Source organism: Neofelis nebulosa, chromosome 10 (assembly GCF_028018385.1).
Source record: "Neofelis nebulosa isolate mNeoNeb1 chromosome 10, mNeoNeb1.pri, whole genome shotgun sequence".
Lineage (NCBI taxonomy): Eukaryota > Metazoa > Chordata > Mammalia > Carnivora > Felidae > Neofelis > Neofelis nebulosa.
In genome coordinates this window covers 80755494-80827582 of record NC_080791.1, presented here as the reverse complement: position 1 = coordinate 80827582, position 72089 = coordinate 80755494, and the positions used below count along the sequence as shown (strand labels likewise).

The 72089-nt window shown below is 36.9% G+C and overlaps 1 pseudogene; it reads right to left on the bottom strand.

Annotated features, from left to right (window-relative positions):
- Nucleotides 1–20808: 20808 nt before the first annotated feature.
- LOC131488742 (RNA transcription, translation and transport factor protein-like) lies at nt 20809–21958 on the bottom strand (annotated as a pseudogene).
- Nucleotides 21959–72089: the final 50131 nt, after the last annotated feature.

Genomic DNA, 72089 nt, shown 5'->3' with positions numbered 1-72089 from the left:
GAGACGGAGAGAGAGAGAGAGAGAGAGAGAGAGAGAGAGAGAGAGAGAGAGAGAGATGTCCAAATAAGGAGATAGCTTTCCAGAAAGAAGGCACAGCTTGGACAGAAGCCCCAGAAAATCAGAAGTAAATGAAATGGTCTGGAGGTGCAGGGAGCTCCTAGAGGTGTGTTAAGGTAACAGGTTGTAGAGGACAGGAAATGGAGCTCTAAAAAGGTAAGACCAGAAGAATAGAGAAATTAATGGAATACTCTGTTTTCCACAAGGAGTTTGGATTTTATTCTAGACCAACGTTTTTCAACTTTAGTATTTTAAGTTTATTTATTTTGACAAAGAGAGCATGAGTGGGGGAGGGACAGAGAGAAAGAGAGAGAGAATCTCAAGCAGGCTCTACACTGTTAGCGTGGAGCCTGATTGATGCAGGGCTTGAACTCACGAACTACGAAATAATAACCTGAGCCAAAACCAAGAGTTGGACGCTTAACTGACTAAGCCACCTAGGAGCCCCAATGTTTTTCAAATTTAGTTAGATATGTCCCACCATCATAATTTTTGCCATATCTTATGCTGCCTACACTATTATTTATGCAATAACTAAACTATAGTCTCATTTTGCTTGAATATATTTATCTTAAATTGAAACATCTTGAGTTGGATATACTAAATTCATTTTTTAAGACACGCGTTAAATATATAGCCTGTTTTGACCATGAAGTAGGATGGAGAAAGGGGCACTGAAGGGTTTTAAGCATATGGACAGTATGATAAGATTTATGTTTCACAGAGATCACCCTGAGAAGTGTACGAAGGGTAAATAGTAGGGGGACACACAGGACACAACTTTCCAGTTGCATGTACCTTAAACTGTGCTGGCCCATGACTATGTGTTTTCTTGAGGCAGAGTCCCACTTAAAAAATCTTTGCTTATTGCGTGAGCATCATGATAGTCCCAAGCTAAACAACACAGGGTATGTATAATCTTGAGCTTTGTTGCATTTTATAAATCCCCAATAGCAAAAAGCTAATCCTGCTCTCTTTGTAGCCCATAGGAAGAATGTAGAGAAACTATTTGGAGTTATGGAAACATTTTTTTTCTGCCTAAATTTTGCTTCTTGTTTTGCCTAAATTTACCCAGAATACTCCAGTTAGTGATAAACACTGGCAAGTGTCTTGTATTCTTTCAAAACATTATGGTTGATATTAGTTATTGGCTTCCTCTCAGAAAAAGGTTAAATATATAGGTTACATGAGCCATGATAAGGGTTCCTAGGTTGGTATTAGAGACATGCTTAGTCTTAGATATATTTATAGGTTTTACATACTACACGCAACTTCTGGAAGCCTGGCAGGGCCATTTAGAAAATGCTCTTATGCGTGGTTCTCTCTAGTAGTTAGATAAAACTTGAAATAAATCAACAAGAGCTTAAAGGAGTGTAAAAATTTCAGTTTGGGATTTGTTCAGGTTTCTCTAAAATGGATGGAGTCTCAGCAATATTGTTTAAATGATAAGACTGAAGTGACACAGGGAAAGGATGAGCCTGCTCCAACTCATTTTTCTGCAGCTTGTAAAAGTGCCTCAATTGTTTAATAGTGTAGCGAGAATTAAAGAAATTATGTAGTTCTTTTACCTTAGGGATCTTTTATGCTTGATTTAAATAGGTTTTGCAGTGTTTCCAGTTCTCAGAGGCAAAAAGCATTCATACACACACACACTTCATACCAACTGAGGGAATGAAAAAGTAACAATGGCTTTTAGTCGGTGCCAAGACTTCATGCTCCATTTCCTATGTTGCACCTGCCTCTATATATATATACATATACATATATGTATATATATATATATATATATATATATATATATATATATGTATTTTTTTTTAACAAGGGGAGTTTATTTAACAGCATGGCATTGTAAAAGGACAATGATGGGAGAGGATGAGTAGAAAATACGTCCTAGAGTAGAGGAGAGAAACTTTTGCCAGCACTTTCAAATTAAAACTGAATTTGGCAGTAATTTGTGAAATCCTCATTTGATATTGCATCCTGTTTACTGTGTGGTATTTCAGGCATAGATGAATTGTTGGCAAATATTTGATTTAAAAATAAAATCCCTAGGCCATTCATTTCCTGCGGCGTCAGTCACAGAGACCACACACCATTGCCACTCTGGCTAAGAAGCGTCAGTGCATCAAGCCATCTGGGGAGATTGGCTTCACATGCAGCATCCTCACTTCTGCGCTATTTTTCAAGAAGATCGTCTAGCCTCCAGATATTGCGGACATGACGGATAGTTTCTGAGGTCTCTGGACCGACTGGCTGCATTTCCCATCAAGTACCAATCCTCACATTTGTCCTCCTATAATGTACAGACTTAGAGCATGAAGTGATGTGATTGCATCTCTGTGATGTAAGACATCTTAAGGATATCTTAAAAATGGTAGCCATGTTCATTTGGGGGAGTAAAGTCAAAGCAAAAAGCAGGCAACATTTAAAGTAATTGTGAAAAGCGCAAATGTACAAAGGTATTAATCTATGTCTAATCAATGATCCTAATGGGTCAGACTCTTCCACTCTCTCAAGATGCATATTGGCTTCTTCCTTTCTGCCTCCATGGTGCTTGGTTTATTCAAATACTATCGCTGCTATTATCATGTATCTTATTCACTTGCATAAGGATTTATTTATCCACCTGCCCTATGCGGCTTCTCTACTTGAACCAGATTAAAGCAATTTGGGAACATTGTCTATAAGAATCTGCGTATTCACATCTGTGAATGTCCTCGCCCTAACAGACATTCAAAATTTGTTGAATAAAATTGCATCCTTTCAATCTAGAGAGATCAGAGATTTAAATAAATAGAACCCTTTCACTTTACAAATGAGTAAATTAAAGTTCAGAGGAGTGTGACCTTCCTGGAGTCGAGGTCTTTATTAGAACTGCCACTCTCCAGCCTAACACTCATAATACTATCACTTGGCTCAGAGTCATTGCTGTGATTTAGCATCTTATTTTCTGTCTTATAACTTCTTCCAGTTTCTGACATTTTCTTAATCGTTATACAGTATTAAGGCAGTAATTTTTAATACATGCATAAAAGGTATTATTGTTAAAATACTGGCTCAATGTGCAAAAATACTCTAAACAGTATGATACTTAATTCCAGTTTTTCCCTTTGAAATAAATTGTAGTTGTTTTTACCTGCTCACCCCTTCCATCTCTCAAATAAATAAGCAGAGAGTACCGGAGGGGTTTCTTGCTTGTTCGTTTTATTTTGTTTTGTTTTTCAATGTGTCACAGATAGTTCTTATTACTAGAATTTCTGGTTGTCCAATTATGTATTTGACTTACTTACACTGGGTTTTTAGAAAGTACTAGGAAAAGGTCATGGAAGCTCTAATTGGTCTTTCTTGCAATGTAGAATGAAGCAATTAATACCAATAACGGGGTTAGGGCAACAGGCAGGGAACACATAATCAAACTTGAAGATGTGCCAAGAATAACTGTTAAGTTATTCCATCTACTTTATTTTTAAAAGCTGTTAATTCAGTCACAGGGCCAATTGATCCAGGCCCTTGTAATTACACATTTTATTTTGATAAATAATTTATGTTAAAGTCAAAATACACCAGGTAATTAAGTTGATTTTACTCAGGCTATCGCAATAGGGTGTGTGCATGCCAAATCAAGCTGGGAGTGCCTCTAGGGTGTTTGCCTTAAACTTTACAGGAACAGGTAAGCAAGTTGCAGGTGGAGTGAACTACATGATTGTTTTGTACTCAGAGGCAGTCTCATTCAGTTAACTAAATAGGAAATGTTTATTTCTGTCTTAGCTAGTTTGAGGCAGACAACGTTCTCACGTTAGTTAATTGCTTATGAGGACAAAGAATTAAAAAAAAAATAGCTAGAGGTGAAAGGGGAAGGGTCTGTGTCTGGCCTCAGCAGGTTCAGGCAAAAGGAGAAATGTCTGTGTTCAGCTTTGTAATTTATTAATGGGATGTTTGTGTTGAAGACAAAGATGTACATGAATTATAATGAAAATCATCCATTCTTCTTGGGTATTTTACCTTGAGGAAGATTTATTATTCTTCCACTCCCTGCTCCCTTCCCATAAGACACAAATATCAGATCAGCCTACCCAATCATCTTAAGAAGGCTGTATGAGTTTCCTGTGGTTGTTGTAACAGGTTACTACAAACTTCGTGGCTAAAAACAACAGGAAATATTCTCTCACAATACTGGAGACCACAAGTCCCCAAATAGCATAGCAGGACCGAAATCAAGGTTGTGGCAGGACTGCATTCCTTCTGGAGACTCTAGAGGCAAATCTATTCCTTGCCTTTGTTGGCTTCTGGTGGCTTCTCCATCTCGGCTTGTGCTTTCATCCCTCTGTTCTTCAAGGCAAGCATGTTTAAATCTCTCTGTTTCACCTTCTCACTGCCTACCTTCTGTGTGTTTTTTAAATCTCCTTTTGCCTCCCTCTTGCAATACCTATTATTGTGTTTAGGGTGAGCCTGGAGAATCCGGGCTCATCTCTACATCTCAAAATCCTTAACTTAATCACATCTGCAAACACCATTTTCCCATAAAAGATAACATTTATAAGTTCCAAGGATTAGAGCCTGATATCTTTGGGGGCCATCATTTAGCCTATTATAGACTCATACATGTATTTTCCCAAGTCCTTACAGCTAATAAATGATAAAGGAATTCCAGGCTGGAATGGGCACTTTGCCCTTTTCCTTGACTGTGTTAAATCAAGAAAGGAGCCAAGAGATTAATTCAAATTTGTTTAGCACTTACTATATATTTCCCACTGGCTGTTACATCCATTATCTCATGTTACATTTGAGTCAATATTTAGAGAGTAATTGGCAGTATTCTTACTTTACAGTTGAAGAATACAAGACAAATCAGTTTTGTTGGTCCTTTGTACGCACTGATCTGCAGATAAATGTGATGAAGTTTTCAATAGTCTAGAGACGTAGAAAAAGGGACATGGAAAAATGAAATAATTATGTAATAGTGACATTTCTGTGAATTTGTTTCTTTTTCTGTCTGCCCCCCTAAATTCAGTTCAAAGAATGATCATCTATTTTGAAAGAATTGATCATTCTTTGAATATCTTGGATGTTAAATTACCCTTTCTTATGAAATAGTGTTGAAATATTCTCTCTTCTGTTTGTTGGTTTATTTGTTTTTATGTCAAAATTTTATGTTGGCAATTCAGATTTTTGTTATTACTGCTTAATTTCACTCTCCATAAAATACCGCAGCCCAGGAAACTGTGCATTAACTTACTGCGTTATCACAACTGATGACATTGTGATTCACATTCAATTACATGGCTCCAAAGCCTGTTGCTCCTACAGCAAAGGAGTTCTGCCGATGACTGGAGACAAGAAAGAATGGCACCTCCATTTTTCTACCACAGGTTATTTTGTGTTGTTTTCTTGCAAAGAGCTAAATAATTAGCTGGGTTTGTAATATATAATTTTGTAGTTTTTCTTGTCAGTGTTGTGTTATCACCATTGGCAGGTGGCAGTTCATTGTCAAAACGAACGGAAATAAACTGATTATTCTGATGGTGATGGTGGAGGTGTGTTTGTAAAAGAGCAGGAGTGTTATCATTGAAATAAAGATACGTTCTTGGCTCATTCCATTGAATAACTTACAGACTCAGCAGTGTCTTTCCCTAGGTTTCCTGTATAATAGAATGGACAAGCTGCATATTGAAGTAGCTGAATTTGTGCATGATTTTCTAATCAAACTGCATATTTAATTACTTGAATTTCCAGATTAAGGTAGTTTGCTAAAGAGGCTGCAATTTTAAATAATTAAGATGATAGAAGAGCTGTGCCTACTCTCTGATTGTTCTTTTTGCCCAATTCTCAAGCTTACATATTCTAATGTTGGGTTTTTTTTTTATATATAGAAAATAGTTATTTTGTATAACTAATCTGCCTGTACACCTCATTACATTTATAGTCCTATTACAAAGTCGAATTTATATTGTTCATCTTGTATGAATGGAGAAAAGTGAGACCTAAAAATTTCCTTTTCTTTAAGAAAATTAACTTGGGACTCAATTTGACAAAGGTTGTAGGAGGACCCTATTTTCAGGCATTGTTCCATTTGAAAACTTATAACCAGGAAATCTAAGAATCTGTGCATTGCCCTATAGGCCAACTCTTTAAAGATAAGTGGTCGTTTTATACCTAGCCACATCTTTTGGAAAAGTGATAGATCACCTATGCTCCCATTAGAAAGGGGAAGATTTAGATGGAGAGATATGTAGGTATGTGTTTGTATTATTTCAAATCCAGTTGAAATGTCAAACCAAAAAAAAAAAAGAAAAAAAGAAAGAAGGAGAGCAAGAAAAAGAGATGCTGAACTAGAATGCTATTAAGTATCTAATACTTTAAACATCTTTGCTTATACCACTCAAAACAATGATAAACATTACATATTGCTGTCCTGATTTTTACTGATGATAAAGCTGAAATCCAATTAGGTCATTTATCTAAGGTCATGCTACAAGTAAGTGGCAGGCCTGAAATTTAAACACAAGTCTGTCTGATGCCAATACCCATATTCCTCCCTCACACTTACCCCACCTTGTGCTGGCTTTTTTTCTAAGGAATGTACGTGCTGCAAAGATAGGCACTTTTCAGGATGGGAATAGCAGAGTCCTTGGAGTCAGAGGAAATCATTCAGATTATTATTAGATATTGGCATGGTACAACTAGTTTAGGCATTCTTAAGTCCTTTAACCCAGTTAAGTATTCTAGTTTCTTCCTCTGTTTCATGGGAAGAAGGGATAAAGAGAGAGAAGTACAAGATTCTATGAGGTCTACTAACTTAATAACAAATAACTATAGGGGCACTTGGGTGGCTCAGTTGGTTGAGCATCTGACTTGTAATTTTGGCTCAGGTCATGATCTCACAGGATGTGGGTTTAAGCCCCACGTCAGCCTGCTTCAAATTCTCTCTCTCTCCCTCTCTCTCTCTGCCTTGTCTCCATTCATGTTCTCTTTCTCTCAAAATAAGTATGCATAAATAAAAAAAAAAAAAGAACAAATAACTATAATGGTGTTGTGAGCTGGGCGTAGGGCAGCTATACATCCTCAAAATTCTTATGTTGAAGCCCTAACTCCCAGTACTTCAGAATGTTACTGTATTTAGAGAGAGGATCTTTAAAGAGGTGATTAAGTTTATTTATTTTTTTTTTTAAAAATTTTTTTTTTCAACATTTTTTATTTATTTTTGGGACAGAGAGAGACAGAGCATGAACGGGGGAGGGGCAGAGAGAGAGGGAGACACAGAAGCGGAAACAGGCTCCAGGCTCTGAGCCATCAGCCCAGAGCCTGACGCGGGGCTCGAACTCAGGGACCGCGAGATCGTGACCTGGCTGAAGTCGGACGCTTAACCGACTGCGCCACCCAGGCGCCCCAAAGAGGTGATTAAGTTTAAACTAGATTATTAGGGTGGCCTCTAATTCAGTATGACTTGTGTCCTTATAAGAAGAGGAGATTAGGACACAGATGTGCCCAGAAGAAAGACTGTTTAAAGACAGAACCAAGGAGAGAGGCCTCAGAAGAAAGAAACCTACCTTAATCTCACATGTCCAGACTCTAGAACTGTGTGGAAATAAACTTCTGTTGTTTAGGCTACCCAGTCTGTGATACTTTGCTATGGTAGGCCTAACAAACTGATACAGATGGTTAATGTTATTAAACTCTTTATTGAATTTGTGATTCTAATAAGAGTTCATGTTGATTGTTGTAAAGTTGGAAAATACTGAAAAGTGTGAATGTAAGTAGAAATACCACCTGTTACCTTACTCCGCCACCCAGAGCTTTCCATCATTACATCATTAACAGATTGATGATGTTTTTCTCTCAGCCTCTCTGTTTCTCAATTATATGCATAGCATATGTATATTCAGATTTATTTTCTGTGGTTTTTAGTCTGTAATAAGTGATTAAAAAAAAGCAAAAGTTGAGCAGACATTGTCTGTGTTATTTGATGAGTCCCTGCTCGGCAAAGCTCTGCACGTCTCCTATAGCATCCACACCTCTGTTCATCCTCCCCAGGTGTACAGAAACCTGAGAGCTTAAAGGATCCAAAATTGTGAGCTGATAATCATAATTATGCCTGCTAACCCCAGGCATCACCACAAAAAACTGGAAACCAGTGTGGCTTTCTGTCTGAAAATACCATCTGTAATCCCACCACCTGGAGACAACTGTATTAACAGTTTGGTATATTTATTTTCATTTTTATGTGTACTACATATTTTCCATAGTTACAACAATATTTGCTATGCATTTTTATATTGTATTATTTTAGAATAAACATTTCTATATTCCTAAATGTTTATATACATTATATTTATGATTATAAAATACATCATCAGACTATTATATCATTATTAATCACCCATACTATTTTTATTCCACCATTGATTTATTTCCTACCTATTTTCCTATTATATAAATCACTGCAATAAACACCTTTCAGTGCAGGTGAAGGTTACTTCCTTTAAAGAGAAAATATTTCAAAGTGAAATTACTAGATAATAAACATATTTATAAACTCTTATCTCTCTTTTAAAGCCAGTTTCCAAAGTTTGTGTATGAATTTAAATTCACACTAGCATTGGAAGAGAGAAGGAGAGAGAGAGAGTTTTTATGATATTCTAGCCAAGGGTAAGCATACTAATTGTGCTTGTTTGCTTAACTGGAAAAACACATTTAGTAGTTTTAATGACTATTGATTATTTTATTTTGGTTGAATTAGATTAAATGAGGATGGCATTAAACTAAACCACTGTGGTTTACCAGAGCAATGTTTCTTTGCTTCTAAATTTTAGGTCTTACCTTTGTCTCATGCCTCAGAGACATTCTCTTTAGATGTTTGTGTCCCTTTCCTCTCCCTCCCACATCAGTAATCTGCTATGACTTGTTAAAGTTCTGAGGTTGGTAGTAGGTGGTGGTTGGAGGGGAGTGAGGTCTCTGCTATTCTGATTTAGGTTCGGTCTTAGTCATTTCTGGTGTTGGGGAGGTGGCCTTCTAGTATCTTCTACCTTTACCCTGATTGTAGTTGTTTCCTTGGTTCTACCATTTCTCAAAAAGTAAAGCTCTTCTAAAAGAGGATAAACTTCCTCCCAGTGTCTGCAGTACCCAGGGCTTTCAATGATCCTGCCCGTCCTTACTTGACCTTCAGCAATTTGTTAGCTATTGTATTTGCACTCCATTTCTAGCTGCCTAGTTGTATCTACCCTAAGTCATACCTGCTTATGTTTTCTCTGTCCTTGAAGGCACTGTCTCTCCTTGTATTTTGAGCCAATTGTTTGCTCTATGATCTCACCTCCCTAAAAAACTTTTAAAAAGTCTCATGTTTTTTTCAGCTATAATTAGGTATAATCGACAAATGAAATTGTAAGATATTTAAAATATATGTGATGATCTGGATACACTGTGAAAAGACTCTCCCTCATTGAATTAATCAACATACCTATCACCTCACACATTTACCTGTGTGTGTGTGTGTGTGTGTGTGTGTATTTAAGTTCTGTTCTTTTATAAAATTTCCATTATACAACACAGTGTTATAAAGTATAGTCATTATGTTATACATTAGATCATTAGATTATCAGACCTAAGTCATCTTATAAAAGTCTTACATTTTGAAGTTAGTGCTTTGCTCCCTTTTTTATTATAAGGGTGGGAATGACTCTCCTTCTAGCTTTCTATATCCCTGGGCAGATGCTAGCCTTTTCTGTAGTGAATCTTTATAAAGTGTTTTCCAAAATTCTGAGACAGGAAGAGAGAGAGGAGAGCCCTGGCATTAGTTTAGGTAGAGTTTAATAATGTTATTTAATGAATCAGAATCAAACCATATTTCTATCACTCTTAGGGAATTCTTTACATCAAAAGAAAAATTATTTCAAAGTCCAGTGAGAAATTTCAAGTTCTAGTGATGTTTTCCAGCTTAAGCTTATTTTTGTTTCTTACTTAAATATTTTGAATATTAGTAAAAATCATAACCATTTAAATTTGTTGTATGAATTTTACTTAGGAAGAATGAAAATATAAATGGAAAATGGTATTTTCTTCCTATTTTCTATGCTTATGTTTAGGAAAATCTAGAATCCTGGATGATAAGAAAATGAGAGTGATGACTGCTAAAAATATAACCTGGGGTGGGGCGCCTGGGTGGCGCAGTCGGTTAAGCGTCCGACTTCAGCCAGGTCACGATCTCGCGGTCCGTGAGTTCGAGCCCCGCGTCAGGCTCTGGGCTGATGGCTCGGAGCCTGGAGCCTGTTTCCGATTCTGTGTCTCCCTCTCTCTCCCCCATTCATTCTATGTCTCTCTCTGTCCCAAAAATAAATTAAAAAACGTTGAAAAAAAAATATATAACCTGGGGTGCCTGGGTGGCTCAGTCAATTGATTATACAACTCTTGACTTCAGCTCAGGTTGTGATTTCAGGATCATGGGATCAAGCACTGCTCTGGTTCCGCACTAAGCATGGAGCCTGCTTGAGATTCTCTCTCTCTCTCTCTCTCTCTCTCTCTCTCTCTCTCTCTCTCTCCCTCTCTCTCTCTCCTTCTCTCCCTCCCTCTGCACCCTCTCCTGCTTACGTGCGTCTCTAAAAAAAGAGAATTAAATCATTAAAAAATTTATGTATAACCTGATTACAGTCAAACAACTTCAAATAAACTAAACAGAAAGAAATACTGGCTTTGTAGATGGATCTTGTGTATAGTGTGAAAGTAGACCACAAGGATGATTGGGAGGAAGGTGTGTATACATTTGTGTGTCTGTTAGTATGGTGCATGAAGGTCAGTCAATAGTAGAGGATTAATCTACAGATATATAGGATAGAAAAAAAGCATCGTTTTGCTTCCTTCCATGAAGAAGACAGGAATCTTTCCCCTTACGAGCTTTCCATTTAGATCCTTGAAGGCTATCATTACTAAGGATATTGGGGATGGATGAAATCTCGTGTTGTTTGAAGGTGTTTCTGAGAAGCATTTGTATGGCTGATTTAAGCATCACATGGATCTTGCAAAATCTTGGAACAGATCTCAGCACTGCACAGATTCTGTGATTTAGAGAAGCTTATTAATAATCCATAATTCACTTTTGTCCCTATAAATTTGTAATTGAATATATTAGTCTAGAAGATTTGTAAAACCATATGGTTTGGAGATATATTAGCTTTAATATAGAGATTGTTTATTCTTAAAGGTTCCCTCTTACTAGGGAATTTCAAATGATATGTGAAACAGATTTTTTTGCATGTACTTTTGCGATATACACTATTAACATAAAACAATCTAATGTTGTTCTTGACACAATAGAATAAGATGGCCACTCTGCTTTTGGCTATTTACATGTCTTTTTCAGTAATCCAGTTAATATATTCCTAATTCATAAGTGTTTCTATTCCAAGTTGAAAAATACTCCTTTCAGTACACAAATAAATGGCAGATTCGTGATTCTTAAAATGACCATTAAAATAAAATTAAATCATTCATTCCAGCATTTATTTTTCTTTCATATATATCCACCTCAAACTTAAGGAAAGTGTACAGTTTTATATTTGCACTTAGGTCTTGTTTAAAGTTACCATTTGAAAAGTATTGACGAGGCAGTACAGTAGAGAGAAAAGAATATAGCAATTAGAGTCAGAACTGTCCTTGGTAACTTTTCTAGATATTAGTGTTCTTGTCTTTAAAATAATACTTCCTACAGCATAGGGTAGTTGTTAGCATTAAGGACAATATATTTTTTTTTTTACTTAAAAAAATTTTTTTAACGTTTATTCATTTTTGAGAGACAGAGGAACAGACTGAGTGGAGGAGGGGCAGAGAGACACACACAGAATCTGAAGCAGGCTCCAGGCTCCAGGCTCAGCACAGAGCCTGACGCAGGGCTCCAGCTCATGAGCTGTGAGATCATGACCTGAGCCGAAGTTGGATGCTTAAGTGACTGAGCCAACTCAGGCACCCCAAGGACAATATTTCTAATGCAGATTTTTTTTTAGATTTTTTAAAATCTTTATTTATTTTTGAGAGAGAGAGACAGAGCATGAGCAGAGGAAGAACAGAGAGAGAAGGAGACACAATCCAAAGCAGGCACCTGGCTCTGAGCTGTCAGCACAGAGCCCGATGAGGGGCTTGAACCCATGGAACTGTGAGATCATGACCTGAGCTGAAGTCGGACGCTCAACTGACTGAGCCACCCAGGCACCCCACTTATGCAGTTTTAAAAATATAAAATCTTCTAGAATTTTTAAAGAAAATGTGATTACTTTTTTCTAGTATATATTCATTATGAAGTAAAATAGGTACTTGGTATAAATTCCTATGCACAGTGAGAAGGAAAAGGATAACCAAAGGGCTATAATCCATTCTCTACTATTCCTGTGGGAAGCCCAGGAGAGAAAAGTAACCTGGTCAGATCCTCTTGTAAATGAGCTAATAGATCTGACAAACACTCATGGTATTTACAACCATGAGAGTCCTTCATTATGGAATTCTTCCAACATGATTAACTTGATCAGTCTAGGATTGCTTATGGGTAGATAAATCTGGGATCTGTAAACTTATGAGCTGTTGCTTACTTTTGTTGAAAATATACATTTATTGAAGACTGCTTATGTTCAATACATGCTTGTACATCCAAATGCAAAAGAAAAGGCTGAATAGCATTAGAAAACCTGACTTCTCCCTGTTTTAATTGTGGCTTTTATCCTTTAATCACAGTAAAACTTGACAATGAATAGGATCTTAGTTTTTTTAATATTATTTCACAATCTATTTTTGTTTATGCGGGTAAAAATTAGCTGTTTTTAGTTTCTTGAGGCTACAAAACCTTCAAGTTTCCTTTGATATCTTCTTTCTCATTCCCATATCTAATCAATTATCATATACCATAAATTTTAGTTCTAAATATGTCTTCAATGTGTTTGTTACTCTCCATTCCCACTGCTGTCACCTCAGGCTAAATCTCGATCATCTCTTCTATGTTTCTTGTAATAGCCTCTTACCGTATCTACTAGCCTCATTATTATCCTCCTTCAATCCAATTTCCACACCACAGATTCTTTATTTAGAGGCTCTAAGTAGTTCCCCATGGGTTGTCTTCTAAAGGTCAAAATCTTTAACATTGCTTTATAGGCCCCTGCCTTCCCTGACTTCCCATGCCATGATATAATCACATGATTCTTCCCCCCTTCCCCCCCACCCTTATCAGTTTTATCAAGCTTCTTCCCACCACAGAATCTTAACACATATTGATTTCCTACCTAGATCATTCTTCCCCAGTTAATGTATGTCTCATATATTACTGAAATTTCACTTCTTACCAGAAGACCCCTTGACCCCAGCTGCTAGAATGGGAATTTATTATATAATCTTTATGCTTCTTCAGTGTCCTCAAATAACTAGTTACTTTTAAACTGCCTAATTTCTAGAGTCATATAGGTGCCATATGTTCATAAGGGAAGGAACTACGTCCCTTTTGTTCACTGCAGTATCCTATTGAAAAAACAGTGTCTAGCAAGTAGAAAGTAATCTAAAAAATAACTAATCCTGAGAGTCATTTCCAGGTGATGAAAGCACAATGATTAAGTGCTGTGTGTTAGTAGATGTTTAAGAGAACTAGCTTGGTTCTTTCCTCCCTAATGCCTGCTTGCTGAGTGTTCTATCAGAATAACCAGATAATGCTTTAATCAATGCAGCAACTTTTTTTGAAAGGCTTAGTTTTTAGAGAAAGCATTGGTTAAGAATGAAGTAGGTAAAACATCTTGTTGATAAAAATAATATCAAGTGTTCATAGAGAATAATGGATAAATACCTTCCATAGAGATAAAAAACGAGTTATAAGCTTGGGAGAAAATACAGGATAGACATTGCAGACTTCAGATTTTCATGGGGGCTGGAGTCGTCAGGGAAAATACGTGCATTCAGGAGAATGCTCATGTTATTGTTCAATCTGCCTTCAGCACAGAACTTTTTTCCATCTTGTTTCTCTTCCACGTATGTGTAGAGTTTATGTTTCTCTTTCAACTATCATTTATCAGCATGTCAAATGGGGAGAAATCTGAACAGACACAACAGTCATTAGGTTTCTTGTAGAGGAGGTGAACATCTGATTCTCATAGATGCTTCTGGCTTTTAACAGGCAATAAAGCAGAGCATAAACAGCTGCGAGCAAGACAGAAAAGATCTCTCATCCGTTTCTAGCTTCTGTTACATTGCCAGTAAGGATGGTGGGTTTAAATTTTGATATACCACCTATGTCACCGTAGAAATGGCTCAGTGGGTTGGTAGATTGTCATTCTAAATACTAAATCTTTTAGGAATCTTTTGGTTCAGTGGTCTGATATAGTCTTATCAATTGCACATGTCACCAAGCACTGGTTCTTTCCTTCAGTAGATTGGTATATTGCCCAATATAGGTGATATATTCCGAGATTTTAAACTCCATAGGAAACTTACAGTAATAGGATTGCAACTACTTACTTTGTTATAGATTCTCTATGTTGAAAAATGATTTGAGAAGTATATATTTTCACAGAACAAATGAAATGTCATGATTTTATGGCATGGTATGATTTAATGAAATGTCTCTTAATCTGCCAGTTTCACACACTTCAATTGTGTTTAATGTTCCATATGCTATGTATATGTATGTGTGTATACTTCTGGGAGATGGTGACACAGTTTATACTACACTACTGCTTATGAGTTAGTACAACCTGGAAAGAATCAGAGTGGATAAATGTTATAGGAAGAGAAGACTTTGGTGGAGGGGTAGGGACAAAAAGGAGTGAGAAGGACAGAGTTCTATATAGAAGACACCTGGTTTAGGAGTGCTGATGTGAAAAAGAATATAACCAGCCAGAAGGGCCTGAGTCCTTGATTACAGCTCCCCTTACAGACTGCAGTGCATTGGCTATGCACCAGGTCTGGTGTGGGGAGGGGAAGCTATCTCACATGATGCTTTCCAGGTAAAGCATTTGTAATTGCCTATACTCAAGCTTGAAAAGTGATACATAGGCTTTGGGCAAGGAGCTATACTTTTCATTTCCTGTCTTTGAAAATAAGAATATCAAATACCTGAAATACAATGGTGTCCTTACTCCGAGAACAGTTCTACATAAGGAAGTGGAGAAAGAGAAAATAGAAGTAAAAGAGTCCATGTATTTAGCTGTGTGGGTAGTGTCAGAGGTCTGTAAGCCCCTTTTGAGTGTTTCTCAGTAGAAGTTCAGAGAACAAAAAAAAAAAAAAAGGAAAAAGTAGTGTGAAAATGAATAAAGGAAACCTAATTCTAAATGGAGTTGGGAAACAATGAAAGGAGGGTTCTCACTTGGGATCCATTTGTTGCAGCTTACTTTACATACCCCTTTACATAACCCAACAGGGAGGAAGGTTTTCCCCTTGCTCAGCAACAACCCAACCAATGAAAGACTGCCACAACTCAGCCAATGAAAAGCCACCCCAACCCGAACTCTCATTCTTCTCCAATGAAACTTTGGGCCAAACAGCCCCTCCCAGTGCCCTCCTTTCCTCTATAAAAGCAAGCCCTCTTCTTCATTCTTTGGACTTGGCTATGGTTCTCCCTGGTTTGCATACCCCAAGTTGCAATTCTTCTCTTATTTCTGAATAAACTCATTTTTGTTGGTTAAATAACTGGTTATTTTGTTTTTAAGGTTGACAGTAGATAATCAAAACTTTGGGTAGTTTGGTATGTGGAGGAAAGATTATAGAACATTTTAGAAGTTTTTAACGTCACAGTATGGAAGTTTTTTTTACAGGGATGTTAGTTAAAAATTCCATGTCTTGATTAAGAACTGTTTGAGGCTCTCCAATTCTAACATTCACCCTTGACACTGACAATTGAAAAGGCAACGAATAGATAGACATTTTCTGAAAAGGAAACTGGCATCATTAGAGCTGTGGTTTAGGAACTGGCCATTTTCAGAATAGTTTGAAGGGAAAGAAACAGGAAACAGGGAAACCATTTAGAATGCTACATAGATAGTTCAGGTAAAGATGAGGTTGACCTGAAGCAGAGTGATTGAAATGGAAATGCAGGGCAGTGTACACACAGGTACAAGTTATATTTCATAATTTGATGTATATGTTTTGATAATTTAATCGGTCCAACAATGAAAGATAAACAACACAATAAGAGATCTGGTTTTAGATACTTCAGTTGGTTTCCTGATTCTAACATTTACTAGGTATGTAACCATGAATAAGTCTCCTGCTTTTTTTTTTCTTTAGTCTTAGTTTCCTTATCAATAAAAGGGATGATTATAAATAACAACTGCTAGATTTATTGTGAAGTTTAAATGCGTCATAAGAAGGGTGCCTAGGTGGCTCAGTCGGTTGAGTGTCTGACTCTTGATTTTGGCTCAGGTCATGATCTCACGGTTCATGAGATTGTGTCCCATGTTGGGCTCTGTACCAACAGCCCAGAGCCTGCTTGGGATTTCTCTCCCTCTCTGCCCCTCCCGTGCAAGCCTGCCTTTTCTCTCTCCTCTGTCTCTCTTTCAAAATAAATAAATGAACGTTTGAAAGAAAAAAGATAAATGCATCATAAAAAAGGCTTAGAAATGGTAGTGTGTGTGTGATGTGCTATATAGGTATGGATATTTCAATGAGATTATTGATCATATTTTTAAGGAAATGTTATTCTTTTTAGAATTTTGAGTTTTGCACAATATCAAAACAATCATAGGATGATGGATCATGAAATTTTATGCATTGTACATCTTGCAGCCAAATCACAAATGATGGGACTCAGATCTTCAAGTTCAGATTATACTTATTAGGCATACTTCTTAGTATTTAAATATATGCTTTGTGCTTACAAAACATTCTGACAAATCACATCCTAAATTGTGCAATACTAAGCTGATTTAATATGAAAATAGCCAATTACAGATGAAGATATAAAAATGCAAATGCATTCGAAATAAGTATTGAGCATTGAATGCTACTAAAAAGTTATTTTGCCCAGCAGCACGTCCTTGTATTAAGAAAATTGGACTTTAAAACTGTTGCACAGGGGCGCCTGGGTGGCTCAGTCGGTTAAGCGTCCGACTTCAGCTCAGGTCACGATCTCGCGGTCCGTGAGTTCGAGCCCCGCATCGGGCTCTGGGCTGATGGCTCAGAGCCTGGAGCCTGCTTCCGATTCTGTGTCTCCCTCTCTCTCTGCCCCTCCCCTGTTCATGCTCTGTCTCTCTCTGTCTCAAAAATAATAAAATAAACATTAAAAAAAAATTAAAAAAAAAATTGTTGCACAAATTGCATTGATCTGCTGACCTATGGGAATAATCCTGCTATGTAAATTGGGAACACGTAACCATGTTGTATAAGTAAATGCAACATGCTATTGAAACGGGGAATGGGTGAGGCTTCACATTTCCTGGACTTGCTGAGTGGAGCACTTCATGAATTGTAGAACTGTGTTGAGAAAAGGCATGCTAATGAGTTATGAAGATGCAACAAGCTTGATATCGTGTTACTTCTATCCTTAAAATTCCAGGACAGCAGAGGTGTTCTCTACTAAATGTTATTAATGAAAGACATTCTCCTTTGTATTATTATATATGTGCTTTGCAACTGCACCAGCTAAAGGAATAATTTGAACAACACACTACAGAGCCAGGAACATAAGTTGTTTTCTTAATTTTTTACTTTTTATTTATTTTTAGGCACAGTTCGGAATTACTTGTGGCAAGAAGTTTACATGCATTTTTCTCATTTAATCGTAACAACATCTCCACCAGGTAGAGATTATTACTATCCTCCGTTTACAAATGAGATAAAAAAGGTAAAAAGAAAAAAAGAAAAGAAAGAAAGAACAAGTAGCTTCTACAATCTAGTGTAGCAGAGCCAGGATTCCAAACCCAGCCTTTAGCATGAAATCCTCTGCTCGTGACACCACACCGTTACCAGTAGGCAACGTGCCATTAACATAGAGAGGGAAACCATCCATAAACTTTATAATATGGTGCAAGAATCTTTGGGACATCACAGCTTTTCTATGAAATAGAATAGCATAGGGCAATATAACATTAACAGCATTATTATATATTTATTTATGTCATTATTTATGTCATTATTATGTCACAAATGAGAAAAAAAAAGGTTTTACGGGAAAAATAACCCAAATACTTTCACCAAATCTCTTATTTTTATTTATTTATTTATTTATTTTTTGGTCTCACGCATCATTTAATCTGAATATTATAGGCTCTTCGTCTTCAAATATAAGTGATAATGTTACAGAACAAGCAGCGAACTCAACAATTTAAAAACAAAGTTTATATGGTGTTAATTGCTGGCAGTGGTCCTTCCAATCTGTTTTTTTTTTAAAGGTCATCCCCTGCCCCCATTCAGTAGACGTGCGCCATGCCAGAGAGGAATGTCCAAAACAGGACATAGGTGAAAAGGCTTCCAGTGAGACCTCAAGACAGGTTTCCGTGATTTAAAATATTTGTTCTACCTTCTTCCCACTTTGAGAATTAAGAGCAGGGAGGACAGGATGGAGGCAAGCAAGTAGAAGATGAAGCCATGGAGGCTGGTGAGGCCAAGGCTATGGGCTGTGGTCTCCTGACAGCTGAGGTCCAGTGGTAATCCAGTACGGCCACATTGCCTCACACAGCTGTGTGAGGGAAGGGACAGAACTTAGAGGTGAATGAATCTGCAATATTGCACATAGATAACTCAGGATTTTATAATACCTCATTTATACCTCTACCCAGTGGGAATGAGGTGAGGAGTCTAAAACTCTAGAAGGGGGAGTGGAGAAGAGAGGACATGAGTGGAACGAGCCAAAGTGGAAAAAGTTTGATAAAACAACACTACAAGGAGTACACTGATTGTTCTGTCTCTCTGGAGACCCTAGAGTGCTGATACCTTTAACGAACAGCAATTTTTTTCTTTCAAATTTTTATTTAAATTCTAGTTAGTAAACATACAGTGCAATGTTGGTTTCAGGAGTAGAATTGAGTGATTCACCACTGATACAACATCCAGTGCTCATCATAACAAGTGCCCTTATTAATACCCATCACCCATCTAGCCCATAATGAGTAGCAATCTCAGTATGTATCTTTCAAATACAGAAGAGATTGTTTGACATAACACTATTTAAAATCACTGTAAAGGACTGTGAGAATAACTGATCCACATTTTACAACTACAGTCAATGCAAACATGTATTTTATGTATGTTCCTCATGAGAGAGTTAGTATAAGATGCTTTCTCATGAGGAAATTGGTGAAACCCTATGTAGTATAGCAAAGGCAAATGGATGGGAGGTGATAACATCCAGAATCTTCCCTCTAAAATTTGTCCTAATTCTAAGTTATCCATTACTTGCCTGGCTTTTACATTACTTTACTAGGAAGTGGCTATTTTTTGTAATGTAACCTCAACTCTTATCAAGACACCCCAATTTCTTTGTAACAGCTCATCAGGTATATGTATTGTTCTACTTATTCTGGCCTATATGAGATGCTGTACAGTTTTGTGTAAGGCTGAAACTTAGGAAGGTTTTCCCTAAAAATACCTGTAGTTGCTGCCTGGAGTGTCTCATCCATAGTCCCCCAGAGTTAGAGTTGTAATAAAAGACTTTTAGCAGGGATTTAGAAGTACCATAAACTGTGCAAAAACGATGTATTCTATTAACTTTATGTGTTATCAGTATACTGTCTCTTCCCTGCTACAACAACCTAGGATTTGGTTTATAATTATGTTTTGTACATTCATTTGCACAGTAATAATTGTAAATCAAAATAATTAGTAAGTCAGATTTCAATGTGTTGCTTTAAAAACACTTTAGTATAAGTTGTGTAATATATATGTATGTGTTAGCTCCAATCTGTTCTTCGGGGCAATTACTTAATATTTGAAGCTCTTTAATCAGTTATGCATCTTCCAGGGCAGCATACTAAAACTCTTCAATTTGGACTAAATGGTCTTAAGTTGACTTTTCCTTAATTACTAAATGACATTAGAAATTCTATAACTTTCTGTGTAGAAATTTCTGGTAGACAAGGTATGTGGATTGTTTATAAAGATTCTGTAGACACCTTTGCCAAAAAAAATCCAAATAACTCCCTGTGTACTAGAGTGGAGCTCTTAGGTTTGAGCTCAAAGTTGATTCTGTGTATCCATACCTTAGAGATAATTCCTCCCTGATGAGACCAGTAAATTTGCTAAACTTGCCATTACAGTGTGTTGCATCTGCCTAAAAGGACTATTCAAAGGACTTTTCAATGTTCTGTAAGAAAGAACACTGAGATTTAACCTGCTTTACCAAAAGAGGGTGTGTAACTTCTGTGCATATACATTTGAATACCTGTGTATACCTTCTCACCAATAAATGTCTCCATGTGCAACAAAATTCAGGCTGAAATATAAATCTTGTTAAAATGTACCATATGGTAGTGAGTCTGTGTTGACAAAGAAATATAATCATAAGAAGTCATCAATGTCCACACAAAAGTACCCAACAGTTGTGAAAATGAAATTGGCTTGGTTCAGATCATGACAGTAACAGCTATGATAGCTAGCAAGTGATAAACAGGGACAAAATATTGACATCCACGAAGTGTTGTAAGCATTTATTGTGATAATCTATGTAGAGGGCTCAGAACAGTGTCTGCTTCATGGTAAGCCTCTATAGATGCAATCATTGTATAATTACGTCCTTTTATGTATCTATGCTATACTATTTTATGTATATATGTATATATTTTACTATTTTGTAACATTATATTTTTTTCCACTTTCCTGAACTTTATTAAAGAAAAGGTGATGGTAGTAAATGTCCAGAACATAGTCAATTTTCTAGGATTCTTCCTTTGAAAATGTGACATTTGATTTCCAAACACAAGCCAGAGCGTTCATGCTTCCCAATTATGCTAAGTAGGTGAGAAGCTGAAATCCTAAAATGTTCATCTTCCAACTTTTCCCAGTCTGTGTTCTGTCTTTGGATCAGCAATAATTGCCTGAACAGCTATGATGGCTTCATTAATTTTTGTCTGTAGCTCCCTGATCTCTTCCATATGGAACAATCCAAGATTTTTGAGCAGCTTCATTAAAAACTGCATTTCCTCTGTCAAACCCAAGAATATGTTTGTCTAAAGCAACAGGCAAATCCTCTTTTGTTTCATTTGTTTTAGCAGCTGCATCCTGCCTCAGGTGCTCCTGGACCACAATGTGAATTGCCTTAAGCATTACCAGGTAATCATCATGACAGTGAATCTGACGGTTAGCCAAAGCCATTACACCAGCCTTAAAATTGGGAGTATTTACATCCAAACCGATCAATGGCTCTGCATTTTTTGCTGCGTTGTCAGCATGTTTTGTATTATCAGGTAGTAAGTCCTTGTATTTTCAGCATTGTCTCAATGTTCAAGTCTAACAGCTAAACCAAGAAACCAGTCAGTGGCTTCCTGTTGATCTTGAATCTTGAAAAGACAGTTAACATCTCTGTAGTACTTTTTAAAGAACTTGGGCTGGGGGTTCCTGGGTGGCTCAGTGGTTAAGGACTGGACTTTTGGTTTCGCCTCAGGTCATGATCTCAGGGTTTGTGAGTTCCAGACCCACATTGGGCTCTGTACTGACCACATGGAGCCTGCTTGGGATTCTCCCTCCCTCTCTCTGTGTCCCTCCCTTGTTCGTGTGCATGTGCGCTCCCTCTCTCACACTCTCTCCCTCTCTCAAAATACATGAATAAACATTAAAAAAAAAAAAAAGCCAGTCACTGCTGTGGATGTTTCTTTAATTACCTGTCTTCAATCTGGTAGTGTCTGATATTCTGGTCTTCAAGTCAGACAGTAAATTTTCTAAATTTTATTTCATTGCTACAGTTGAAGCCATCAGGGTTGCAGTAGTTGAGGGCCATCAGCTTGCATCAGAACATAGTCCCCACTCTGGTCTCCCAGGCTGTGGCTGGGAGAAGAGAGGCCAGGAGAAGCGGGTGGCACAGGCATCGGCGATGCAGCAAGAACTATTTTGTAACATTAAAAAAATTTTTTTTAATGTTTATTTATGAGAGAGAGAGACAGAGACAGAGCATGAGCAGGAGAGGGGCAGAGAGAGAGGGAGACACAGAATCCGAAGCAGGCTCCAGCCTCCAAGCTGTCAGCACAGAGCCCGACGCGGGGCCCAAACCCACAAACTGTGACATCATGACCTGAGCGGAAGTCGGATGCTTAACCAACTGAACCACCCAGGCACTCCTATTTTGTAACATTTTAAACATGATAGTTCCAAAATGGTACCTTTAGTCCCTTTAGCCTTCATAATACTTATGTATTTGGTGAGTACGTAATGGTGCTGTAGTATACAATGTGTACTGCAACTGCTTCCAGTCAGTTTTCTTCCCTTTTAACAACAGATTAAACACATTTATGAACATCTCTGTGCATTAACTGTTTTGAGTTCTATTGAGTTACAAGCGTATAATAAAATGCACGTGGAAATGGTTTTCTGACTACTGCCATATAGTACTTTGTTGCTTTTTGAAAAATTTACACAACTTTACAATATCAGTAGTACTCTATCTACACTTCAGTTTTATTACAACTTTTTGCAATGGGTACTATAATTGTTGCTAGTTTTTTTTTTAATTTTAATATTATTAATGTGAGGTTGTTTTAATAAATGATTCTTTGATAGGATAAATAGTGAATATATCCTTAGTGTGTGTAATGTTTGCCTTTATTCATTTTTAATTGAGTATATATTAGTGCTTAGTTACTAGTTGGTTACAAGAGTAAAAAAAACAGTTTAATTTGGCATTTTTATTTACAGCACTAGTGCATCTATTAAGGTGGGTGGCACATCATTGCAAGATGGTTCCATATTTGATAGATGACTGGGATACAAAGAAGAAAACTCCCCAGAACTTGTGTAGGGTTTCCATGATGCTCCTTGTCCAGAGTTGCTTTATTTACTATGTTCAAAATGACTAATGAGATGAAAAAGGCAAAACTATGGAAAAGTAGCACTTGAAAGGAAAAAATCAAGAAACAAAATATGTTGCAGTTCCCTCAAAATTGCATTTTAAAAGACAGATAGGCTATAATTCTCCTGAAATACATAAAATAAATAACAGATATTCACCTTAAAGCTTAGTCACTTGTGCTGTTTATAAGAAAATATACATCAAGGGACCAGGTAAGTAAGAGTGAGTTATATGCAAAGAAGCAGAGAAAGGGATTCTGGCATAAAAAAATGAAGATAAATCTTGAATTATTAATCTTTTTGAATTTCCCAGTTATTTTCCAAGCCAGATGATTGCTGTAGTCATTAGACATTAGTACCATAACTGACAATTAGTATATTTAAGTCAGGAGTCTCTCTACCCATCTGACTACTCTACAGTATAATTTAATTTGGTCATAATTAAGATGCCTCTCTCTGAAAATGTTTAAGTGATGAAGGAATGTTATGAAGGAGTGTAAATTCATGCAGGTAGCTCTCCTATCTGACTGATACAACACACGTACTACAATCTACAGTTAGACTCCTTCACTGAAGCTGAAACTGACACACCTTCCTTGGGACTGGGATACATGGTCTCCCTGTACTATTTTTGTCCTTTATCTGAAGCGGATAATGAATGACCTTTTTTCTATCCTTGGGTTTATCAAATCAGATCCCCTTTTCAATTGAAGTATAACAGGTAAGGACATTTACGACCACGAGTAAATGAGTTTTATAGATAAAGGAATGTTTTTCAATGTTCTGTGTCTTAGGACAATTTCTGAGGCAGAAGGGGGATGCTCCACTATGTTACCACACATGTTCTTTTACTACACTGTCAATAGACGTATCCAAGTCCAAATCACAACTCCATTAGTCTTGGTTATATATTTCCTCAGTTTTTCTGGATCTCGTGTTTAATTCCCCACATAATGAAATATAATAAAATACAACTTGGTATTATTGACAGGATTAAAATTAGTTCCCTCATGGAAATCTTCCAATAAAATGACTGGCCCAAAGAGAAAACGAACCCCTAAAATTCAAATCCCCTTCCTCTTCATGTATATTCTATTTTTTTTTTTAATTTTTTTTTCAACATTTTTTTTTTTTTTTTTTTTTTTTTTGGGACAGAGAGAGACAGAGCATGAACGGGGGAGGGGCAGAGAGAGAGGGAGACACAGAATCGGAAACAGGCTCCAGGCTCCGAGCCATCGGCCCAGAGCCTGACGCGGGGCTCGAACTCACGGACCGCGAGATCGTGACCTGGCTGAAGTCGGACGCTTAACCGACTGCGCCACCCAGGCGCCCCTTTAAATTTTTTTTTTTTTTCCAACGTTTTTTTTTTTTTTTATTTATTTTTGGGACAGAGAGAGACAGAGCATGAACGGGGGAGGGGCAGAGAGAGAGGGAGACACAGAATCGGAAACAGGCTCCAGGCTCTGAGCCATCAGCCCAGAGCCTGACGCGGGGCTCGAACTCACGGACCGCGAGATCGTGACCTGGCTGAAGTCGGACGCTTAACCGACTGCGCCACCCAGGCGCCCCATCTTCATGTATATTCTAAAATACGCAGGTGGTGGTAGTGGAGGCCTCCTGTGTATTCCAAGGACAGTTGCTGTCTGTGACTGAGAAGTCGAGAAACATGTAAAATATTTTCCTTAGTATAAAACTCATAGTTTGGGGTATTTTTGACACTAACCACCTATTCATCAATTCTTAAATTCTCTGATTCTCTGATACTGAGTGTCCAACAATTCAATTCAGCTCAATTCTGATACTAAGTACCCAGAGTCAGAGTCAGACCCCATAAGTTAAAAGGCTCAGTCCCATAAGACTGCTCTCACTTCAAGATGCTGGCTATAAATAGAAGTACCCAGGCCACCCACACTGCTGACTACAAATTGAAGGTTCCTATAACTCCTTCCCTAGGTTCCATAATTTGTTAGAAAGACTCATAGAACACAGTGAAACACACATTTACTGGTTTATTATGAAGGATACAAGTCAGGCATAGTCATATAGAAGAGATGGTATGCAGGACAAGGTATGCAGGGGATACAGGGAGCTTCTGTGCCACTCTTCCAGCATCTCGACGTGCTCACCACTCAGAAGGTCTCTGAACCCTGTTGTTATTATTTTTTTAAAGGAGGTTTCATTACATAACCATGCTTGATTGAATCAGTGGTGGCTGGTGATTAACAAAACTTCCAGTCCCTAATTTCTCTCCTCTCTCTGGAGGTCAGGGGAAGGGCTAAAGTCCAACTCTTGGATAGTGCCTTCCTCTTTCTTGAGAGCAGCCCCCATCCTGAAGCTGTCTAGGGGCCCCACCTATCAGAGACCTGCCTCATTGGAACAAAAACTCTCTTTTCATCCAATCACTCAAAAAAGTTCAAGGGTTTTAGGAATTGTGTGGTAGGAACTGGGGATAAAGACCAAATATCTTTCTATAGTACCATACATCATATGTTTGGGCAGGAAGGGGATGTGCAGATGTGCTATATCCCTATACAGACTAAAGGGCAGAGAGTCAGAGAAGGGAGCAAAGCCTGAGTTCCAATTCTCCCATTGGCAGGGTGTATGTGTGTATATATATATCTCCTCTTGAGAATCTTTTTTTTTTCCCCTGTGTGTACACAGTTGCTAATATTCCTATTATTCCTGATCCACATATCCTAGATATTTTATTTTCCTTCACCATTTACCTTCAATTCAGCTTGATTATGGAAATAAATTTATATGTCCCTGGCTTGTTAATCCTCTTAAATGATTGGTGGATAATTAACTCTGGTGATATACTAGTTAGCTAGAATTTAACTGCAGCTAAACATACTTTAGAAACAAAGATCAAACCCAGAAGTTAATTTCCTTATTAGGTAGCATTAAATACAAATCAATTCTTCCTTTTCTCCAGTTCAATTTAATAAAAATCTTCATTTTACTTTGGCATTTGTGTCTTTCCATTTCCATGTTTTGAAAGGTTAGAAATAGCAATATTTCCCTGCTCAATATTTGCCATGAATATTTGCTATGAAGGCTATTTACTGCTTATAATCCAGTAAACAGAACAAAAACATTCACAAATTTCTATCTAGTATTTATTAAATCTCTAGTTTGGAATGATGCTTCAAGATTTAACAATAAAAATCTGTAGATCACAGTCTCTATGGGTTAACATGATATTAAATATATTAAATATATTTTTTAAAGGTCACAGTAGTTCAGTTTACTAGGAAATGATTTGAAACCAGAAATGACTGGTTGATACACTTAACTTTGAAGTAAACATTTTTTGTGTGTAATTTCAACAGATAACAGCTCACAGTGTCAGGAAAGACAGTGGAAAGAAAAATAAGGTTATGATGTTGAGAATCTTGTGAACAAATTTAATATTTTAGGGTTTTTTTGGTCCTCTTAGATAATGATCTATGCCTATTTTAGAATACAAATAAAACTCTTAAAATTATAATCAACTAAAATAAATGTATTTTTATTATATGGCATATATATTATAAGCCAAATTAAATATATTTTGGCACATTCACAAAATAACTTCTGATATTTTTCACAAAATCAAGAAAATTGTGTTAAAGTATATGCTTGTATGTATTATACATTCATATAGTTGTATGTTCATAACATGTCATAACTGGGACAGATTCATACATGTGTATACACTTAGGCCTTAACTATCTGAATGGCACGATTCTACATGCATTTATTTTGTTTTGTTTTATTTATTCTATTTTTTCATAAAGGATTTGTAGATATAGATGTGCTACCCCTGCTCTGACCAATACAGTATGGTAGGTTGCTAGGAGTTTGTACTTTGCATAACAGGAATTAGGAAATGAGCATTGGGTAGGGAGATTATACCATATATTAATTTATCAGGATTTATATATTTTAGTCATGATTCTCTAGTAAGAACATTTGATTATTGGTAAATCTGAAGTGAATAATTAAATACCTGGAAATTCTGGAACTTTCCAACCCATAGAAGAATTTAAAAGTTGTATATAATTGTGGGATGACCAAAGTAAATATGGCGACTTTCACTTACAATGTATTTAATTCCCTACAGTATACTTACTCTATAGGTCCATTATGTAGTATATATCCTAGAGATTACCTTCAGTAAGTATTTACAGTCATCATATGAATTGATGCTGGAGATTAAATTCCCGGGAAGTATTTCAGATATCATAAAGATTCTGTATCTTTCTTGGTAAACTATAAAAAAGATCAAAACTTAGTATATGTGAATTAAATATGCTTTTTTTTTTGCTTCTCACAACTTTAACAGTGCCTTTTTTATCTTATCAACTCAGTACATTAAGGATTCAAAGTAGTTATATCAGCAAGATTCTTTCTTTTTAAGACTTCAAATACCAATATAACCTACAGAATATTTCAATTTAACCAAGGCAGAATCTTTTTTTTTTAGATTTACAATTTATATCTATTATGTCCAAAGAAAAGTATGTGTAAGGCAAAGCATCATTAAAGTCAGTATGTCTGGGTAATAAAAAGTTGCACAATGGATCTTAGGATAAGTATTGTAAGTGTAGACAGGTCAGGCTAAGAAAGATTTTAAAGAACATTGTGCTTGTCCTGTAGGCAACAGAAACAAATGATAATTTTTTTTTTTAAGAAATATCATTCTTGTGGCCTGAATGACTGTCAAAGAGTGTATCAGTTGGGATTCTATTAAAGTGGTGTATAATTTTCTAAACAATTGTTACCGCTCAACTATGTTTTGTTGAATTCTTTTACTCCTTAAAAATATTCCAGGCAGAGCCTATATTTTTATCTTTATTGTATTAAAATCCAAAACTCCAATCTCATAGAAAATTGAAATTTGTCTTTCTAACTCTTCTCTATTGCTATAGGGCTTTGGCGATTTTACTTTTTTTTTTTCTTTTTAGAGAGAGAGAGAGAGGGAGAGAGAGAGAGAGCACATGAACAGGGGAAAGGGGCAGAGGGAGAGAGAGAGAGAAAAAAAATATTAAGCAGGCTCCATGCTCAAGGCAGAGCCTGATGCAGGGCTTAATCCCAGAACCCTGGGATCATGACTTGAGCAGAAATTAAGAGTTAGATGTTCAACCAACTAAGCCACCCAGCTGCCTTGGGGGATCTTACATCTTATTTATTTTTTTCTAAGTAAACTCTCCATTTATTTTTCTAAGTAAACTTTGCACCCAACATGGGGCTCAAATCCATGACCCTTTGGTCAACAAGAGTCACATGCTCTAATGACTTAAGTGCCCCAAGCTTTGAGGACTTTAAAGAGTGAGTTCACTTTATTTTTCATTTCATGCCTACCACCTTGGTTTGTAAGTGTGTATAGGGCCTGGGTCTGAGGCAATGTCTCCCCTCCTTTGGACTAGATTTTCCTTGTTTGGGGAAGAAAGAGTAGGGAAAACAGAAGACACCTTATGCAATTCATCACATGCTGGTGATGGGCTGCAGAACAATTGCTGTGGTCCTTCTCAGATCTATTCTAATGTCATGGTCTCAGCACAGATGATGAGTTTGCTTTTCTTCTTGAAAGTAGCATTTAGGCCTTCCCTGGTTCCTGGCATCATATATGACCCATTCCAAGAACAGTAGTTGCCTCTATTGCTATCCTTACCAAAACCACACACTTCTTGTCAACTCCAGGTGAGATGTCGATGTTATATTCTTAGTTTCCTCTTAATCTTAACCATTTTTGCTTCCTCATGTGGGGCTATGAAAGTAGATCCCCAATATCCATGAATGATCCTTTTTGAGTACCCTTTTATGTCACTTTGTGAAGTTGGACACTACCAACAATGAAGAAAAGATCTTTTTGCCATGAACTTTGATCTGGGCACAGGTCAAAGACACTGTCAACTTCTGTTGTTCTTTCCTCTCCTCTCCTCTTAAAAACATCCATAAGGCATAAGCAGTGAAGTTTGGTTAATTATAGAATGATAGTTCGTTTTTCCTTAAACCCAGAGGAAAATGTATAATGCCAAATGTTGGCAGGTCTCTTTATAATGTGGGTTCTTGTGGACACTATTTTCAGTTGTTTGTGTTAGTTGCCAATTCTGGGGCAGCAAAAATTCTCTATCATTGTCTTAATATGCTAGCTACAGAAACAAGCTTTTGGGGGGGAGGGAAACTTCTTCAAAATGACTTTATGAGAACGATATTGGAACCTCACAGGATCAACATAAAGGCTGGAGAAAAATTTAAGCAAAATCAACTCCAGAAACCTAGGAAGCAGAAATTACAAAATGGTTTCTATAAAAAAATTTGTCTGGCTATGGTAATATAGCTGAATATAAGGGACCCTAATTTTTTTTTTCATCTTTACATGCTTCTGTTTCAAGATTTAATTCCAGGAAGGGAATATGTGATTAAGCAGGCTTAGATCAGGAGCTCATTCCCTTTTCTTGGTAGTGAGATAAAAAAATTAGATCTTTGGCCTGTGCACATTCTCGCTCCCCACCCCTCCTTCACTGGTCTCCATAGGGCAACACAACATGGGCACAGTAATTTCTTCAAAGAAAGATGACAGTGAATGCTTGTGGGTAAAAAGGAAAAAAGAAAAAAAAAGTTTGGTACTAAATAGCAAGTATAGACAAACTGTCCATTTTAAAATCATCTTTCAAACATCATATCTTACTGAAAGCCACAAGGAGACAATTGGTGGCCAGAAATGCCATCCCCAACAGGACCAAATGTCCCCCACTTGGTGTGCTTTCATTTGTCTATGGTGTTTTCAGAATCTTTTGGTTTCTGGATGTACTTCATATAGAAATCATAGACCTAATTAAAAGGCATGACCTGTATTGTTAACATGTGAGCAAGCCAATATAAAGCAATTAAAAACCTCCATCAGAAGGTGGAAATGCTGTTTGAATCACCAAATGGATAGTCAAATAAAAATTATCTAACCCCGTACTGGCCACCCAAAAAAAAAAAAAAATTATCTATGTTCATAATGTATATCTAGTTTTCTAATATAGAACTGTGTTTTTTTTTGCAAAGATGACAATTATAGAGTTAAATTAACATAAATATATTGTCCTGAGGGACATGAAAAATGTGATCAAATACATTCTTATTCTATTAAATTAAAAAAATAACATAAAATCTCTTGAGGTCTGAGATCATGTAAATCACATTGGAGTATTTATGAAATTGTACACTGCTTTAAAGTATATTTATTTCACTGTTGCCAAAGGGTTTTTTTTTAATTTTTTGTATGTTTTACTGATTTTTTTTCATACTCTGTCATTGTGGTGGTGGGGATTTAAATAATCTATTACTCTTACTAACTCATGTATGACTTCCCAGTAGCCATTGTTGTGTGTAAATTGTGATTATTCTCACTGGGTTTGCATGGCCAACTACAGCAGAATTTTCTGGACATGACAAATTACAGTGCTAATGAGACTATGAGTTGGGATTATGTTCATTGTAGAAAATAATTTCTGAAATCAAACTCAAATTTTGGAATTTTTCCTATCAGCTTCAGAATGAGAACATAAGAGTTGTTCTTTCAACAAAATAAGAATTATGGTGGGGGTACCTAAGTGGCTCATTTGGTTAAGCATCTGACACTTGATTTTGATTCAGGTCATGATCTCACAATTCTTGAGATCCAGCTCCATGTCGGGCTCTGTGCAGACATTGCAGAATCTGCTTGGGATTCTCTCTCTCTGCTTCTCCCCTATTCACACTCTCTCTTTCTCAAACATAAATAAATAAGTATATGTATATATATATATATATATATATATATATATATATATATATATACCAGGAAAAAGATCAAATAGACAAAATTTCTAAACAAACAAACAAAAAAATCTTTATGCTCATCAGCTTTCCTGTAATGAATTGCTTCATAGCCATAGTACATTCTCAGCGTGGAATGTGCAAGTCAGAGTTAGAGTCTATTTGTGGTTTCATACAGAACCAACTGGTTCTCATTCAAAAGTGGTTGATCCTTGGGGCAGCTGCATGGCTTAGTTGGTTGAGGCTCAGGTCATGATCTCTCAGTTCATAACTTTGATCCCTGCCTCAGGCTCTGTGCTGCAGCCCAATGCCTGGAGCCTGCTTTGGACTCTGTGTCTCCCTCTCTCTTGCTCCTCCCCTGCTCACACTCTGTCTCTCTCTCAAAAATAAGTACACATTAAAAAAAAAAAAAAGCTTTTTAAAAGTGGTTAATCCTTAAAAATTCATAGTTATCTCCTAAAAGTAAAATAATGTATTCATTGAGATGAAAGATTTTTACTTACTAGTAAAGTAAGTACTTACTAATACTTAATTACTTAGTACTAATTTACTTACTAGTAAAGTAAAATGTTTGACTGTGGTAGAATTCCTAATATTAAAAACTTGGAGAATTCAGGAGTGAGTTGAAATTCTTATTTTTCTATAACAGATAATTGTGTACTCCTATGTTTTCCAGATTCTTTTTAAATCACAGTGTCATTATTTTTTAAACTAAGTGTATAGTCTCTGAACATAGTATGTGGAACTCAAAATGCTGTCTGATGAAGTTGGATCCAAGAGTGAAATAGAAACCTGGATGCCAATTTATTTATTTTTAAACAATAATGAATTTTATTCCTTTTATTACTCAAATTAGCTTGCTTAGCACATATTTTAAAATAATAGTAATAATAATAATAATAATAATAATAATAATAATAGCAACTATCTCTTTGGATGCTTTTGAACCACTGTATCAGGGTAATCAATCTACAGATGCTAATGCAAGTTCAGGAGATATATTATTGTCAGTATTCCCATTCCACAGATGAATCAAACAGAGGGACTAAGAGAGCAGTTTTCTCAGGTTTAGAGAGGAAGTGCATAAGAGATAGCACCCAGATTTGTCTGTACAGGGAGCTGTTATGAGGCTGTATTATATAAAAATGCCCTCACCAATGGGATGAGAAATACTCAAAGTCAATTAGCTATAGTTTGTTTGTGTTCTTTCTAAAGTGGGTATGTCACTACAACATGTAATAACTCAACGTTCTAATGCTCAGATGGATATTTTGTGGTGTTAGTATGACACCAGTCACATTTCTTTCAATGATTCACATTTTCCATGCTTTCATGGGTGAGCCAAACTCTCTCATGATTATATAATGTTTTGCTGATCATCTATATACTCAAATAGATAACAACAGAGTATTAATGCTCCGTGAGAGATCCTTCCTCTTCAGGTGACTTTGGTTGTCAAATTTTTATGTGTTGACCCATAAACAATTTACTGCCCTGTCCCTCCTTGGCACCTAAATCTGACAATCTCCTCAGAGAAGGAAGGACAACTTGACTATAACTGTCTGGTTTCCCTCCCATATATGATGTTCTAGAAACATACACACACACATAACATGTACGTGTGTGTGTGTGTGTGTGTATACATATATATGTGTTCTATAGCATTTGCACATATATGTATTATATATATATGTGTGTGTGTATATATATATATATATGTATGTATATGTAATATAAAAGACTGATCTTAGTATATATGTTTGTCTGTAATTTATTTTAAATCAATTTATTTTAAATCAATTTAAGAAATTATAACTCCCTCTAAACCTCTCAGATCTCATCTTCATAAGGTCAAAGGGAAATTTGATCTCTTTAAAATAAAATGAATACTTTATGAAAATGGATAAAATGAGAGATATACTCACTTTTATTCATAAAGGATGAGTTTTCCTGAAGCGTTTAAATTACTTTTCGGGTATAAAATTTGGAAGTAAAAAATAGTAAAGACTTTTCAAATAATATATTAAATAGACTTGAAACATCACTCCTTGCCCATAACCTTATATGAATATTGTCACTTTATAATTACAGGAACTCTTAAATTCTCAAGTTGGCATTCACAGATTTGCACTCTGGCATACTGAATATTCAATGCTTTGTCTCTTAGCTTTGCACAAACCATCGACTTTGTCTTGGGCAAACTCACTATATTTAGCATATGCATATTCATTTCTACCTCCAAAATCCCACCTTCAAGGTAAAATCCCATAGAGAACTTTCTTTTGAAATCTTTATTGACATTTACTGCCAGTAAGACACTTATTGTCTGCATATATTGGGCTTAACAGCAACTGTCATGTTTTGTGGTTTTGTGGGAACATTTGAATATTTAATAATTGTCACTAAATGTCACATGAAAGAAAAAAATAATTAACTTTGTTCTGAAAACCCCATTTTTATTCAATCGCAAGGGAAGAATAAATGATCTCACAAGTGAAATGTAAACTCTGGTTCTTTTGGTGTAAAAGAGACAACTTCTGGCCAGTTCAGTCACTTTGGAAGGCAGCTATGCTCACCTATACCACTAACACACACTAGTCACTTTGAAGTAAATTCTCAGTAAGTTCAAAATCCAAAGTCCTTAACAGGGCTTTTTTCTTTGTTTCTGTTCTAAGTGTTCTCTTGCTGTCTTCTCCTTGCCAAAGTGATCCTATGAGCACAGTAGGTTGTGTACCTTTAAGAGACTCTGGTTGCTGTCCTCTGGGTCTTGACATTCTCATGGAAAAGAGATTGCTGTGGCCTGATTCCGTGTCCCTGTGTTTGCACACCTGTGTTTTATCCCACCTATCATTCAGAGCATTGTGCTGGCCTCAGTAGAGCAGAGATTATGTTTCCTGTCATTAGCCTTTCATCCTGAGATACTTGAATTCTGTGGTGCCTTTACATCCCACAGCCAAGACAAGTCCCTTCAGCAACCCCCTATCTCTTTTTTATCCTTTTCCAAAGTCATCAAGAGAGTATTTTTGCATGTCATGAATAGATCATATTTTCATGTTCTCATGACACAGTTTTTAAATTTGAAGCTCTATCAATGTTGAACATAGGGAAATGCAGTATCTAGATGTTCTCTGATGGTTTAAACACATCTAGCAATTTATTGGAGTCTCAAGAATATTAATCCTCTTTCAACAGAGAGTGAAATGACAAAAATATTAGATCCATTCTCACATTCAAATTGTTCCTCTCCTTCCCATGATAGTTTTCTACTTCCTCTACTTTCTCTAATCAGTAGAAACTTCCCCTATACCAATTCCTTGTCTTTTCTAATTATTTTTAGTAGCAAGATTCTATCATTTAAATAGCTCTTGAGGGTCCCCTGCGTGGCTCAGTTGGTTAAGCGACCAACTTTGGCTCAGGTCATGATCTCAGGGGTCTGTGAGTTCGAACCTGGCATTGGCCTCTGTGCTGACAGCTCAGAGCCTGGAGCCTGCTTTGGATTCTATGTCCATCTCTCTCTGCACCTCCCAAGCTTGAATTATATATTTTTTTAATTTAATTTTTTTTATTTTTTAAAATTTACATCCAAATTAGTTAGCATATAGTGCAACAATGATTTTAGGAGTAGATTCCTTAGTGCCCCTTACCCATTTAGCCCATCCCCTCTCCCACAACCCCTCCAGTAACCCTAAGTTTGTTCTCCATATTTATGAGTCTCTTATGTTTTGTCCCCCTCCCTGTTTTTATATTATTTTTGTTCCCTTCCCTTATGTGCATCTGTTTTGTCTCTTAAAGTCCTCATATGAGTGAAGTCATATGATTTTTCTCTTTCTCTGACTAATTTCACTTAGAATAATACCCTCCAGTCCCATCCATGTAGTTCCAAATAGCAAGATTTCATTCTTTTTGATTGCCAAGTAATACTTCATTTTGTGTGTGTGTGTGTGTGTGTGTGTGTGTGTGTGTACCACATCTTCCTTATCCATTCATCCATCGATGGGCATTTGGGCTCTTTCCATACTTTAGCTATTGTTGATAGTGCTTCTGTAAGCATGGGGGTGCATATGTCCCTTCGAAACAGCACACCTGTGTCCCTTGGATAAATGCCTAGTAGTACAATTGCTGGGGTCATAGGCAGTTCTAGTTTTAACTTTTTGAGGCACCTCCATACTGTTTTCCAGAGTGACTGCACCAGCTTTCATTCCCACCAACAATGCAAAAGAGATCCTCTTTCTCTGCATCCCGGCCAACATCTGTTGTTGCCTGAGTTGTTAATGTTAGCCATTCTGACAGGTGTAAGGTGGTATCTCATGGTGGTTTTGACCTCAGATATTTCCCTGATGATGAGTGATGTTGAGCATTTTTTCATGTGTCGGTTGGCCATCTGGATGTCTTCTTTGCAGAAGTGTCTATTCATTATTTTGCCCTTTCTTCACTGGATTCTTTGTTTTTTGGGTGTTGAGTTTGATAAGTTCTTTATAGATTTTGATACTAACTCTTTATCTGATATGTCATTTGCAAATATCTTCTCACATTCCATCATTTGCCTTTTATTTTTGCTGATTGTTTCCTTCCCTGTGCAAATTTTTATTTTGATGAGGTCCCAATAATTGATTTTCTCTTTTGTTTCCATTGCCTCCAGAGACGTGTTGAGTAAAAAGTTGCTGTGGCCGAGGTCAAAGAGGTTTTTACCTGCTTTCTCCTCGAGGATTTTGATGGCTTCCTGTCTTACATTGAGGTCTTTCATCCATTTTGAGTTTATTTTTGTGTGTGGTATAAGAAAGTGGCCCAGGTTCATTCTTCTGCAAGTCACTGTCCAGTTTCCCCAGCACCACTTGCTGAAGAGACTGTCTTTATTCCATTGGATATTCTTTCCTGCTTTGTCAAAGATTAGTTGGCCATACATTTGTGGGTCCATTTCTGGGTTCTCTATTCTGTTCCATTGATCTGAGTGTCTGTTCTTATGCCAGTACCATATTGTCTTGATGATCACAGCTTTGAGAATAGCTTCAAGTCTGGGATTGTGATGCCTCCTGCTTTGGTTTTCTTTTTCGAGATTGCTTTGGCTATTCGGGGTCTTTTCTGGTTCCATACAAATTTTAGGATTATTTGTTCTAGCTATGTGAAGAATGCTGGTGTTATTTTGATAGGGATTGCATTGAATATGTAGATTGCTTTGGGTAGTATCGACCCGAAATTTTAACAATATTTGTTCTTCCTCCAGGAACATGGAATATTTTTATTTTTTTGTGTCTCCTTCAATTTCTTTCATAAGCTTTCTATGGTTTTCAGCGTAAAGATTTTTCACCTCTTTGGTTAGATTTATTCCTAGGTATTTTATGGTTTTTTTGTGTAACTGTAAATAGGATTGATCCCTTGATTTTTCTTTCTGTCGCTTCACTGTTGGTGTATAGGAATGTAACCGATTTCTGTGCATTGATTTTATATCCTGCAACTTTGCTGAATTCATGAATCAATTCTAGCACATTTTTGGTGGAATCTTTTGGGTTTTCCATATAGAGTATCACGTCATCTGTAAAGAGTGAAGGTTTGACCTCCTCCTGGCCGATTTGGATGCCTTTTATTTCTTTGTGTTGTCTGACTGCAGAGGCTAAGACTTCCAATACTATGTTGAATAACAGTGGTGAGAGTGGACAACCCTGTCTTGTTCCTGACCTTAGGGGGAAAGCTCTCAGTTTTTCCCCATTGAGGATGATATTAGTGTTGGGTCATTCATATATGGCTTTTATGATCTCGAGGTATGCTCCCTACTTTCTTGAGGGTTTTTATCAAGAAAGGGTGCTGTATTTTGTCAGATGCTTTCGCTGCATCTATTGAGAGGATTATATAGTTCTTGTCCTTTCTTTTATTGATGTGATGAATCATGTTAATTGTTTTCTGGATATTGAACCAGCCCTGCATCCCAGGTATAAATCTCACTTGGTCTTGGTGAATAATTTTTTTAATGCATTGTTGGAGCTGGTTGGCTAATATCTTGTTGAGGATTTTTGCATCCATGTTCATCAAGGAAATCGGTCTATAGTTCTCCTTTTTAGTGGCATCTTTGTCTGGTTTTGGAATCAAGGTAATGCCGGCTTCATAGAAGGAGTTTGGAAGTTTTCCTTCCGTTTCTATTTTTTGGAACAGCTTCAAGAGAGTAGGTGTTAACTGTCCCTTCGATGTTTGGTAGAATTCCCCCTGGAAAGCCAACTGGCCCTGGACAATGTATATATTGTTTTTTGGCAGATTTTTGACTACTAATTTGATTTCCTTACTGGTTATGGGTCTGTTCAAATTTTCTATTCCTGTTTCAGTTTTGGTAGTGTATATGTTTCTAGGAATTTGTCCATTTCTTCCAGATTGCCCATTTTATTGGCATATAATTGCTCATAATATTCTCTTATTATTGTTTTTATTTCTGCTGTGTTGGTTGTGATCTCTCCTCTTTCATTCTTGATTGCATTTATTTGGGTCCTTTCCTTTTTCTTTTTGATCCAACTGGCTAGTGGTTTATCAATTTTGTTAATTCTTTCAGAGAACCAGCTTTTGGTTTCATTGATCTGTTCTACTGGTTTTTTTTGGTTTTGATAGCATTAATTTCTGCTCTAATCTTTATTATTTTCTGTCTTCTGCTGTTTTTGGGTTTTATTTGCTGTTCTTTTTCCAGATCCTTAAGGTGTAAGGTTAGGTTGTGTATCTGAGATCTTTCTTCCTTCTTTAGGAAGGCCTGGATTGCTATATACTTTCCTCTTATGACCGCCTTTGCTGCATCTGGAGGTTTTGGGTTGTGGTATTATCATTTTCATTGACTTCCATATACTTTTTAATTTCCTCTTTAACTTCTTGGTTAGCCCATTCATTCTTTAGTAGGACGTTCTTCAGTCTCCAAGTATTTGTTACCTTTCCAAATTTTGTCTTGTGGTTGATTTCGAGTTTCATAGCGTTGTGGTCTGAAAATATGCACGGTATGATCTCTATCTTTTTTTAAAAAATTTTTTTAATGTTTATTTATTTTCGAGACAGAGAGAGACAGAGCATGAATGGGGGAGGGTCAGAGAGAGAGGGAGACACAGAATCTGAAGCAGGCTCCAGGCTCTGAGCTATCAGCACAAAGCCCGACATGGGGCTCGAACTCACGGACCATGAGATCATGACCTGAGCCAAAGTCGGACACTTAACTGGCTGAGCCACCCAGGCGCCCCTGATCTCTATCTTTTTGTACTTACTTAGGGCTGTTTGTGTCCAAGTATATGGTCTATTCTGGAGAACATTCCATGTGCACTGGAGAAGAATGTGTATTCTGCTCCTTTAGGATGAAATGTTCCGAATATATCTGTTAAGTCCACCTGGTCCAGTGTGTCATTCAAAACCATTGTTCCCTTATTGATTTTTTGATTAGATGATCTGTCCATTGCTGTGAGTGAGGTGTTGAAGTCTCCTACTATTATGGTATTACTATTGATGAGTTTCTTTATGTTTGTGGTTAATTGATTTATATATTTGGGTGCTCCACATTTGGCACATAGATGTTTACAACTGTTAAGTCTTCTTGGTGGATAGACCCCTTGATTATGATATAATGCCCTTCTGCATCTCTTGATACAGTCCTTATTTTAAAGTCTAGATTGTCTGATATAAGTATGGCTACTCCAGCTTTCTTTTGTTGACCGTTAGCATGATAGATGGTTCTCCATCCTCTTATTTTCAATCTGAAGGGGTCTTTAGGTCTAAAGTGGGTGTCTTGTAAACAGCATATAGATGGATCTTGTTTTCTTAACCATTCTGTTATCCTGTGTCTTTTGATTGGAGCATTGAGTCCATTGATGTTTAGAGTGAGTACTGAAAGATAGGAATTCATTGCCATTATGATGCTTGTAGAGTTGGAGTTCCTGGTGGTGTTCTCTGGTCCTTTCTAATCTTTGTTGCTTTTGCTTTTCTTTCTTTCTTTCTTTCTTTCTTTCTTTCTTTCTTTCTTTCTTTCTTTCTATATATATATATGTATATATATTTTTCATCTTTCTCCCCTCAGAGAGTCCCCCTTAAAATTTCTTGCAGGGCTGGTTTAGTGGTCACAAACTCCTTTAATTTTTGTTTGTCTGGGAAGCTTTTTATCTCTCCTTCTATTTTGAATGGCAGCCTTGCTGGATAAAGAATTCTTGGCTGCATATTTTTCTGATTCAGCACACTGAATATATCCCTCCACTCCTTTCTGGCCTGCCAAGGTTCTTTGGATAAGTCTGCTGCAAACCTGATCTGTCTTCCCTTGTAGGTTAGGGACTTTTTTTCCCTTGATTCTTTCATGATTCTCTCCCTCCCTGAGTACTTTGTGAATTTGACTATAATATGCCTTGCTGATGGCTGTTTTTTGTTGAATCTAATGGAAGTCCTCTGTGCTTCCTGTATTTGATGTCTGTGTCTTTCCCAGGTTAGGAAAGTTTTCTGCTATGATTTGCTCACATAACCCTTCTACATCTATTTTTCTCACTTCTTTTTCTGGGACCCCTGTGATTCTGATGTTGTTCCTTTTTTTTTTTTTTTTAATTTTTTTTTCAACGTTTTTTATTTATTTTTGGGACAGAGAGAGACAGAGCATGAACGGGGGAGGGGCAGAGAGAGAGGGAGACACAGAATCGGAAACAGGCTCCAGGCTCTGAGCCATCAGCCCAGAGCCTGACGCGGGGCTCGAACTCACGGACCGCGAGATCGTGACCTGGCTGAAGTCGGACGCTTAACCGACTGCGCCACCCAGGCGCCCCTGATGTTGTTCCTTTTTAATGAGTCACTGATGTCTCTAATTCTTAAATCATACTCTTTTGCCTTAATCCCCCTCTTTTTTTCTGCCTCATTATTCTCTATAAGTTTGTCCTCTATATTGCTGATTCTCTGTTCTGCCTCATCCATCCTTGCCACCGCTGCATCTGTCCATGATTGCTGCTCAGTTATAGCATTTTAATTTCATTATGACTATTTTTTACTTCTTTTATCTCTGCAGAAAGGGATTCTAATCTGTTTTCGACTCCAGGTAGTATTCTTATTATTGTGATTCTAAATTCTGGTTCAGACATCTTGCTTGTATCTGTGTTGGTTAAATCCCTGGCTGTTGTTTCTTTGTGCTCTTTCTTTTGGGGTGAATTCCTTCGTTTTGTCATTTTGAAGGGAGAAAAGGAATTAATGAGATAAAAAAATTAAAATAAAATTAAAATTTTAAAAATATTAAAATTAAACACACACACACACACAAATCGACTAAATTATGCTAGATCCTAGGTGTGTTCTGGTCTGGGTGTTGAAAGTGGTTTGACATATTAGAGGAAAAAAAAGGGGGCGGGGAGAAAAGGAAAAAAAAGAGGATCGTTTGAGAATTTGAAAAAATGAATACACTGAAGTAGACTAAAATGAGATGATGGGAGTAAAATAGAATTTGAAAAAATATACACAAAAGTTATAGTAGTAAAAAATTAAAGAAAAATAGTTTTAGTAAAAATTAAAAATAAAAATGAATTTTTTCTTTGTGTGTATTCAAGAAAAAGAAAATAAATGAAAAAGAGAAAAAAGATTAAAAAAAGAAAAAAAGGACATCGTTTGAAAGTCTGAAAAAGTGAATACACTGTAGTAGACTAAAATAAAATGATGGAAGTAAAATAGAATTTGACAAAAATTACATAAAAGCAAAATATATAGTAATAAAAATTAAAGAAAAATATTTTTAATTGAAATTGAAAGTAAAAATGAAGTGTTTCTTTTTCTGCATTGAGATAAAGAAACAAAAAAGAAAAAGAGAAAGAAAAAAAGAAAATCATTTGAAAATTTGAAAAGGTGAATACACTGAAGTAGACTAAAATAAAATGATGGAAGTAAAATGGAATTTGAAAAATTTTACACCAAAGTAAAATATATAGTAATAAAAATTAAAGAAAAATATTTTTAATAAAAATTGAAAATTAAAATATTTTTCTCTTTGTGTATTCAAGAAAAAAGAAGTGTAAGAAAGAAAAAAGAAAGAAAATTGAATAGATGGACCTGCTAACAGATTGAAATAGGACTGAAATTACTTCGTTTTCCCCTAGAAGTCAGACTGTGTAGGGCTTTATAGTCCATAAACTAAGCAGGCGGTGAGATTTGTGTTCTTGAAGAGCAAAGTTGGCCCAGTTGGGTGGGGCTCAGTGTAATGGTTCAGCTCTCCACTAGATGGCGCTGCTAGCCTAGTACGGTGGAGTGTTGTAGTGCTCTTAGGTGCGTTTGCGCATGCACGGGAGTGGTGAAAATGGCGCCACCCAGCTACCCAGTCTCTAGTTTTGGAACTCTGTTCTCCCACATCAGCAATCGCGTACCTGTCCTCTGTCTTAAGCTTTTGTCCACTCCCTGCTTTTTCACTTTCTGTGATCAGGCCCCAGGCAGTACCTCTTTCCCAAGTTTTGTCTCAGATGTGGCTGTTTTCCCCGATCCCTTACTTCTGAAGGACTGCAGCTTTGACCCGTTCCTCCCCTCTGTGGGAGGGTCTCACCAGCAATGGCTGAATGAGCAGTGGCCGAATGTCGGCTGCACCCAGAAATGCTTGCTGGACCCTGCTGCTCTCGGTGCCCAAGACTGTGGCCAGGTGCCAGCCCGCCCCAGGAAAAGTTCGTGAGATACTGTAGCAGCAGCTTTTCAGGGATTATGGAAAATCAACACACATCTGGCACCAGGCTTCACCCTTAACAACCTTGTTGCAGCACCAGCGATGTTTTCTGCGGTCTGCTGGGACCAGGTGGCTTCAACAGTCTCTACCAAATGTCCTTCCAGCAGTGGAACCGCTTTTCCCTGTGTGGCCTGAGAACCTCCTGGACCCCACTCTGCTCCTGGGGATTCACCCTTCCCACCAGAGCACCGCCAGGTATCGAGCTGCAGAGTTGCAGACTTTGTGTTCCCCTTGTTTACAGTCTTAATGGAATATAAACCCTCTCCTTTCTCCTTTCTCCCTTTTTAGTTCAGTACCTGCAGCTGTTTCCAATTTTCCACTTTGTCTCCAGCTGCTTTTGGGAAGGGGTGGTTTTCCTGTATTCTCCCCACCCCGCCCAGTCTCTGGCCTCGCTCTGTTCGCAAAAGTACCTCCCTACCTGCTCCTTCTCGCTCCCAAGTTCACCTCTCCACTCCAGGTACCTGCTGAATTCTGTGGTTCAGGTTATGCAGATTGTTGTGTTAATCCTCCAATCAGTTTTCTAGTGTGTAGGATGGTTTAGTGTTGGTCTGGCTGTATTTCATGGACCTGAGACACACAGAAAACTTCCATGCTGTTCCGCCATCTTGGCTCCCTCCCCAGCTTGAATTCTGTCTCTCTCACTGTCTTTGTTTCTCAAAAATAAATACACTCTAAAGAAAATTTAAAAAAAATAAATAAGTAAAATAAAAATAAATAGCCCTTGCTTCAGAACTTTTGAAATTGAGGAAATACCTGACTCATTCAAAAATGCTATAATGTTAAGAGGCTCGCCACCTGGGGGGCTCAGTTGGTTAAGCCTCTGACTTTGGCTCAGGTCATAATCTGGCAGTCCGTGTTTATGCCCCATGTCAGGCTCTGTGCTGACAGTTCAGAGTCTGAACCTGCTTTGATTCTGTGTTTCCCTCTCTCTCTGCCCCTCCCCCACTTGCACTCTGTCTCTCACAGGTAAATAAACATCAAAAAAAATTTTTAAATACTGTAATGTTAGGACTATTATATGATATGGAAATTGATTCTTAAATTTTAATTGTTTATTTATCTGTACAACATTGCATTAATAATTTGGAACCAAAGGCTGCAAATTGTTTTGACCAAAAAGAGGATGATCTTACAACGTGAGGAATGAAAAGTGAAAAAAGACATTAATGTATTTTCAAAAGTATTTTCAATGGATCATTTATGACTTGTATATGCTGTTTTCCCAGCAGATAGTTTAACTGTCATTTCTTATTCACCAGTGTCTACTAAAAACTTTCCATGTGTCACACCTTGATCAGCCATGGATTTGAAATGCCTTATGTGTAAACATGATAATTATGGGCATGTCTTATATCTACTAATATAATTTTAAATGTTAGAATATTGTTCTTCTTACCAAACATATATTACCAAAATTACTTTAGCAACTCCCTAACATTACTGAATTTATTTTGTCCTGAAATTATTCTTCACAGATTGGCTAGAGCAAACATTAATAATTGTATATGTTATATCATTTTGTTTCATTCAATCCTTCAACATTTTCATTGCAATTACAATTAAGACTTAAATTTCTGCAATGGTCTAAAAGGCCTGGCATGCATCAGATCTGATTTATATCTGTGTTTTAATATGAGAGCCAATGCATAACAGTCCATCTTTTCCCCTCGGTTAAGGTTCAAAACAATTATGAGAGCAACAAAGTAAGTACAAAGTAAATTAAAATCTGATCTTTACTATTGATAATTCCTAGGTTGCCATATAAAGCTTAGATCAATTGGACAAATGAGCTTACAAATATTTTATTCCCAAATTAGATTTAACCACTTGGTAATATGCTCAGCTATACTATGGCAGTCCAAACTCATTGAAGGCCCACCTGTGAAACTTTTCTCATGTTAAAGCATAGGAATTTGTGTACTTCTTGAAAGTAATCTTCAGAGAAAAATAAAAAGGAAGGGAATTGAGTCATGTCTGTTCCTTTGTCCTTCTGCAAGAGCATAATTAGTTCATGACACCGTAATTGGTGTCCTCTTTCATAAAAGCATGAAGCCTGGAGAAGATTCCCATCCATGTTCTCCAGAAACATCCTGCATTACTCTCTACTTTCTATCACTGTTCCACTGAACTTTTTAAGTTTCTATACACCAATAATGAAGCAGCAGAAAGAGATGTGAAGGAATCAATCCCATTTACAATTGCACCCAAAAACCATAAAATACCTAGGAATAAACCTAAATAAAGAGGTAAAAGATCTGTGTGCTTAAAATTACAGAAAGCTTTAAAAGAAATTGAAGAAGACCCAAAGAAATGGAAAAACATTTCATGCTCATGGATTGGAAGAACAAATATGTGTTAAAATGTTGATACTACCCAAAGCAAGGTAAACATCCAATGCGATTCCTATCAAAATAACACCAGCATTCTTTACAGAGCTAGAACAAACAATTCTAAATTTTTATGGAACCAGAAAAGACCCAGAATAGCCAAAGAAATCCTGAGGAAGAAAACCAAAGCTTGAGGCATCACAATTCTAGATTTCAAGATGTATTACAAAGCTGTAATTATCAAGACAGTATGGGACTGGCACAGAAAGAGACACTTAGATCAATGGAATAGAATAGACAACCCAGAAATGGACCCAAAAATATAACCAACTGGTCTTCAACAAAGCAGGAAAGAGTATCCAATGGAAAGAGTCTCTGCAGCAAATGGTGCTGGGAGAAGTGGACAGCAACATGTAGAAGAATTAATCTGGACCACTTTCTTAAACCATACACAAAAATAAATTCAAAAAAGATTAAATACCTAAATATGAGACATGAAACCATCATAGGCAAGGGAAATAAAAGCAAAAATGAACTATTAGGACCTCATCAAGATAAAAAGCTTCTGCACAGCAAAGAAAACAATCAACAAAACTAAAAGGCAACCAGTGGAATAGGAGAACATATTTGCAAATGACATATTGGATAAAGGATTAGTATCTAAAATCTATAAAGAACTTATAGATTCAACACCCCCCAAAAAACTTAATCCAGTGAAGAATTGGGCAAAAGACATGAATAGACACTTCTCCAAAGAAGACATCCAGATGGATAACAGACACATGAAAAGATGCTGAACATCACTCATCATCAGGGAAATACCAATCAAAACCACAATGAGATATCAGCTCACACCTGTCAGAGTCACAAAAATTAACAACTCAGGAAACAACAGATGTTGGTGAGGATGCGGAGAAAAGGGAATGCTTTTGCACTGTTGGTGGGAATGTAAACTGGTACAGCCCTTCCAGAAAACAGTATGGAGGTTTCTCACAAAAGGGGGGCCGGGGTGGCTCAGTTGGTTAAGTGTCCAACTTCCTCCCAGGTCATGATCTCACGGTTCGTGAGTTCAAGCCCACTTTGGGCTCTGTGCTGACAGCTGGGAGCCTGGAGCCTGCTTTGGATTCTGTGTCTCCCTCTCTCTCTCAGCCACTCCCTTCTCTCTCTCTCTCTCTCTCTCTCTCAAAAATGAATAAACGTTAAAATATATATATGTATATATATTTTTTTAAAGAAAAAATTAAAAATAGTACTACCCTGCAACCCAGCAATTGCACTACTAATAATTTATTCAAAGGATACAAATATGCTGATTCAAAGGGGCACATGCACCCCAATGTTTATATCAGCGATATCAACAATAGCAAAAATATGGAAAAAACCCAAATGTCCATAGACTAATGAATGGATAAAGAAGATACATACATGGTATGTATATACAATGGAATACTACTTGGTGATGAAAAAATAAGAAAAATCTTGTAACTTGCAACAATGTGGATGGAACTAGAAGGTATTATGCTCAGTGAAAAGAGTCAGAAAAAGACAGACATCATGTGAGTTTACTCATATGTGAAATTTGAGAAACTCAACAGATGAACATAGGGAAAGGGAAGGAAAAATAAGATAAAAACACAGAGGGAGGCAAACTATAAGAGACTCTGAAATGCAAAGAACAAACTGAGGGGGGGCAGGGGAGAGGGAAAATGGGTGATGGGTATTAAGGAGGGCACTTTTCAGGATGAGCACTGGGTGCTCATATGTAAGAGATGAATCACTGGATTTTGCTACTGAAACCAAGACTACACTGTTTGTTAGCTAACTTGAATTTAAACAAAATAAATGAAATAAATAAATAAGTTCCTTGAACATGTCTTTTTTTTTTCTGACTATGATTCAACAGGCAGTTCTCCCTTCCTTCTTCATCTAGTTATCTTGTATTCACCCTTTATATTTCAATGGACTTCCCCTTACCTACTCTCTTAACAACACACTGTTTTTTTTATATTATTATATTAATGTTTTATTTATATTACTAAACAGGTTTAAATTATGTATTTTCATAACTATTTATTTAAAGTATGTGTATCTTCCAATACACTCTAGGCTTTATGGAGTCAAACATTTGACTCTAGGCTCTGGAGTCAGGTTCTATATATTTTACTGCAGAACTTACTTGTTTGGCATAGAGTAGCTAGACCACATGTCCAATAAATGTTTGTTGAATCGAGAAAGAACTAATACTCTTCATTTAGTTGCGTTTTTTGAAATACCTGTAATGTTTTCAGATTAATATTGAACCATACACTCTGGAAATATTAACTGGTTTCTTAAAAGTAAATATGTATTCTAGATATGATAATAATATAAATGAGGCTTGCATCTTTCTAGGCCATTCAGGGTGGGGACAGTGTAGTTGGAGTGCACAATAATTGAATGATAGCTACTTCAAAGCTCAATAACTCCATTAAAGCCTTTGGATCCTGAGAAACTTAACAGAAACCCATGGGGGAGGGGAAGGAAAAAAAAAAAAAAAAGAGGTTAGAGTGGGAGAGAGCCAAAGCATAAGAGACTCTTAAAAACTGAGAACAAACTGAGGGCTGATGGGGGGTGGGAGGGAGGGGAGGGTGGGTGATGGGTATTGAGGAGGGCACCTTTTGGGATGAGCACTGGGTGTTGTATGGAAACCAATTTGACAATAAATTTCATATATTGAAAAAAAAAGCCTTTGTTTCTTCATATTTACAAAACTTGAGTCTGCCCACAGATTTCTGTCTCCATTTATTATCTTCTTACATATATTCTTTAACTCTTAGATTATTTACAGTGATCTTAATAATGACAACATTGAGAGCACCAAAAGATGATAACAATGCTAAAAACATGTGTATGGCCTATATATTACTTTTTAAAATGCTTTCAAATCCTGAATTTTATTTCATCCTCACCAGAATCACTGGAGGTAAACAATATTACCTTAATAGAGAGTTAAGAAAAATAAGATTCAAGAAAATTAAGTAAATGAAGATAACATAGCTAATCAGTAATGGCTCTGGGTTTCAGATTCATGTCTATCATTTTCAAGTTAATTGATATTTCCACAATGGAAATGTACAAATTGAATATCCACTCATAAATGTGCCTCTAGTCCCAAACTGAATAAATTATGAAGAATCTTCTTTGAGGCATTCAAGGACCACTCAACCTTGCCCCACGATAACACACATAAGGCCTCAGTCTACTTTATCTACATCATCAGCAGTCACCTCTAAACTTTATCAAGATTAGATTTATCCCTCGTTCCTTAAACTATGCCTACAGTCATAACTGTTTTCTCTTTCGCAAAATCTGTTTTGCAAGGGAGGATGGATCTCACTGTATCTCACTTACTATCTCTCCCCTCTTTTTTTCATGTACATGTGTACACATATGCACTTGCAAATTTCTTCTTGTAAATAAAGAGCAACTTCTATATTTACTTGAAGCTTCCTCCTAGCCCTCTCTCAGACTGTTACTTGCCTATATTTTTTTCTATATCCATGACATGTAATAATATAAAAATCCAGGTTGTGCTATCATGGATTTATAAATTTATTGAAGAGAAATATGGGTATGTGCAGAGAATAAAAAAATGCAAGAAAGAACTAAAGAGTGGTATAAATAATAAGAGATCGAGATACAGTGTAAGAATGGTGATGATGATGATGGTGACAGCTAGGATTTATTGAGCATTTAATAAACAGGATATGCACTATCCTACATGCTTTGCATAAGAATCTCATAATAACCTTCTAGAAATTCCCTGAAGGTCAGTATATCAGGTGAGATGAAAGAAGTTATGTAACTTGTTCAAGTGACATAACTAGTGATAAATGAAGTCAAGGTTTCAATACAGGTCTGTCTGCCTACTGAGGGTGATTGGATGAGTTAGAACAGAGAAAAATTTTAAATTACATCATTTCTGTTTGAAGGTACCCTGGAGGAGGTAGAACCTGAGATAATCCTGAAAGTCATTTAAAATTTATATGGATGGGGAGAAAGAAGACCTAAATCTAATGCAGGCAAGTAAATGTATTACCCCTGTATCTTAGCAGTGATCAGGCTTGCCTTGGTCAATATTTTCAGAAATTGGTGAAGGATATGAGATGAATATTTTACTCTAAATCTTTGGTTTATATGGCTTATTTCACTTAGCATAACACTCTCCAGTTCCATCCATGTTGCTACAAAGGGCCATATTTCATATGTGTTCACTATTATGTGGATCCTGAGAAACTTAACAGGAACCCATGGGGGAGGGGAAGGAAAAAAAAAAAAAAAGAGGTTAGAGTGGGAGAGAGCCAAAGCATAAGAGACTCTTAAAAACTGAGAACAAACTGAGGGCTGATGGGGGTGGGAGGGAGGGGAGGGTGGGTGATGGGTATTGAGGAGGGCATCTGTTGGGATGAGCACTGGGTGTTGTATGGAAACCAATTTGACAATAAATTTCATATATTTTTAAAAAAAGTAAAAAAAAAAAAATAAATCTTTGCTTTAACATGCACTGTTGGTAATCATGATTTGGGATGAGAACAGATGGATTTAAAAGATATTAGGCTCTTTAGATTAATCCTGATCATTCCATCTAGAAAAACCCTGGGAGAATTGAAAGAATCTAGAAGCATTTCTTTCTCTCACTCATTGAATAAAATCTAAACAATAAATAAATATTTCCAGTCTGGTGAAATGCAGAGAACTTAATGTCTAGTACTGAAAGATTCATATACTTTATGTATAATCCCACCCAATGCAGATAGAAATGTTTGTGGCAAACACTAAAATTACTCAGGTTACTGAACAAAATTGTGACTTGTTCACAAAACACTATTGCAATAGGTGTCAAAACATAGGTAATAAGACAGCTTGTAAAAGATTAGAAGTGATAAAGCTTGAGAATCCAAAACCTGACCTTCAATGTGTCAGTCATTTGTTTCCATTAGTAATAAAATGGAGGGGGTTGCCCAAATGGACCTATCAGGAAGAAACCTGCAGCAATAAGCATCTGCCTTGGACCTGTTAAGTAGCAGGGAATATATTGCTTCTACTTGTATTTCAGAAAATCAACCTATTTTCAGGGTGGTTTTGGAGAACTTATTAAATGAAGAAAGGAAGGGAGGGAAAAAGAAAATTTGGCAAAACCAAATGCTGCATTGCTGCATTTTGGTTTGGTTTGGTTTGGATTTTGTCTGTTTCTTTTTGTCTTTTGTAAAGAAAAAGAGACGTCTTTCTTTAAAATAAGTCACAATATGCATCACCACCCCTCCCCACACACACACCCCTTTACACCTTGAGTTCCTGTGGGGTGGTAGCTGGCTTAGTAATCTTTGTAGTATAGCACAAAGATGCTCCACAATGGTATATATGTTTTAAGTACTCACTAAACATGAAATGAAATTATTTTCCTAGTAAAGAATGAATATCCACACAGAGAAGGATTGGTGGTGATATTGACAGGTCTAGATGTTCCCAGTTCTTTATCTTTTGAGAGAAAATATGGGGCCATGCTCCTCATTCAGTCCTGCCAACCCACCATCCTTTGCCATACTACTATTGGAACTTTAAAATGATCCCTGGCTGGTGATTTTTGAAGGTAGGACACTTTTCTTATCTTTATATTGCATAGTCTCATCTTATCTATATACTTAAAACAATCATGCCCTTTGTTCTCATTAAACAATAAGGAATTCATTTCAGGAAAATGCCATGCAGCTTACATGAGTGTCCACTCAGGATAAGGAGATAAAATGCTTTCATAGCAGCCCTGGTTAACTCTGACCTAATTTCAACAATCAGTTAGGATATAGATATGGGAAGCTATTCTACAAAACCAGCACACTAACTTACTCATGGCCCTCAGATTCAATTATCAAATTTCCAAACACTAACATTCCACCCTGGCAAATAGCCAACATATTTTTGGAGCATTTTGTCTACATAAGTCTAGAGTAGATCATCCTCTGGTCTTACTTCCATATTAGCGGAATTAGAGTAAATATTTTTTTCAGTTAGCTCTGAAAAAATTAGAACTGAGCCAGTGAAGCATAGGCAATGGATCTGCACTCCTGTGAAGGAAGAGGGCTGAGATTGTGTGAAAGAGGCTGAGTCCATTTATTTAATTGATTCCATAAGCTTCATCACATCCTGCTATGGATCAGGCACCTGTTAAACAATGTGGATACATAGATGAAAAAGAATGTCAGAAACTCTAACTGCATGAGTAATTATTAGGAAAAACTAAACATTAAATAATTCCACAAATAATTAAGTAAATGGCAAAGATTTCAGGCTAAAGTGTCTATATGTATGCAGACGTAAAGCCATCATGGATAGATCTAACAAATAGTGTTATGCTGGGGACAGAGTAGAGGTGGCTGTCTTGTTTTCACATAAAGGCTCCTTCCAGGACTGTTCTGAACACAGGAACACAATTATTATACTATTATTATACATTATTACTACTAATAATAGTATATTACTATTTTTATACATTATTGTTTTGTAAACCCTCATTATGTTGTTTGTCCTCAATTATAGAAGAAACGAAGGAAGTTATCTAAAAAAAAAAAACCTGTAAGATATTTAAAAACAGGAGCCATATTGGGTATGTGTCATATCCTCTGTTTTGCCAAGTATAGTCCTGGCTACTTTGTAGGAAGTCTGGAAAGTTTAGCATTGAGGAATTCCTCCACAGCCTTTTGTTGACTGGGATAATATCACAATTATGTTTGAGTAGCTGTATGCACTTTAAAACTCCAAATTATTGAAAGTGTTTATTGTTATGGTTTGGTGTGTTGTCTTTGGAGCCGAAAGACAAGAAAGAATTCTTGAGATGTCTTTGGTGCAAAATGGTGGTTTTATTAAAACACGGGAACAGGACCCATGGGCGGAAAAAGTTGCACTGGGGTTGTGATAGGTGACTGATTATGTACCTTCATGTTGGGAAGGGAGTCAGTGATAGCATAAGTCTCTAAGAAATTTTGGAAGCAAAGTTTCCAGGACCTTGAAGATGTTAGCTACTGTTAGGAGAAGCTCATTTATTACTGTCTAGTAAAACTTCAGTCATGAGACCCTTCAGATGTTTGTCAGTGGCCCATATGCTTGGAGTATGATTGCCAACATATATCTTGGGGGTAGAGATAAAGGAAATTCCCAAAGGAAGTTTTATATATTACAGTAGACTTATAGGATCCTGGCGGTGGGGGGGGGGGGGGGGGGGAGGGGGTGTCAAGATAATGTTAAGCTAAGTTTGCCTTTTGCCCTTATTAGCAAAGTGTCATCTTCAAGGTAGCTGAGCTCATAGAGGAAGGTCACTCTCCCTGTCTCAAGGACTTGTCAGTGGGCTGTAACTTGTAAGGAAATATAATTTTTCATTTGCCTTTGTTTCTCACATCATTTATCTCTGAGGAAATTAGATAAGGGGATGAGATGAGGATTAGATCAGGTGGAAAGTCTAAAACAAAAGTTTTTCTGATTTAAAATGGTAATCAATGACAGCATTAAAAAAAGCATTTCCTTTTATGTCAAGGCTCAGAATAGGCAGTGATTTCCATGTGTAAAGGGAATTGTGTTACTTGGGAAGCTGAACCTTGCCACTGGAGAGCTTCATGTCAATATCTATTATAAGGGAACAGAATTTGGGGGAGTTTGCATCATCTTAATGATATTTACATCCTGCCTAGAGAAGCCTATGACTGCTGGAGCAAAGGATCAGGGTTGGGGCTGAACTGCATTTGTATTCATTGTCAGGGAAATTCTGGGGAGATGACAAGTATTATATTCACCACAAAGGACTTTTTGCAATAAAATGCTGTTTAGCAGGCAGTTTCTACTTCAGAAATCATGTTTAAAAAATGTCTTCTTGTGTTACGTTTGAGAAAAAAAATAGTAACCTGAAATAGTATCGATAGCAATAAAGGGTACCAAGAAGAGAATGAATTGCATACCTTCTACTTAGGACTTTGTGAGTTTCAATTTCTACGTGTGTAAAATGGAGACAAAGTCTACCCTTTTAGGAGTCTCATCTCTCTATCTCTCTGCTACCTTAACATCTCCCCACAACTCAGTCATGATAATAATAGCTGATCTTTATTGAGTGCTTACTACACGCCAAGAAGTCTTTTATGGGTGTTAACTCTTTTAATTTTTTAAGCTATTTTTTAAAAGTTTATTTATTTATTTTGAGAGAGATCATGCGCACACACATGCAAGCACATACGAGCAGGATAGGGGCAGAGGGAGAGAGGGAGACAAAGAATACCAAGCTGGCTCCATGCTCAGCGCAGAGCCTGATGGGACTCCACCCCATGACTATGAGAGCATGACCTCAGCCACAATCAAGAGTCAGATGAGATGCTTAACTGACTGAGCCTGCCAGGTGCCCCAGCTCTTAATTTCTTAACAATCCTATGAGATTCATACTGTAATGATCCATATTTTACAGATTAGAAAACCAAGGCACAGAGAGGTAGGTAACTTGTCCAAACTTATACATCTAATTGGTAAGAAGCAAAAGCTGTCCCTTGAACCCAGACTATCTGGTTCCAGATTTGTGTACTGTCAAATCCCACATTATCCAGATTTAGATCTTTAAACTTTGCGCTTGGATCTACATCTGCCAAAAGAAATATTCCTTTTGCAGCATTCCTTAAAGTAATTTCTAGTCACATTTCAAGTCTCTCTACAGGTATAATTGTTGTCAAAAACTGACCTCATACATTGGAGCCAAAATATAATGTGAAGATAAGAGTTTGGGATAAAGAGGAATAATGACTTTATTGCTTTGCTGGGCAAAGGAGGCTACAAAACTACCTTCAAAAACTACAAGCTTCCTGTGGAGGAAGAGATTTGGAGGGTTTTATAGGGAAATACAGGATCTAGCGAGGTTCGACAGGAATTGTGTATGTCTGCTAACCTCCTTAGTCATATTCAGGATGGTACCAGGTTCCTGAAACACAAGGCTAAGAACGGAGAAGGGGTGGCTTGTGGAAGAGAGAAAAAAGGTTACTTTAAAATCGAGGTTTGCTGAGGCATTAATGCAACCATTTTGGTTTTTGTTCAACTTTATGCTTTTAAGCAGTTTCATAATCTCTCTTCCAGAAATATTTCACTCAATTTTCCCACTCCAGACTTCTCTGTGCTACCATGGGAATCAGTGTTAACAGCTTGAATCACACTATAATTCAACTTCTTTTTCCTTCTTTTCTGTTTACTCCAACTATTCTGAAAACTCCCTTCAGGGCAAAGACATTGTTTCTCCATAAATTTTTCCTGTATGTAAATGGTAATATGCAGAGGTAACATGAGACAATTTGGTAAAACTGCCTTATGAATCATAAAGTACCCATACAAAGTGTTACATATAATGATTATTCATTAACAAGGCACTCAGAAAAGTGTTCTCTATATTGAAAAGAATATCAGAAGATCATAAAAGGAAAGTAGTACAACACAAGCACTAATTTATGACTCTGATAAAATGGGAAACATTAACTTTACTGAATAGCAGATATTAAAGGAAGAGATTTCCTGTTATTGAATATCATGATGTAATATGCCAGATGCTGATAAATAATGACAATGCAGCCCACATTCATTATATACTCAGTTGAATAGATAAATAAGAAGGTGAGAAAGGGCTAGCTACATCGGTGCTTCATATGTGAAGTGAAGCTAGAAATCTCTGTATTCTTGGGAGATTGCACAGTGAGAACAAAGGCAGGGATGCCAAAAAGGATTGGCAAGGCTCTCCTTCCAAATATAAGTGGACTGTCACTAACAAACATCTTTGTCTAAAGTGGAAACAAGAGTAGAGAAAGTCTGAAAGTCAGCTTAGAAGAGAGGATATAATAGTTTCCAGAAGCAGAGAGACTGTTTTCTCACTATAGATTTGCCCCCTTGAGAAGATTATAGTACAGTTCTTAGTCTTCCCAATGTAGTTATTAACATCTATATCATTGGACCCTTACGATGCCAAGGTGATTGTGTATGTTAAGCTGTACAAGCAACACATTTAAAACAGGCTTTTCATAAATTTCAATTTTATCCTACTCCAAACTCTTGTTTTCGTCATACGTTTAGTGACCTACACTACTAATTAGTAGACTGGCGTAGACTCTGGGTCTGGAGTTCTCTCTTGTCCACCAAGAGAACAGACACAGGATTGAAATGCAAGAGAGGCCACAGGTGGAGACAAGAGCCCCAAGTAAGGTTCCTTGCTCCGGTTTTTATCAAGACCAGAAGGCTTACAAGCATGATGGACGTGCACAAAGAGACAATGAAACCATGAATATTAACTCATGGGTGTGAGGGAAAGGGGGTTTTGAAGACAAGCAGTGTTAGGGGTTTGGGTCAATACAAAACAAAAACCCTGTGCCTGGCCAGATAGTTGTTTACAGCAGACATGAGGTGCCATCTCTGTTTACTTAAACTTGCCTGGGGGAAAAAAAAACAGAGCTTGCTACAAGAAAGACAGAGCATGCTACCTCAGGGTCAACAAGGCATCTTTTTTTTTTTTTTTTTTTTTTGCTAATTAGCTCTGCTCTGGTCAACTTTGCCCTGCTGCGGTGTATAGTCCTATTTACCTATTTACCTATTTTGTTCCTTCCTTCCTGTGAAAGCAGCTTTCTGCTATGGTACTAACTTGGGGGCACTTCTGCCCTGAATACCTAATCTTGTTTACCTAATCTTGGAAGCTTTCATACTGTGGCTTTCTATTTCCTTATGCCTTGTTAACCCATAGGTGTAAGCTCAGGGAATTCTAAGCTTATTCCCCACAGTAGACCAGGGTATAATATAATTTTAATACTTTGGCTTTAAATGATTACAAATATAGGCCTAATTTAAATTGGAGTTTTCTTTAAAACTATCCTTAACTAATCCTATTCATACAGATACACTAAATGCAATCAATTTTGACAGTTACCTATGTTAAAGTTATAATTACTTTCAGTAAGTGTATTAAATCTATAGTGGTTTAACCTTAATTCCCTAATAATCAATGTATTATAACAATTAGTAATCAGTAATTCCTTAGTAATCAGTGTATTATTGCCCAAGAACGATAGAAATTAACCATTTATTGTTAGATACAGCATACTGATTCCTAAGAAATTCTATGACTGCAAATCAGATTAAACATTAAAGAAATAAAGCAGACTGAAGGGAGCAGAGATTATTTCACAGCAACTTTCATTTCAATTTTAATAGGGTATTTGAATTTTTATATAGCATAAACATTAGACTTAAAGGTAATTCAGCACTTATATTGATAGCTGTCCTGCTTACTCATAAAAAGTGTGGATTGGATAACATGCCTGAAATGATGCATATTATGACTTAATCAAGGCTTAGGGACTAGGTATGGAGAGAGAGGAAGTTGAGAATTCTAAATCAGGGTTTTTAATATTCACTCACTTTCTCATGCCTCACCACAGATAACCAGGGTATATTTTAATTTTTATAGATGAGGAGATAGGTTCATAGAATAATGAATGTGTGGGTCAAGCCACACAAAGGTAAAGAAAGTCTTATGAAAACTTACAGAAACAATATTTATAATGATAACACTTAGTGTCTACGAAGCACCAGATATTGTTAATACAGGTTCAAGATACAAAAGTTAGTGAACCAAGAAAAGTTCTTGATTTCACAGTTCATTTTTGTTTTGTTTTGTTTTTCTGGGGGAAGATGAACAATAGCAGTCTAGTCAGCAGTCTAGCATGACTTCTAGAATGAGGAGTGCTGTGGCATAAATAAAGCTGGAAGAAGGGATAGAACATGATGAGGAAAGTGCTCATATTTTAAATAGGTTAGTTGCAAAAAGATTCTCTGAAATGTGAAATTGGAGTGTTATCCGAACAAACTACTCTGGAAGTAGTAAGTTATGAGAAGCCATAAGTACAGGTGTGCTTAAGTTACAGGTGTGCTTAAGTTAAGACCTTGGGTAGAAATGAACTTGGCATTTTCCAGGAATTTCAAGACCAGTGTAGTGGTGCCAGGGTGAACAAGGGGAGAAATTACAGGAATTGAGGTCATGAAAGAAGCAGCAGCCAAATTATACATGGCCTTGCGGGGACTTTGAATAATTTTAGCCAGGACATGAAATGATTTTTTTTAAAGGATGAAAGAATTATTGGATATCACAATTCCTTCTGTTTCTTGGTTTCAGTGATTCTTACATTGATCATTATATAATTTCTGGTCCCTAAAAGAAAGAGATGACACATCTCAAAACAAGTCTTCAATAAATGGAAGATTTACAGAGGTCTGAATAGGGTTAAGAGAAAAAGGTGGGGGACATAGTAAACCTTTATCTGTTCTTACTGTGTCCTTTGTGACTTTGTCTTTATTTGCATGATACATATTTCCATTAACTAAAACTGTTGGCACAGAAGTATGAAGAAGCTCCCCCATGTATTCAATGGGTTTTGGATACAGTCTTTGCTCCCACAAACCAATTTCTCTTTTACAAACAGTATAAAGCACTGAGAGGCCAAGAGAGTAACAGAAAAATGACTCTCTTCTCTGCCTCTTGGTTTAATGCATGAGAAGTCCCACATGAAGATGAGAATGTTCCATGGTTATATTCCTACATTGAGGCATTCTTCCATTTGCAATCAAGGCTTCTAAACTTACTGAACCAAAGAATAAAGGAATAGAAAGCAGTAATTTCTCAGTGGAGTTATTAGGTAAAATAGTGCCAAGGGACACTTTAATTTCTACCTTTTAATTCCTAGACACATAGTAACATGACTATAGGAAATAATTCACTATCTATCTATTATTCACTTGTCTAGAGCATATACCACATCCTTCAAATCAGAACCACCTGTTTTCAGAGTGTTTCTTTCTACCTGTTATTCTTAATCTTTCAGGAGGCCATACCATGGATCTTTCAAAACAGCTTTTTCCAGGTGGATTGAGATAGCAAAGCCAATACAACCTATAAGGCTTAATTAAACCAATACTTTAAATCTCAGGTGAGTGCATCTGTGTGGACAAATAAAAAAAATCCATACATGTGCTCATGATTCTTCTGATTTAAATTGTCGGGATCTCATGATTCTTCTGTTCTATAGGCTAACTCCTCTTGGAGCAGCCCTTGTCTTTCTGGGCCAGCCCTGCTTCCATCTAGCTCTCACTGTGGGCTTAGAAGTCATGAGGAAGGGTAGGGGTATGTTCTTTTTAGCAAAGAAATTTAGTGGGATTTAGAAGTTCAAAGTCATTTTCCTTGAGTGTGTCAGATAAAACGTTTCCATCTTGTATCTCAGACTCCCAGTCTTTTCCCTACACTATAAGAAAATTGGACAGATTGAACACTTAATTGGTTTGGCATCTTTACACCCCTTCTATTCAGACCCAGAGAATGTTCCACAATCATTGAAATTGGTGAATAGTCTTTCTTCTCCTGTGCTGAATCACGCATTGACAGCATTTACTTTGTCCATTCCTCTGTGTAGCCATTAGTTCCGTTAGAAGAAGCACAATAAGTCAGCTTTTCTTTATTCTTCATTGCCATACTAAATTATCTAAGGTACTCTAACCCACATCTTGTCTTCTATTTCTACTACTTCCCATAGTACTATTACTGTAAATTTCCCAATCACAATGTTATCACAAGGCATATATTACCAGAATCCTACTTTCTCTACCTAGCATATCCATGTAGTTGTCAAATGTTTATGAAAAATCCAATCTCATATTCCCATTTTGGTAATCTGATAACAATGTATAAAGTTCCTAGCAGGAAAATGAGTGTAGGCTCAAAAGGTTCATTAAATTCATTTAATAGAAGTACTATTATGAGAATGTGGGCAGAGTTAAAGAAAACTGATAAGGGTTAGGGGCGCCTGGGTGGCGCAGTCGGTTAAGCGTCCGACTTCAGCCAGGTCACGATCTCGCGCTCCGTGAGTTCGAGCCCCGCGTCAGGCTCTGGGCTGATGGCTCGGAGCCTGGAGCCTGTTTCCGATTCTGTGTCTCCCTCTCTCTCTGCCCCTCCCCCGTTCATGCTCTGTCTCTCTCTGTCCCAAAAATAAATAAAAAAAAAATGTTGAAAAAAAAAATAAAAAAAAAAAAGAAAACTGATAAGGGTTGATGAAGCACCCTGGGGCCAGCAGCAGAGTTAAGCAACCACTACAGTTGGTTTTAAAGGGACAAGAGGTGAGAGATGTTAGCAGAGTCTGAGAGTAATCTGACTATAGATAAGAAACACCAATCAACAGCTATTGTTTTTGTGGGTTTTTAAATTTTTTTTAATCTTTTTAATGTTTATTTATTTCTGAGAGACAGAGAGAGATGGAGTGTGAACAGGGGAGGAGCAGAGAGAGAGAGGGGGAGATACAGAATCAGAAGCAGGCTCCAGGCTCTGAACTGTCAGCACAGAGCCCAAAGCAGGACTTGAACTCAGGAACCCTGAGATCATGACCTGTGCCTAAATTGGATGCTTAATCAACTGAGCCACCTAGGTGCCCCATAAACAGCTAAAGTTTTTAATAGAAGAAATCATTCACTGCCAGCCTATAGTCCAGAAAGGAGAGAACCTCTCTTTTTGTCCCATTCTCCAGTCTCTTGCTAGTATTTATCATTGGTCAAAAACAAATAGAAATTAGAGAACAAAAACAAACAAACACTTTTAGAACATTTGAGATGTAGAGGAAGGTGGAGAGTATGAAAAATGGATCTAGAACTTCTAAAATATGCATAGCATAACCATCCTTCCCCTTATGTTCATAACATCTGGCGATGTCAGAAAAAGAATAAATTGCCTTTGGATTTGAAGGTTCAGCTACTGAGAACCAGGCTAAATAATTCTCACTTAATCTCAAACTTTGAAATTTTAGGTATCTCAGTCTAGGAACTATGTAGCTAAGCTACAGATTCACATATACCCTGTGAGAGCTGTTCTGCAGTAAGAAAAGCAAGCTTCAGAGTAATTTTTCAGGGACAGTGGTTTGTTATTGATTTCTTAAAAAACAATCAGGTAAGATGGGCATTAAAATTATATCAATTTACTGAAATTGCTGTGGCTTCGGTAACTCCTATACAGACTGCAATTTGAAATCAACTGTCAGAGACAATGCTCCATAGAATCCCTTAGTCTGCCAGTCTCTTTTCATGCTATTTGTAATAGAATAGAGTAAAAATAAAAGGAACAGGCTTTGGGTATAATTCACTTCAAGAAATGTATTTTTACCTGTTATATCATTATTACCTGGTTGGAAAATTAAATATGATTCTCACATGCATTCCTAAGAAAGTGCCTATAATTTAGTAAGATAATAATAATTCAACATAATTTATTCAGTATATATTATATGTCTAGTACTATAGAATGTTATCTTAAAAAGCTATGAAACTTTTCCATACTTTCTTTAAAAGGTTAATTATTATTATTTTTTTTTTAATTTTTTTTTTCAACGTTTTTTATTTTTTATTTTTGGGACAGAGAGAGACAGAGCATGAACGGGGGAGGGGCAGAGAGAGAGGGAGACACAGAATCGGAAACAGGCTCCAGGCTCCGAGCCATCAGCCCAGAGCCTGACGCGGGGCTCGAACTCACGGAGCGCGAGATCGTGACCTGGCTGAAGTCGGACGCTTAACCGACTGCGCCACCCAGGCGCCCCAAAAGGTTAATTAACTGACCCCTCACACATAAGATACAAATACAGTAACTCATACTACTGTTTTGGGGCACTGGACATCAAAATTGAATCTTTTCTTTTTTTCATTTGTATTAAGCTGTTTTTGTTTTGTTTTGTTTTGTTTAATTTCAGTATAGTTAACATACAACATTATATTAGTTTTGGACGTACAATATACTGATACAACAATTCCATACATTACTCAGTACTCATCATGATAAATGTACTTTTTAATCCCCACCACCTGTTTTGCTCATGCCCTCACCCACCCCTTCTCTGGTAACCATCAGTTTGTGCTCTGTAGTTAAAAGTCTGTTTCTTGGTTTGTCTTTCTCTCTTTTTTTCCTTTGTTTTGTTTCTTAAATTCTACATAAGGGTAAAATCATATGGTATTTGTCTTTCTCTGACTTACTTTCTTAGCATAATACTCTGTAGCTCCATTCATGTTTTTGCAAATGGCAAACTTTCATTGTTCTTTATGGCTGAATAATACTCCATTGTGTATATATACCTCTTCTTTATCCATTCATCTATCAGTGGACACTTGGGCTGCTTCCATAATCTGGCTACTGTAAATAATACTGTTGTAAACATAGGGGTGCATATATCCTATTGAAATTGTGTTTTTTTAAAATTATTATTATTATTTTGGTAAATAGCCAGTAGTGTGATTTATAGACCATAGGGTAGTTCTATTTTTAGCATTTTGAGGAACTTCAAAATTGCATTTTCACAGTGGATACACCAGACTGCATTCCTACCAACAGTGCAAGAGAGTTCATTAATCATATCCTTGCCCACACTTGTTTCTTGTGTTTTTTTTATTTTAGCACCATTCTGAAAGGTGTGAGGTAGTATCTCATTGTGGTTTTTATTTGCATTTTCTTGATGATGAGTGATGCTGAGCATCTTTTCATGTGTCTGTTGGTCATCTGTTTGTCTTCTTTGGAGAAATGTCTATTGTTTTCTACCCATCATTTAATTGGATTAATATTTTTTAGATGTTGAGTTATATAAGTTCTTTATATATTTTGGATACTAAACATTTATCAGAAATGTCATTTGCAAATATCTTCTCGCATTACACAGGTTGTCTTTTTGTTTTGTTGACTGTTTTCTTTGCTCTGCAAAAGCTTTTTATTTTCATGTAGTCCCAATAGTTTATGTTTTGCTTTTATTTCCCTTGCCTCATGAGACATATCTAGAGAAATGTTGCTAGAGCTAGTATTAGAGAAACTACTGTCTGTGCTCTCTTCTAGAATTTTTATGGTTTCAGGTCTCACATTAGGTCTTTAATCCATTTTGACTTTATTTTTGTGTATGGTATAAGAAAGTGGTCCAGTTTTCTTCTTCTGTGTGTAACTGTCCAGTTTCCCAATTGGATATTATTTCCTGCTTTCTGAGGGGTTAACTGACCATATAATCATGGGTTTGTTCTCAGCTTTCTATCCCACACCATTGATCTATGTGTCTAGTTTTGTGCCAGTACCATACTGTTTTGATTACTACAGCTTTGTAGTATAACTTGGAATTCGGAATTGTGATTAACTCCAGGTATTTGTTTGTTTGTTTGTTTGTTTGCTTTGGTTGTTGGTGTTGTTTGTTTTGGTTGTTTTCTTTGTCAAGATTCTTTCAGCTGTTTGGGATCTTTTGTTGTTCCATATGAATTTTAGGATTATTTGCTGTAGTTCTGTGAAAATGTTGTTGGTATTTTGATAGGGGTTGCATTATATATATAGATTGCTTTGGGTAGTATGGATAGCTTAACAATATTTGTTCTTCCAATCTATGAGCATGGAATGTCTAACTATTTGTGTCATCTTCAATTTTTTTTATCAATGTTTTATGATTTTCAGAATACAGGCCTTTTACCTCCTTGGTTAAGTTAGGTTGTTTATTTGAAATTTTTTTCTTTTCTTTTTTTTTTTTTTTTTTTTGCTGGAGGTAAGCTTGTATTGCTATAAACTTCCCTCTTAGAACCATTTCTACGTTCTAGAGGTTTTGGACTGTTGTGTTTTCACTTTCATTTGTTTCCATGTGCTCTTTTAAAATTTCTTCTTTTATTTCCTGGTTGAGGCATTCATTGTTTAGCATGTTATTTAACCTCCATGTATGTGTGGTCTTTCCAGATTTTTTCTTATGGTTGACTTCTAGTTTCATAGACTGAGTTCAGAAAATATGCATGGTATGATTTTAATCTTCTTGAATTTGTGAAGTTTGCTTTGTGGGCTAATGTGTGATCTATTTTGGAACATGTTCCATGTATGTTTGAAAGGAAGGTATGTTCTGCTGTTTTTGGATGGGATATTGGATGGGAATAATCTGTTAAATTCTTCTGTTCCAATGTGTTATTCAAAGCCATTGTTTTCTTACTGATTTTCTGTTTAGGTGATCTGTCCATTGATGCAAGTGGGGTGTTAAAGTCCCCTAATATTGTTATATTATTATCAGTTAGTTCCTTTATGTTTGTTATTAACTGTTTGGTGTATTTGGGTGCTGCTATGTTGGGTGCATATATATTTATAATTGTTATACCTTGTTGGGTTGTCCCATTTGTTATTACATATTGTCCTTTTTTTGTTTCTTCTTGCAGTTTTTTTTCAAAAAAATTTTTTAATGTTTATTCTTTTTGAGAGAAAGAGAGAGAGAGCTCAAGTGGGGAAAGGCAGAGAGAGAGGGAGACAGAATCCCAAGCAGACTCCAGGGTCTGAGGTGTCAGCACAGAGCCTGATGTGGGGGTCGAACTCATGGACCACAAGGTCATTACCTGAGCCAAGGTCAGACACTTAACTGAGCAACCTAGTCTCCCCTATAGTTTTCATTTTAAAATTTATTTTAACTGTGAATTATTACCCAGGCTTTCTTTCCGCATCTATTTGCATGTAAATACTTCTGCATCCCTTCGCTTTCAATGTGCATGTGTCTTTGGTTCTGAAACGTGTCTCTTGTAGGCAGCATATAGATGAGTCTTGTTTTTATTCATCCCACCACATTACATCATTTGATTGGAATGTTTAGCCTATTTACATTCAAAGAAGTTATTGATAGGTATGTATTTATTGCAATTTGTTACTTGTTTTATGGCTGTTTTTGTAGTTTTTCTCCATTCTTTTCTTTTCCTGCTCTCTTCACTCATATTAGTTGGCTTTCCTTAGTGATATACTTGGATTCTTTTCTTTTTATTTATTTCTGCTTATCTATTACTGGTTTTTTATTTGTGTTTATCATTTGGTGTATATATAACATCTTCTGTGTATAGCAGTCTATATTAAGTTGGGGGTTGCTTATGTTTAAACCCATTCTTTATCCCCCCCCCAATTTTAGATATATAGTGTCATATATTATATATTTTTTTATTTTGTGAGTCCCTTGACTGATTTTTGCAGATATACTTATTTTTATTGCTTTTGTGTTTCTCACATTCCTTACTTTTGCTTATGGCCTTTCCTTTCCACTCAAAGAGTCCCTCTTAACATTGTTGTAGGGCTGGTTAGTGGTCCTTCATTCCTTTAAATTTTGTTTGCCTGGGAAACTCTATATCTCACCTTTTATTCTTAATGATAGCCTTGATGGATAGAATATTCTTGGCTGCAGATTTTTTCAACACCGAATAAATCATGCTACTCCCTTCTGACCTACAATGTTTCTGCTGAAAAAAATAGTTGATAGCCTTATGGGGTTTCCCTTGGATGTAACTGCTTTCTTTGCTCTTGCTGCTTTTAAAATTCTTTCTTTATCACTACTTTATCACTACTTTCTTTATCACTACTTAATTACTGTGTGTCTTGGTATGGACTTCTTGGGTTGATTTTGTTGGGGGATCTCTGTGCCTTCTGGATCTGGATTTCTGTTTCCTTCTGCAGATTTGGGATGTTTTCAGCTATTATTTCTTCAGATAAATTTTCTTCCCCTTTTCTCTCTCTTTTCCTTCTGGAATCCTTGTAATGCAAATATTATTATGTATGTGGAGTCACTGATTTCCCTAAGTCTATCCTTATTTTGCATATTTTTTTTTTCCTTTCACCTGCTCAGCTTGATTACTTTCCATTACTCTGTCTTCAAGGTCACAGACTCATTCTTGTGCTTATTCTAGTCTACCATTTATTCTAATGTATTTTTAATTTTAATTATTTTGATCTTCATCTCTGATTTTTTTTCATCTAATTGTTAAGTGTCTCACTGATGTCCTCCACACTTTTCTCAAGTCCAGTATCTTTATGATTATTGCTTTAAATGTTCTATCGAACATGTTACTTATCTCCATTTTTTTATATCTCTTGCTGTGATATAGTCCTAGTCTTTCATTTGGGACACATTCCTTTGTCTCCTCATTTTGTCTAACTCTCTGTGTTTTGTCTGTTTCTATGTGTTAGGAAAGAGCTATGTCCCCTGCACTTGAAAGGAATGGCCTTATGAAGAAGAGGTACTCTAGTGCTCTGCTGTGCAGTGTCCCCTGTTCATCAGACAGAACCTGGCATTTCAGGGGTATCTCCTATGATATCTGTGATCTGCTTTTGTGACTGAGCCATTTTTCCTTTAGTGCAGTTGTCCACAGAGGCTCTCTTTCCCTTTTGTGGGCAGTAATTGTTCCCTGTGGTATTAGTGGGCCAGATACCTTCGGCTTGAGGTGAGTCAGACCAGGCATTTATCAGACAGGCAGTAGCACCGAACGTCAGCGTGTTTTTTTCTGTGTTGTCGCCCTGAGAAACTTTCATTGGTGGTCAGGGCCTGCAGTCAGATCAGTTGTCTGCCTCCATCCCACTGCTAGTTCCTGTGTCTGACTGTGTGTGTGGTATCTTTTTCTCTCTCTGCTGCAGGGATCACTTTGGAGTGGTTCTCCATTGTAGGGGCTGCTTGCACACGGCCAGACCTGTGGCATTGCCCTGTATGAGCTCTGGCCAAGAGTGTATTGGAGAGGGTGGATCTGCCTAAGCACAGCACTGGGTGATATCTGAGCTAACAAGCTTTGTGTACTCCTAGTCCTCTGCATAAGAGCCCCTAAAGGGGTGCATCAGGCTCCATAAAAGCACAGTGCAGGATGGGGGTCTGGCATTGTGATGCAGCAGCATTACTAGCAAGCTTTGTGTGTCACTTCCTTTGTGGGAGGGACCCTGCAGAGCCAGGACTGAGGCAGGCTGTCTGGAGGGGTGGAGTGGCAGAAGCACAGCCTGGTGGTCAGGATGGCAGTGCTAACAAGTTAGGTAGCAAGCCCTGCAGATGGCCGTGTGTTTAATCTGTGGGACTGGGGAGAGAAATGACACCTCCTGGAGGAGTTCCCCAGTGGTTTCTGTCCCTCAGGACATGCTCTGAAATTAGTAAATAACTCTCCCTTCTATTCCACACTGCTTTATGCTATATATCCTGGGTTGTTTGTTGTGCTATCTTTTCAGGGTAGGGACTTAGTTTACTCTTGCCCTCCTGGCTACAGAATGGAGCTGCATTTTTTTTAATCCAAGTTTTAAGTCCCTCTGGTAGTAAGAACTCATGAAATTTGGCTCCTCTGGTTTTCAACGCCAAATATTATGGGGATTTGTCTTCTGTGCATGGACTTTGCAATGTGGGAGCCTCTTTCTCTCCCCTCTTCGTGCCTGAGACATCCTTCCCTCCCATGGACAATACTGCTGATTCCTTTATTTATCCCAACAACATCTCTGCCTTTCTTACTCTCTTCTCTGCATTTAGTTGTGGAATTTATCTGCCAGTCTTCTGGTCATGTTTTTGATTTCTTTACTCTGAAGAGAAGGCTATTCAGCTATATCTTTGAGGCCAAGGTAAGCCTAGGATCCTCCTACTCTACCATCTTTTCCAGAAATCTGATCCTTTGGTTTTGTTTGTTTTATTGTTGTTTTTAAAATAAAAACTCTACCACTTCTAATTTGATATTCTGTCCAAGGTCCACATCTGTATCTTTGTATAACACAAAGCGGGTTCTGTCAATATATAGATACCATTAAAATTTTAAACTATATATCTATTTTAAATACATATTAAAGAAATATAATTAAATTAGATTTTGAACCAGTTTACAGAAAAATATTAAATAGTAGCACAGATGGTATGCAAATAACATTATGAATGTGGTAGGTGAGTGAATACAATTTGGAAAATATTACCTAATAAAAAGTTGTTTACAAGGGATAATGAGGATTAAAATAGGATATATGTGGTGGAACCAATTAGGAAAAATTGATTTCTGTTTGGGGCTTAGCATCTGTGAGAAGTAAATGAGATGATTCATTTTCAGAAATATCAAATAAAATCTGTGCTGTCTAGTTAACAATAGGTTTTTTTTACAATCTATTGGAAATATGTACGAACCCTTTCCCCCCACACAATGGAGTCCTAAACCCTTAGACACTTCACTTCCAGGTTCTTCTTCCCCGCTCAATTTTGCAGGCTTATTTTTCATGGGCTTTGCAAAGAGCATGCGCCAAAGAACTGAAGTCTCTGCTGGAGACATTTGTTCCAATCAGACTACTTTTTGGTCTTACACGGGCATAGGTGACTTCCAGGTAATACTATAACCTCTGTAGTACTCAGCCACTGAGGAATTAAGGGAGAAACTTCATACTAGGAGATAAATTGCCTGCTGTAACCACTCCAAGTGTACCTGTCGATCACACACCCACTTTTGCAAGAATGTTGATTAAAGCCTCACTTCACTGTGCTCTGAGTCTCTGCATCCCTCCTTTGATTGGGTCAGTGGGCTTATTTCTCACAGTATCTAACTATATTAGGTACAAACATGATGTCAATAATAACCTACTGAATGATTAACAATTATTAGATAGGTCTACTGTTTAATAGATGAGAATGACAATCACATACAAATAAAATACAATATAACGTTATTGTAGATTGTGGAGAATAATATTCTTGGAATTACCAAAAAAATTTCCTTTTTCTAGGAAATTCTACTAAATTAAAGAGTGTAGTTCAGACACAAGAGACAATAATAAAAGAAAGTATAAAATAAATATGAAAAAGAATAAGGTACATAAAATGGAGTATGGATTGATTAACCAGTTGTTATTTAGAAGTTATTTGTTTGATTGTAGTGGGAGACCCAACTAAAAGGTGATTGTACAAAAAGAAAGTATTTTTAATTACATGTGAAAATAAAAGGGCAGTGTGATGCAGGGGACTGAACAATAACGTTTCTCACCTTGGCACTATGTTGTCTTTATTCTCAGGCCTCATACAAGTGACTTCCAACATTTTTAGCTTATATCCTCACTGCCAACAGTGTGGGAGGAAAAGAAAACCTCTTTGCATGGTAACTCCTGAATACATCTTGGGGTTTGCTCCAAACCCAGTTACTCAAGAACCCTGTATAGAACAACTTTTGTGTCTAGAGATCTAGAATTATGGAGATCTAGAATTCTCCAGTCTGGATCAAATAGTTTCCTCTTTACCATGCTTATCCCTGTATGTGGAAGGAGTTCTGCTGAACCAAATAGAGTTAGGGGAAGGATTGTACCCCAAAAGAAAGTTGGTACACTGTTGTTTCACAAAAGGGAGTGGATTCTGGGATATAAAAATATAATACAAAATACAATACAAAATACACAAAAATATATAAAATATACAAAAATATAATACATGTACATACAAATATACATAAATATGATACAAAAATATAATACCCATTACAGGTATTATGCCTATACCACTGGTACAGGTATGGCCACTAATGTGTCTGAGTTATTTCTCATCAATAGCTTTTAGGAGGTGAAATTTTTCATTTGCTGTTAAATACTTGCCATGTAGTCCATATTTTCTATTCTATGGGGGTTTATTTTATTTTTTTATATTATTTTTTTTAAATATATGAAATTTATTGTCAAATTGGTTTCCATACAACACCCAGTGCTCATCCCAAAAGGTGCCCTCCTCGATACCCACCCCCCACCTCCCATCAGCCCTTAGTTTGTTCTAAGTTTTTTCTTTTTTTTTATTTTTAAAAATTTTTTTTTTCAACGTTTTTTATTTATTTTTGGGACAGAGAGAGACAGAGCATGAACGGGGGTGGGGCAGAGAGAGAGGGAGACACAGAATCGGAAGCAGGCTCCAGGCTCCGAGCCATCGGCCCAGAGCCTGACGCGGGGCTCGAACTCACGGACCGCGAGATCGTGACCTGGCTGAAGTCGGACGCTTAACCGACTGCGCCACCCAGGCGCCCCTCTTTTTTTTTAAACATTTATTTATTTTTGAGACAGAGAGAGACACAGCATGAGCAGGGGAGGGGCAGAGAGAGAGGGAGACACAGAATCGGAAGCAGGCTCCAGGCTCCGAGCCGTCAGCCCAGAGCCCGACGCGGGGCTCGAACTCACGGACCGCGAGATCATGACCTGAGCCTAAGTCGGACGCCTAACCGACTGAGCCACCCAGGCGCCCCTGTTATAAGTTTTTAAGAGTCTCTTATGCTTTGGCTCTCTCCCACTCTAACCTCTTTTTTTTTTTTTTTCCTTCCCCTCCCCCATGGGTTTCTGTTAAGTTTCTCAGAATCCACATAAGAGTGAACACATATGGTATCTGTCTTTCTCTGTATGGCTTATTTCACTTAGCATAACACTCTCCAGTTCCATACACATTTCTACAAAGGGCCATATTTCATTCTTTCTCATTGCCACATAGTACTCCATTGTGTATATAAACCACAATTTCTTTATCCATTCATCAGTTGATGGACATTTAGGCTCCTTCCGTAATTTGGCTATTGTTGAGAGTGCTGCTATAAACATTGGGGTACAAGTGCCCCTCTGCATCAGTACTCCTGTATCCCTTGGGTAAATTCCTAGCAGTGCTACTGCTGGGTCATAGGGTAGGTCTATTTTTAATTTTTTGAGGAACCTCCACAGTTTTCTAGAGCGGCTGCACCAGTTTGCATTTATGGGGGTTTATTTTAGACTGCACTTTAAATAAACATTACTTTTCATAGGCAAAAATGAAAAGATTTTAAAAGTCATGTCCCTATTACTTTTTATGGTGTAATTCTAACATTTTAGATAACATCTGACAATGAAAATACAAAAATAGAAGGAGATTGCTGACCCGGAGCAAAGACTGTGCACAGCATTTTAAAGATAATAGGCTTGCAAAACAAAGAATAAAAACTCAGCAAGACACTGCTTAATACTTAGTTATAGACCTAAACAAGACCCAAATCTTCAGTGCAAACAGCAGAGAACAACATGGAGCATACACAAGAAAACCCAATCTAGACCACAGCTATCTAGACCACAGTTATCCATGTTCAGGGTCATTGCCTTTTCTGAAGGAAGAGAAACTTAAGACTAATGTGGAAATTCATAGTAAAACTTTAATATTTCATTGTACGTAATAATATGGAATGAATGCAGTTTGTGTTAACTGATTATGGGCTTATAAGGCCCAGTGCAAAATGCAAATGTGAAGCCTTTATTAGAAAATGATTATGGAGTTCAAGATCATTAATCAAATGTGGGGTCCTTCTTAGTGTGAGACCTTGTGCAGCTGCACATGAAGCTGTCTTTGAGGCTTAATCATCATGAAAAACTTATTCACCACTCTTAGGCAGTCCAAAGTTAAAGAGTCTGTACCAGTACCTGCATTTGGCACCCACAAATTGACCACTAAAATAAAGTTTCAGGAGCCCAGCATAGGCCCCTCAGATAAGTAGCACTACCTAGAGAATGTGGTTTTAACAAGAAAAGGTTCATTTGTAAGTTGCACAGGACTCCCCAGCTACCCTGTTAAAAAGCATTTGGTTACTTATTTGCCATGAAAAGAAAACTAAAACACTCAGGACTTTGTGGAAAGATTAATAGTAAAAAATAAATATATTTGATTCCTTTGGGTTAAAAAACTTTACATTTCTTTGGGTTCAGAGACACTGTGATATCTAATATAGATCACAAAACAAGATTAGTATGATTATAATATAAACTTACACTTCAGAAAAAGAATTGCACATTAGAAAATTTTATTGTAGAATTTGCCTCATAGCAACAGGTGAAAAGATTTGGATACCCAAATATTCAGTAAACATTCAGATAAGGATTGAGCATTAAATATTCACACTAACAAGACTATCATTCTTTGATATTAACAGTAATTAAATAATAGCTATTATTTACTGAATGCCTTATATATACACTAAGAATTGTACTCAGTTTTTAAAATATACATCCATATGCCCTAAATAAGTTTTATTTCCTCCATTACATATAGGTGAAGAACTCAGATAGTTCTGGTAATTTGCTTGCGTTAACATAGCTAATAAATTAGACTTGATAAAAAAAAAGACTGTAAAAAATCTATGCCTTTATTTCATTTTTCTTGGTGCCTACCTTTTTTCCTTCAATATAGGGATAAAGAAAGCTGTGTTAGTTACAAAAACTGTCTGAGGTATGTTAGCTTTGAGAACAGAGCTGAACTGGAGCACAAAGATGACAGAGAGCATGCAGATTTCTCACCCCTTCATAATCCTTTGTGTACTCTATGAGGCCACAGTTCCCCATCTTATACAGCAGTACTTTCTAAAAATCTTGCAGATTCTGGCTAATTGATTCCTATCAGGATGTTACTGAATGTCTGAGGGATTAACAGGATAAAACCTGGTTAGAATAAAGCAAAACAAAACAAAAAACTAACATTAATTGAGCCATTACAAAATGGCAGGACCTGTTTGCAGAACTTTGCAGGTATTGTCACAATAACCTTGGGGAATGGGTTCTATTATTATCCACATATTATAGATGATGAAATGTGACTTTTCCAACATCACCTGACAAAGCTATGATTCAAACACGGGTTATTCCAGATCATGAAGGTTTAAATGATACCATATTGAAGTGTTAGATATAAAATGTCTTATATTCAATCATTTAAACACCATTGTATTGCAGATAGTTGATGTTTCTGTCTCCAAAGACAGGCAATGAGGTATGTGGCTCCTGGGCCACACTAGGTCTCTTTAACAAGGGTGAAAGGGAGGAGAAGAAAACCTTGAAGACATGATTCTCCTCTGACTTAATTCTCAGTACCTTTAACTCCTAGTTCTTCCTCTTTGCCCTCTCCTTTGGTCTCCAGGGTCCATAAAACTCAGGATCCTTTTGTTCAGGCAGTGAGATGAGTCCCACACGGGTGCTGATCTACCTGACCTTTGACCAGCACGATCTTCCATGAGGGAAAATGGAACAGTGGGCAGCTGGCAAGTCCTTTGGGTTAGACCGGTTTATCCTTTCACAGTCAGTGATGAGAGATTTCACTATCACTTTCATTTTGGTTCCTTGTTTTTAATCAGTTACTCTGACACCTGACAGCTCAGGTCTGTCATCTGCTCAGCTGAGTTCCTGATAGACAGGAGTGATCTGTTTATGTTTTCTAACTTTGTGAAGACACTTTAAAATTGGATGAAACAGACTTTTCCTTCTGGTTAAGATATAGAAATTCACTAGAGACTTTCCTTCTCATCCACAGGAGGCTCTTTGAGATGTCATCTACCAGGAAAGTTTAGGGAAATCTCCCTCATCCAATCTCTTCTATCCAAAAATACAATTAAGAAGACGAATAAACACGCAGAAGGCAAAAAATTGTTTTCACAACACTTCTGTCAGGTGACTTATATTAAAAATATGAAAAGAACTCTTACAAATTAACAATGAAAAGATAATTGAACAAAAATAAAAAAGAAACGGGGAAAAAACCCTTAAATAATAGTTCACAAATGCAGATATACCAATGGCACATAGACACCTGAAAAAAAGTGCTCAACATAAGCAGCCATCAAGGAAATGCAAATTAAAATGACAACCGTATACCATTTTAGAACTAATAGAATAGCTAAAAAAATTAAAGCCTGATGATGACAAATGTTGGCGTGATATAGAACAAAACTGGAGATTTCATATGTTTCCATTGGGTAAAATAATAAAACCAAATTGGAGAAGTGTTTGGTGGTTCCTTATAACGGTAATCATATACCTACTTAAAGACTATGCTATAGTAGAATGAATCCTCAATAAGCCACAAAACATAGATATCTGCTCCAAATCTGTTATTTAATATTACTTATTCTACAGAAATAAGCTCATTTTCCTCATTTGTAAAGTAAATACCTTGAAGAGGTAGCTTTAAAGATCTTTACAAGCTCTCAAATATACATGTAATTCTATGTAATGAAGACAGAATGAGCATGCAGAATACATGAGAAGTAGACCGGGGCACTTGGGTGGCTCAGTTGGTTAAGCATCTGACTTCGATTCAGGTCATGATCTCACCAGTCGTGGGATTAAGCCCCACATTGGGCTCTCTGCTGTCAGCACAGAGCTCGCTTTGGATTCTCTGTTCCCTTTCTCTCTCTGCCCCTCCCCCCTTGTACACACTTGTGCTCTCTTTTTCTCTCTGTCTCTCTGTCTCTCTCAAAAATAAAGAAATGTTAAAAAACAATTTAAAAAAAAGAACACAAATGGACATTTGAATAAGACATTCATTTATTTGTCATAAGTCTAATGACAAATTCTGTGTCCAGAATTGGAAACCATGTTTACTTAATAGAATAGGCTAGTTTAAAATCAATCTGTACTGGTTATTTTACTCAACTGCTTATTTGAAAGCTTTGCAAGCCTA